The sequence below is a fragment of the Sprattus sprattus genome, assembly GCF_963457725.1.
Source record: "Sprattus sprattus genome assembly, chromosome: 11".
NCBI classification, from domain to species: Eukaryota; Metazoa; Chordata; class Actinopteri; order Clupeiformes; family Clupeidae; genus Sprattus; species Sprattus sprattus.
Genome location: NC_137909.1, coordinates 18,074,782 through 18,146,327, shown reverse-complemented (window position 1 = coordinate 18,146,327; position 71,546 = coordinate 18,074,782). Strand labels below are relative to the sequence as shown.

At 40.6% G+C, this 71,546-nt stretch overlaps 5 protein-coding genes across 7 annotated transcripts; 2 read left to right on the top strand and 3 right to left on the bottom strand.

Moving 5' to 3' along the window:
* Positions 1–3,101: 3,101 nt before the first annotated feature.
* On the bottom strand, positions 3,102–6,944 carry zmynd19 (zinc finger, MYND-type containing 19). The gene is made up of 6 exons (XM_080847226.1): positions 6,750–6,944; positions 5,395–5,454; positions 4,534–4,640; positions 4,268–4,408; positions 3,669–3,849; positions 3,102–3,297 (listed from the first exon to the last, which is right to left on the bottom strand). The coding sequence occupies exons 1-6, from the start codon at positions 6,798–6,800 to the stop codon at positions 3,154–3,156; spliced, it is 684 nt and encodes a 227-aa protein (XP_080703352.1). The 5' UTR covers positions 6,801–6,944; the 3' UTR covers positions 3,102–3,153.
* A 2,809-nt stretch (positions 6,945–9,753) lies between these two features.
* Positions 9,754–16,333, top strand: bspry (B-box and SPRY domain containing; the record flags this gene model as incomplete). The annotated part of the gene is made up of 7 exons (XM_080847799.1): positions 9,754–10,137; positions 11,222–11,320; positions 11,790–12,020; positions 12,632–12,657; positions 12,948–13,072; positions 15,521–15,744; positions 16,022–16,333. 7 exons carry the CDS (start codon positions 9,754–9,756, stop codon positions 16,331–16,333), a joined length of 1,401 nt encoding a protein of 466 aa, XP_080703925.1.
* Positions 16,334–24,826: 8,493 nt separating this feature from the next.
* Positions 24,827–31,514, bottom strand: coq4 (coenzyme Q4 homolog). 3 transcript variants are annotated; one of them, XM_080847223.1, is made up of 7 exons: positions 31,411–31,514; positions 29,535–29,678; positions 28,035–28,131; positions 27,695–27,797; positions 27,128–27,257; positions 26,659–26,752; positions 24,827–25,600 (listed from the first exon to the last, which is right to left on the bottom strand). In XM_080847223.1, the coding sequence occupies exons 1-7, from the start codon at positions 31,472–31,474 to the stop codon at positions 25,390–25,392; spliced, it is 843 nt and encodes a 280-aa protein (XP_080703349.1). In that variant the 5' UTR covers positions 31,475–31,514; the 3' UTR covers positions 24,827–25,389. The 3 variants fall into 3 exon arrangements, with proteins under 3 accessions (XP_080703349.1, XP_080703351.1, XP_080703350.1); XM_080847225.1 differs by having other exon boundaries at positions 26,659–26,749; XM_080847224.1 differs by having other exon boundaries at positions 29,535–29,675; positions 31,411–31,489.
* An 87-nt stretch (positions 31,515–31,601) lies between these two features.
* Positions 31,602–50,648, top strand: traf2b (Tnf receptor-associated factor 2b). Its single transcript, XM_080848000.1, has 11 exons — positions 31,602–31,652; positions 34,660–34,861; positions 38,030–38,108; positions 38,562–38,660; positions 41,685–41,846; positions 41,979–42,053; positions 42,526–42,600; positions 44,995–45,459; positions 47,152–47,329; positions 47,621–47,769; positions 48,515–50,648. Exons 2-11 carry the CDS (start codon positions 34,671–34,673, stop codon positions 48,734–48,736), a joined length of 1,695 nt encoding a protein of 564 aa, XP_080704126.1. The 5' UTR covers positions 31,602–31,652; positions 34,660–34,670; the 3' UTR covers positions 48,737–50,648.
* A 60-nt stretch (positions 50,649–50,708) lies between these two features.
* Positions 50,709–61,766, bottom strand: fbxw5 (F-box and WD repeat domain containing 5). The gene is made up of 10 exons (XM_080847941.1): positions 61,673–61,766; positions 60,193–60,388; positions 59,674–59,831; positions 57,470–57,653; positions 56,630–56,778; positions 55,798–56,136; positions 55,182–55,365; positions 54,116–54,263; positions 52,895–53,107; positions 50,709–52,645 (listed from the first exon to the last, which is right to left on the bottom strand). Exons 2-10 carry the CDS (start codon positions 60,377–60,379, stop codon positions 52,336–52,338), a joined length of 1,872 nt encoding a protein of 623 aa, XP_080704067.1. The 5' UTR covers positions 60,380–60,388; positions 61,673–61,766; the 3' UTR covers positions 50,709–52,335.
* Positions 61,767–71,546: the final 9,780 nt, after the last annotated feature.

The following is a 71,546-nucleotide window of genomic DNA, read 5'->3' as shown; positions in this document are numbered from 1 at the left end:
ACCAGCTACCATGGAACCCCCCCCCCCCCCCCCCCCCACACACACACACACACACACACACACACACATGCTCCTAACAGGATGTAGGCCTATAGCTTCGCAGTTTTAACACTTTTTCCTGACCTTTCTTCCAGTGCTAAAAAAACTACCTGACAATAACTTACAATAAATATAAGTGGCAACCCTTCTCATGACCTGGAAAAGCTCCCTTATATAATTACACTCCATTAAGGGACAACAATGAAATGCTTTATTTGGCCATTTGTTAATGCACTTTGGCACTCGCGTCAATTATAATGTTTTGTCTCAGAGAAATTACACTCTACTGGCCTAAGGTATTTTAGCACTATAATGTAATAATTTCAGCCATCTGCTCTCTTTGTTTAAAACCTTATGCAACGGGTTTACTCATAAATGTCACCTAATTGAAATGCCCTCCCACAACAGTTGTTTATACTGTACCGCAAGACATGCCATCCTTGTTCCTTCAGTTACCAATCAAAGTGCTTTCACTGCCTGTTTTCTCTTGTCCATGTCGACCAATTAAGAAAAATCATCTTGACAAAATAAAACGCTATTTTTTCAGGAAACATCTCTCACTTATACCCACCAGTGGTCTGATGAACAGAGTAACTGTGTGAGCACATGAATACGGTCCTCTTTCTTCTCTGCCTGTAGAATCTGTTCCACCAGACACTGCTTGCTCTCTTGGGCCAAGACGATCAAAACTTCCACTGCACTCCGCACATGAGTAAGCTCAGAACACAGAAGATAGTCCAACACATTGTCTTTGCTACATGGCCCTAGGCAGCAGGCCATTAACGTGCTTTGAAACTAAGGACCTGAGGATTACGTACTGCACACAAACAAAACTATGATTTTAATTATGTCATTAAATAGATAGCACAAGCGTATACAATCGTAAAGTTAACTACCCTTAAGAGCAATGTGTAGCCTTCGAACCGTTACCGAAATATGCTTGTCCAGTTTATATTTCCTTGAAGAGTGCAAAATGTTCCACTGAATTCCATTGAAGAAATTCGGGAAATCTCAACGGATGCGAATAGAAGCATTATACGACCTTGCGCTATCGTCGGGTGGATTCTGAAGCCAACATTCGTCGGTAGATGTTCACATAACGATTATAGTCCTAGGTTTTAATCATCTCAACCATAGCTACACACTATGTTAACTGTGCAACAGATACATGCACCCTGACGAGTGCTGCAACTGTTTGGTTACGACTTGTGCGTTAGTTCAGAAAAGGGGGACAGCGAGAGACCAGCCCAGGGTCACTATGGTGATGCATGCGTAAAGGTTAATCATTCAATTTGAGTAGCTAAATATTAAACTTCCCCTCCTAGGTTATTGACGCTCCAATTAGAGCGTTATTGAACACCATACAGCAAACAAACAAATACATAAACAAGACACTTATTATTTATTTTGGTTTAATTTCTTTTATTAATTTACAGTGATGAGAGATGGTCAGTTATTACCACCTTTTATGCCCATTCACATATTCTTTATTCTATGTAATTATTCTTGTACTGTAATATTCTTAGAAAAAAAAATATTTCCCAGACAGCCCTCACTCTGACATCTCTCCCCCTAAACACAGATAAGTGTGAGAATACTCAGTGCACAGTGCTTCACCCCATCCAGATAGATAAATAAAAAGTAAAAATTATTAACAAAACGAAAAACAAACAAAACAACTCGTCACATCGTGACTCTGCTGCTAACACACTTATGTGTGGGTGTTTGTCAGGGCTGGGCCTTGATCACCTTCCGCGCTGACGGAAGACACGCTTCGGGCATGGATGCACATCCGTTACACAAACAGAGGAGGTGATTTGTGAAATCGAATTTATTATTAGGATAAGTTACCATAAGTTGCTGACGTTAAAAAAATGTAGCACAGACAGACACAAATAAAACAAAACTGGAATCCAAATAACAAGCTCCTTTCTCACACTAAAAAAAGAAAGGGCAAAGAAAAAAATACCCATCTCTGAGTCAACTTAGGTATGTGGATTTTTCAAGTTTTTCCCAGGACATCCCTCAAATGCGAGACTGGGAGACAAGTGGATGTGGACAATCAGCTGAAACGGTCAACCGGACACTGCGGCAGCATACGCAGAATTAATGCATCTGGATTTCGTGAGGGGAGGACTATAGAACATCTTGACAAGTGAGCAAACACAAAAGACATCCCCTCCCCAACCCCACCCCCAAAAAAGTAGACAGACAAAAAAACAAAAACAACCCCACCCCCCCCCCCAACGATAACCACTTCATACATGTCCTTCAGTCAATCAGGGCATCTCATACACACATGCACCCACATACATACATTCATACATACATACATACACACTCACACAATACTGGTAGTGTGAAGGGCCAGACGTGAGCATGGGTGCTCTTGGCAGGTTTATGACCGGGAGGTGATAATGCAAGTCATGTGAGCCTGCAGTCCAATAGGGGTGCAACAGGGGTGGTACAGTGAAGAGGTCCGTGATCCGTAGCATCGGTGTTACAGCAGGTAGAGTCCCTCAAAGCCAGCATTGGCTGACGTGAAGCTGGGGGTGAGCAGGCGGGCAGGCGAGAAGGGAAGGCCAGCGAGAAGGGGAGAGGAAGGAAAACGGATGAGAGGAGTGAGAGTTCACGCTGACCGTCGACACTTAAAATGCAGTCAATCGAAGAAAAGAGTTCAGTGTGACTTCTCTCTTTAGTTTTTTTCTTCTTCTTCTTGTTTTCCTTCATACCCAAAAATACACATCCATAGCAGCAGGTAGAGCTTTGAGGTTGCCCTTTTGAAAGGGAAAAAAAAAAAATTTCACAAAAAAGAAAAAATAATGGATTTCCCGTGTTCCCCTTATGGCTTGCTAGGCAAGCCACAGGTATTTGACAGTTCAGGGAAGTATACTTTTTCTTTTTTCCCTCTTTTTTTTTTTTTAACTCGGCCCACGCTACCAACCAACTTCACCCCCCCCCCACCCGGTCAACTTTGTCCATCAGCAGATATTCCCCCCGCCTTTTTTTCGTACTTCAATTCATAGGTCTCACCACCCACCCACCCCCCAAAATATCTCCTTTTCCCCTCCTCTTCCAATCCCTCAGCTCTGACTGTGGGTTTGGCCGAATAGATCACCGCTCCGGTTCCGACTCCAGGGCCAGGACCCGCTTGCGTTCGCGGCACTGTTTCTTGTGGGCTGGCCAGTCTCTCTGCTGGCACTGGGAGCCACAGTAGCGTGCCACCTGGCAGCGTCCGCAGATGTTGAACTCCCTCAGCTGTGGGGCAAGAGAGGGAAAAAAAGAGAAAGATTCAGAGACTTTCATCAAGTCACAATTTATGCATTAAATAGTTACAACTACAAAGCACTGCAACTGGTTGATCTTTCCAGATTGTGGTTGTGGCTAGTAAGACTTGCACTTCTACAGTGTCAATTTACAAAAATGCAAAAGTAACATTCTTGTCCCATATTATTAAACATTTCAGGACTGTGTCCTGAATGCAAAATTAAACAGTCATGGTCACAGTCAGAAAACCTACTCTCTTCTCAATGATAAGTCATTGCGCTTCGTATTTCACAAACATTGCACACCTGCAATACTAGTTTGAGAACAATACTGTAAACACAGGTCATGGTTAGGAGACTTACTCTCTTTTCGATGAGCGAGCAGGGCGGGTAGTGACACTCGTAGTAAGTGCACGAGCACTCCTCCTCCTCCACCAGCTCGCCGTTGGCGTTATAGTAGCGCGTGCGGCTCAACTCCAAGTACTGCTCTTCCACTGGGTCGGCAGGCACCTGCTGGATGGCCAGCCAGTACAGGGACTGCTCTCTGGAGAAACGACACACACACACACGCAGTTGAATTTAAATCTACAGTGAGGAGAACCATTATGTTTCCAAAGAGGGGGAATCACAAGACATCGGGCAACGCTTTCTAAATCACGATTCTTAAAACCATGATTCAACAATTCTTGGCAATTCTTCAATATATTGTAATTCCAAGCTGCATCACAACATACTGGTCTGTTCATTTGTTCTTTGATGTTAAAGGATGTACTCTTGACTGAAGACTAACATGAAATAATAAGCACCCTAAATAAAACAGTTAATACTAACTACAAAAAAGGCCAATGTACCTATGAGTTCACATAATTACTTATGTTTTTACTTCAAGTACTTATAAAAATACAGCCTAACAAGTAGCGCATCTACGTAATCAACAGTCAGTACTTTTAGTAGCCGACTACCTTTGTTTGCTGGACAGCTCCTCTGGTTTCGGAGTCCATCCCACAGGCACCAGGCGTAAGTTGTCGAGGCGGTTGTCCACAGTGACCTGGTTTATGTGAACAACTTGAAAACTAGGAGCAATTCCACCTCTGTGCTTCTCCCTGTGGGAACGCAATTCATAATTACATTTAACACGAGGATGACAGTAAAAACAAAACACTGCAACACACCAGTAACAAATGATAGCCTTGGTGAACACTGACTCTTGGGCAGTGCCATGACTCACCAGAGAAGCTCGTGCAATGGCCGACCAGCCCAGCGGCCTTTGCCAATGTCGAAGGCATATGCAAAGATTTTAGCCCCGTTACCATCAGCATCTACCTCCATGCGGGCCTGTAGGAAGTAAGAGGTTAAACTTCAGATGTATCCAAGGAGGTGGTGCACTAATCTTAAAAGACCATAGATCAAGTCTGACCAGACAAGAGGAATCTCAGGCACTGACCATACTATTTCAAACACAAAATGTTCGATAACCATCTTCCCTCCATGTCATACAAAACTGATAAGATGAACACTACCTTGCTATGCAATAACTCTGCAGACACAAACATATCGAAGAGGGAGCAATTTGACCTATATGTTAAGGGTACATTAGATTTATGTCTGAGCAAAGAATATGTCTAATGCAGACCCTTTGACAGGTAGGCAGGCCATCCTGTTAAAAATGATGCACACCTGTATACGATTCCCATTTCAGTAAAGTCTGTCAACTATCCATTAGTACCATCTATTGTCTGAACTGTACAAAAAGTTATGTGTATCAGTGGATAACATATATTCGTTTTAATTCTTAATGTGGTGTTTACTTTGTAAAACCATATAAGATACAGGTGTGTGACACTTTCAGATATGAGGACATACAGTCTGTGCGCAACAACTGTACATGGTCTCTACACAAATCTAGACAAGGCTTATCAGACTACTAACAGATCTGTGCCTTTCAAAATTCTTCATGCCAGACAACCTTCACCTTGAACCTATATGTGCTGATAGGGTTGCAATGTCTCTGTTTTTACCCCCAAATGAGATGTGGTCACCTCAACCTATCCTTGTGTCAAAATGTGTACATAAACAAACTATTTCTTACCTCAAAGGCATAATTTTCCACCAAGGGTATGTCCTGCTCATCAATCAGCGTGTACTTTGTCTGAAAAGATAGGAGGTAGATAGATAGATAAATACTTTATTAATCCTGTGGGGAAATTCTGGTATCTTGCAGATAGAAATGCATGTATAATAGTACCAGATGCTATTATACACACAAAAAAACATTGATTACCCCTGCCATCACTGATTATTAACAAGATTACCCCTGCCATCTCACTAAAAGCTGTAATACTGTAAAACGATGTGCTTATAGTGATGTCTACATTACTTAAAAGAACAACATTGTCCGCAAGCATGGAATAATTGCAAGGATTTAATGATAAAACACAGCAAGTGGCACCCTACACAACGACGAACACAGCACAATATAGACACCAGATAATAGGTAACTCCACAACGTAATCCCGACCGTGTCTCATGTGATGTGGTTGCATGTAGTTAAGATACATCAGGAAATAACTTCACGTTGAGAAGTTTGTCGGCATATTCCTGCTCATCGGCTGCCCTCTAGTGTCACAGCCCAAAGGCCTCAAACACAACAACGAGATTACGGAAAAATATCGTTTAGCTAACGTCAACTGACTACTGGTGACATAAACAATTACCTGCAGGTGATGTCAACGGTTACACTGCTAAGAAAAGACAACAACGACAAATGGCCGAGAAACGATCACATATGATAAATCCATTAACGTTAATCAAATTATGTCTCAGTGATGGAGCGTCAACTGAACCACAAAATGTGATTGATGGCTAGTTAGCAATATAGCCGTTGTTTACTAGTCATTGCCAACATGCCGGGTCGAGTCACGTTGGAAGGGATCCCTGTTGACGGCTTCTAGGATATTTTCAGCTAGCCAGTATGTTTAATGCTAGCTACAAAGTTAGCAACCTACTAGAAGTAAGATGCTCAGCCAAAACCGAATGCTCATAAACGATAACATTCTAACATCTACATCAACTCGACTGAAAGGACATGTCAAGTCGCGTTAGGTAGACAAATTGCTAATATAAGAGCAAGCCAAATGTTACGGTGTTCTCATATTTGGCTAACTAGCTAATGGGCAGGCACTACTGGTAGGCGGCTTCGTGCGACAAACCGAAATTGGGCAAACTAGCTAGCTAGCTGGCAGGCTAATTATGCGCTTCCTAAAGGTGATTTGTTTCTTGACAACGACTTCGACGTTGCGAGCAGAAAAATCGTCCAGACAGCAATTATAAAAAGCAAAGGTAGCTGCAAGATTTCGCGGACAGCCCTCAACAAGCCATTTTGTAAAAGGTTTTGTGATCCCCTCCCCTTCTTGTCGCACATGGCAGCCCCAGGATTCAGCTCACCTTCCCGGCCACACGGCCAAGTCGAACAATCCCAAGCTTGAAATCCGACATTAGGAGGGCGAGTAGGTGTGGAGCGATATGAGAAGGCGGGTGAGGCGATATCCCAATTATTTAAAAGAACTAGTGAGGGCGACCCCGTAGCCCCACGTCGCTCTATGTTTGGTTTATTAGGGTCAGCCGAAGCTCGACTCTTCCCCACCCGCTTCCAAACCTCCGTGAGACACCGCTGAGTGGCGTTGGAAAACGAGTCGGTGTTAGGGGGCGGGAGCAAGGGATGTTAGCACGTGATCCAATTGGAAACTAGAACAAAAAGACACATGTCCAATTGGGAATGCTGTTGTTTGACTTCACATATTTGACGTACAAAGTCTGATCTATCTGCCCAATCACGAACAGGGTCTTTGTGTAAACTACCACCCCATTTACTCTACGTCATCACGCACTCCATCACTGCTTCCTGTATGTTGAAAAAACAGGCAATTTTAGCGCGAAAAGTAATATTTGGATGACTCATGACTGTCAGATGGTCACACAGGCGTTGCTACGTACATTTCTTGACAGATGCAGCCGTCGATGATTTAACACAAAGACACCACATTGTTTCATTGCAATAAAATTATTACCATAAGGGTTTCTCCATAACAATTTAAATAAAGAATTTTAACTTTTGGCTTAGTAAGGCTATTTTTCAAGGCTTTGAACTTCCGAAAGACCTACAGAAACTTGGAAACTGTGCAGAGCAATTTTGTTATGAATAGACTTCTTCTACTTAACAAAAATTACAAAGTTATAGTTGCCCTAATTGATGGGAGTGGGATCGAGGTTGACTAAAGGTGTTTTGTCCCTGATGTGGACCTGACCACTGGGGGCAGCACTGGAGGTCCGATCATAGACATACATAGACATATTTATCTATGTCTATGGGTCCGATGGCTTTGCTTTGCCACTCGCTTTCAAAAAGTTTTTGTTTGTAGGCTACTCATTAATACCTCTTCACTCATTTTCACCAACCAGTAGCCTACCATACTACCCATATTGCTAACCTGTCATTCTCTCAAGAACATGGGTGTTTTCAAGAACACTGGAAGTTCCTATCTTTAAAAATGGTGATCCTCACTCAGAAGCCAATTACAGACCTATAAGTAGGCTATACTTCCCATAATGTCCAAAGTTTTGGAAAAATTAGCAGTAGAGCAACTTATTAATCATATTAACTCTAATCAGCTTTTACACCCTATGCAGCATGGTTTTAGATCAAATCTCCACCGAGACTGCAACGGTCTATTTTATTGAAAGGGTCAAGTCCCTTATGGATAGAGGAGGAGTTGTGGGTGCAGTTTTTCTAGATCTCCGGAAAGCGTTTGACACGGTCAACCACAACATACTTCAGTCTAAGTTTGATCAGTTTAACTTCTGTTCTTCTGCATCCAACTGGTTCAAATCAAACTTATCAACTCAAACTCAGTGTGTTAAAATAAACAATGTATTATCCAACTTCAAAAATCTGTCTACAGGTGTTCCCCAAGGTTCAATCCTGGGTCCACTTCTTTTCAGTCTTTACATTAACGATCTTCCATCTGTCTGCCAAGATTGTGAGGTTCTGATGTACGCAGACGACACTGTGATCTTTGGGTGGGGTAAGAATAACGTAGAGTTCACTGCTAGGCTTACAAAGGCCATGGTTGATGTGTCTGACTGGTTAAACAAATGTTGTCTTCAGTTTACCAATTCCAAAACCGTTGCTATGTTATTTTCTAAAACCAGCAAGTCTCACACTGAACCTGATGTGTTTATTTCTGATCAAAGAATCAAGATTGTGAAGGAATACAAATATCTTGGTATCCTGGTAATCAGCTTACTTTTTAAAAACATGTAAGAAAAATATGCAAAAAATTTAAATTCACCTTGACCAACTTTAGGCATCCTAGAAATCACATGTCCACTGAGGCTGCTAAAATGAATATGTTCTCATTGATTTTGTTCTCACATTAACTGCTGCTTACCCACCTGGTCTACTGCAAACTCCAAACTCTTAAACCAGTCATGTCTCTTTACAAACAGGCTCTCAAAATACTTGATAAAAAACCTAATTCACACCATCACTGTTTTGTCCCCCAAAAATACAGACTTTTAAGTTGGGACAATCTGATCACATTTAAGAACAGCTGTTTTATGTTCAAAATCCGGTTTAACCTGGCCCCATTGGTGGTGTGCAGCTTCTGGTCAGCTCTTGGGTCACTATCTTCTTAAGAGTTGGCCTGGCGTGGTTTAAAAAAAAATAACATGAAATGTTAGCAATTCCTTGAATTTCAAAATTATATAATTGACAAAGTCTATAAAAAAATATGAGCCTCTAAACTGAAGTTTATGGAAGGCCTACTAGAAGTTCAAGGTAAAAAAAATAACTTGGTCAACTTAACTTAAGTTGATAAGATGCAGTTTTTTTTTTGTTTTTAGAGGATAATTCCATTATTCCCCTTAATTTTAACCCGAATAATCTTAGTTGGCTATAGTGCATTTTATAGGCTAGTTGTAGATTAATTAACATACACGCGGATGTATGGAGTTATTCTACAATTATGTTTCAATGTTGGCTATATGATGACCTAAGAGGTCCATCCAACCGATTACGAAGCTTAGCCTATTTGTGGTTAAGTAACCAGTTTCAAAACTTTGTCTTCGACTCTGAACCTGTGGGATAGGCTGGATAATAGTGTCTTGAAAAAGAGGAGAGGCTGGAACCGGGGATGAAACCTAGGCTAATTGTTCTTGCTGGGATATTAAATGGCGATACAACCAGACCTGCTCTTCAACTAGCTAGGGCTCAGCTTCCGTGTTGTGCACCTGCGGAACAGGTAGGCTACACACCTGTTCTGCGTCATTGTCCAGAACTGAATACATCTTCGATTGTTAAAGTGCATAATTAGGCCTATTGATTTTTGTAGCTAAATACCGTCGACGATTCAATCAGAAAAAGAACAGGTTTATACCATACCGCGGTGGCATGACTGAGGACAGAGGAATTTGCGATTTAGCTGTGGTGTCCTTACAGGACAGCGAGCCAGAGGCCGAAATGGAAGACGGAGAGAGTCATGCCTACCATCAGGGGAAAAAAGACTCAAAACAGCCCGAAGGTACTACTAAACATCCGTTCAACGGAGGTATGGACAATGTTAACGTGAGTGGAAACTCTGTTACTTTAACATCAACAAACAATCCAAAGTCCGAAATAGAGCCCTCTACACTGAAGACTTGCGTTGACCACGACTCTGAGTTGGACTCGTTTTGCAGTTCCGAGGGGAAACTTATATGTTCTCTCTGCGCCATTTCGGGACCGTGTCAGGGTCATACAGTGACACCACTCGCCACTCAAGCAACAGCAGTGAGGGTGAGTGATGTGTTAAGAAGTGCTCGATAAAATCTAATAAAACTCAAAAACAGCCTTGCTATCTCAGTTAAATATTTTCTCGAAACCAAGGTGAACGAGGAAGTTGTTTGGGGCATATGTTTTGGCTCATATTAGGTTTCGTTGTATGCATTTTCTCTGGATTATATATGCAATTACACCATATAAATTGCAACATTGTTTGTTATCATACACCTTGCTATTTAAGCTTCTCATGATTAACTCAGCCACAGCATTACAAACCTGTGACTGCGTGGGTGTTTGCAACATCTGTATTTTGGGAAACATTGACACAGTTACAACTAGGGTGGTATTATCAGTATGTAGTTGAATGAAATGTTTTTTTTTTCTTCATACTTATTACCAGAAAATTTACTTATGTATGATTAAAATACGTTTATAGTAATACATATGTCATAACATACTTAATTATTTAAGGGGAGGTTAGTTTAGGAGCATGTCATGGATTTGGGACTGTTGTAGATGGTATAAAATGTGTAGCAAAGAAAAAAAGAAATGCAAGTTGATGCTGATATCAAGTGTTCTTTAAAGACACGTGGTAGCCTACTCATGATTGGGATACACTCAGCAATGAAAGGAACTCTTCCCAACCTTTAATGCCTCTGACTTAATATGCCCAATCACCCATCATTAGGGGATAATAAGAAAACAATCTGCAAATCTGTATCCTAAAGGTTATTGTACTCCAGTAGCTGTTTGTTTTAAATATGACCCAAACTCACACATTCAGATCAAAGCGTGCTTGTACAAATCTTATTGAACCACAGATTTTTTAAAGGTGCAAGGGACATCATTGCTACTAACAAATTAAACTGTGTTTTTAAGAAGTAGGATAGATTTAGAGACACTGGTGATGAAGAGACCTGCTGATTGTCTTTGAAAATTCTATTTTTCTGGCACAAAGTCAGTGTTATTTCTTGTGAAGACAGTACTACTGTGCATCATATTGTTTCTGTTTCTCAAAGACTGTGCTGTATGTTGCACATTAATGAGTTAATAAATTATTAAGTTAATAAGAAAGGAATGCTTGTGCTAATGTGTACAGAATCAGCTTGTGGACAGTTGTGAGAAGATGCAGCTGCAAGCGTCACGGATTGAGCGCTTTATCAGCCAAACATTGTCAGCCAAAGAGAAAGCAGTGCAGGTAGGAACTGTGTGGTGATCTCACTACTAAGTCTAGGTGTGTTAGAATTTGTGTGGATTTTAATTCCAGTGCAATACATGCAAATAAAAAGCTCTGTGATGGATCCCACAGAACAACAGAATTTGTTTGGAAAAGGTTGGTCATTCCCAAGCACTATTTCGTTCACTTAAAATAAAACTTAATACTGGTCTTTGGCTTGTTGACCTTTCTGTAAGTGGGTGGGTGTGAATGTGTGTGTGTGTGTGTGTGTGTGTGTGTGTGTGTGTGTGTGTGTGTGTGTGTGTGTGTGTGTGTGTGTGTGTGTGTGTGTGTGTGTGTGTGTGTGTTGTTAATCCTCTATGCAATATGTTTAGTTGTACATTTCTATTGTATGGAGGTGCATGTGTGTGTGTGTGTTTGTGTATGTATGCATGTGCATGTATATCTGTGCTTTTGTCTACATCTATTCAGTTATTCTGGCTGTACACAGGCTGACGCTAGTGCAGCGCGGGAACGGGTGCTGGCCCAGGTGAATGCCGTGAGGGAGGCCCTGGAGGAGGAAGAACAGCGCCTCCTGGAGGCTGTGCAGAAGGAGCAGGAACGCGTGGAGCAGTGTCTCCTCACGCAGCGCGCCCACTGGAGCCAGGCCCTCACGACACTTGCACACACACGCACCAACCTGGTGCACACTCTCACACACTCACAGGACGCACAGCTGGTGGTGAGACCTCAAGACACTTTATTAGGAGAATAAGGAAGCACATCATCTGTCAACTGACAAAAGTAAAAGGGAAGGTCTAGAGAAGTACCGACAGAATGCGAAAGAGATGAATTGGTTGTTTGCCTGTATATCAGTACTCAGATATGTCTCAAATATGTCTACATGACAATATGTAATGGCTGTTTTGTTTGACAGTGTAAAGAATTTGCTTCTATAGTTTAAATATTTGGATAATGCCAGTGAGCTTCCATTATTTGTTTTATTCTCCTAATTCTGTCTCTAAATCATTACAGAAAATTGGGACAATACATTTGGGAAGACCATTTTACAATGGCCTTGGGGTACATTAATTGGGGTACATTAATCTATATAAATATGACTGGCTTGATTATTTCTTTAAAAGGTAATATTTGTATTAGGTTGTGAGATGGAGATATGAAGGAACATCACATTGAAAGGCTTTTCCTTTTACTACAACTGCGCCAACTGATCTTTATGTGTCATAGTAGTTTGTCTCTAGTATGTTCAGGTGCTAAGAGATAATTAATACAGTAAGTTATGAGAATAATTATGATAATGGCGGCATTGATCATGTTAATTTTGTTTTCCAGACATCCAGTCAAGAAATATCTGACAGGTAAATAATACATTAAAATGATGCTCTTGATGCTTTTAGGCCATTAAAGTTTTTATTTGTCAGATGATGGATCAGAATGGATAAGTTCAAACTTATGTTATATGCCTTAGGGATACTACTGACTCTCTTGTAGTCAACAGGGTAAAGTCACATGTGCTTGTGAAAAGCTACTCATTGATAAAGTTCTTTGCCATTGTGTGTGCTTGTGCATATGTGGGAATGTGCGTGTGTGTGTGTGTGTCTGTGTGTGTGTGTGTGTGTGTGTCTGTGTGTGCACGTGTGTGTTTAAGGTTGGAGGAGGCAGAGGGAGTGGGGGAGCCACGTGACACTGAGCAGCTAAACCTGAGCTCTGCCTGCAGTGACAGCAGGCTCATGCAGGGCCTGTGGGCCAGTGCTGTTCTTCTGGGCCCCTCAGGTCAGTCACAGGCCTAGTATAGCATACATTACATAGCATTCTTTTACAAACCAATCTATCTACTGTATCTATACTGACATTGCGGTGTTCTAAAAAAAAAAAAAACACTTTTTCTGATTCTGACTTCATTGTCCCTTTTTTGTTATAACTACCCTTACTAGTGATGCTATTACTACTGTTACCACTACCCTTACTAGTACTACAATAACTACTGTTACCCTTACTAGTCCTACTATTACTACTCTTACCCTTACTAGTACTACTATTTTCCCTTAACTGTTTAGAATAGTAGTTAGTAATAGAATTTAAAATACATTGAAGACCCACTACTTCTGTGATTACTCACGTTGACAGTATTATACCTCTGAAAATACTTTTCTACCACTTAGCCCTGCTTTTCTATATCCAGTAATTTCACACCTGCGCTGCAGCTTTCTTTCAGCTGTTTTTCAATCTATTGTTGCTTATGTTGAACTCCACCGGAATTTGATATATGTTTGGGTAAAAATGTCTGCCACATAAATAAATGTAAATGTAAAAGCTTTTAACTCTTGCATTGCTCATCTAGCATTGGTCCTGTAACTACTTAAAACATCACCCGCACTAGAACATCACCAGTAGTGGCTGTATACCTTAGAAATACAGCTACCACTACCCTTACTAGTACTGCTATTACTAATGTTACCACTACCCTTACTAGTACTGCTATAACTACTCTTACCCTTACTAGTCCTACTATTACTATTCTTACCCTTACTAGTACTACTATTTTCCCCTTAACTGCTTAGAATAGTAGTTAGTAATAGAATTTAAAGGCACCCAGTGCAACTTTATGTAAACATTCAATGAAACATAAACATTCAATTTCTAGTCTTTTTTACACGTAGTTAGTTTCAATAACTCCATACCATTACATATCGACATTCAAGGAGCAAAGATGAGACGTCGTTGTGTGGTGAGAACTGATAGAACATCGTAAACAACAACAATCGCCGGTGGGGAGAAGCCATTTTTCCATTGACTGGAAGCCTGCTTTATTTATTGTAGGTTAAAAAAAATAAAGAAAATGGCGGCGATTGTTGTTGTTATCGATTTTCTATCAGTTCTCACCACACAACGACGTCTCATCTTTGCTGCTTGAATGTCGGTATGTAATGGTATGGAGTTATTGAAACTTACTACGTGTAAAAAAGACTAGAAATTGAATGTTTATTTTTAAGCCTCGAAAGTTGCACTGGGTGCCTTTAAAATACATTAAAGACCCACTACTTCTGTGATTACTCACGTTGACAGGATTATACCTCTGAAAATACTTTTCTACCACTTAGCCCTGCTTTTCTTTATCCATCATGTCATTTCACACCTGCAATGCAGCTTTCTTTCAGCTGTTTTTCAATCTGTTGTTGCTTATGTTGAATTCCACTGGAATTTGATATATGTTTGGGTAAAAATGTCTGCCAAAAAAATAAATGTAAATGTTAAAGCTTTTAACTCATCGCTCATCTAGCATTGCTCCTGTATCTACTTAAAATATCACCCGCACTCGAACATCACCAATCGTGGCTGTATACCTTAGAAATACATCAACATTTGTCAGCTTGGCACCGTTGGTAGGAAGTCTGCACTTCAGAAATCAAAACAGGTGGTAAATGACACCCAACGGTGCCATTATAGTGATCTTTCATTATAAAATGATGTTAAAGTAACATTTAAAATGAGGAGCCTTCCACTCTTCTTTTTACGATTCACTCATAATGTGTTTTATTGCCCATCCTCTGTTTCCAACAGGATATGGCCTGCTATGTGTTTCCCAAAAGATTATAACGTAAGAATATAAGGAAACAGCAAGTACATTAACCTTGGATAGCAGAGGGTTAAGGATGGAATTTAACAGCATGCATTTTTCGAGCCAAGAGTCACCGATTTACACTTAAAACAGTACATGTTGAGTATTAATCATTTTATCACTCCATGCAACCTAAAAGTCATTTCAACACCCTCATCATTTTACCCCAGACCATTTCCCTGTGCTGGTCCTAGAATGTGTCTTTTACCCTTTGGCCAATCCCACAACTGTCTTTGGCATGATTATTGTTTTTTCTAGTCCCTTGAGAAAATGTATAGTTATCTAGTCAGGGTATCAATTCAAAGATCAGAGTCATGGTTGAAACACAGTATCTTTTTGGAAAACCACACTGTACCACATTGTCCCAGCTACAATAAAAGCCTTTAACAAAATTAACCAGCTACAATAAATGCAGATTTTGGTTATAATCTTAGTTGTAAAGTAATATCCATTAAATGTGTTTGTAATATTGCAAAGAATGATATTTTGTGTGGCGCTAAACATTGTGGTGACATTTAACACAGTGTAAATCTTTAATTAAATCTTTAATTAATTAATTATTAATTCATCTCACTGGGAAGCTCTTTATAATCTCCCTCCAGCTCATGGTCCGGCCAACCTGCGTTTCCAGGAGCGTTCGATCAGCTCCATGCTCTCCCTGTCTGCTGACGAGTGCACGCTCACCTTCCTGCCCAAGCGCGCCCGCCAGTCCCCTCCTTATGACCCGGCACGCTTCGACTGCTGGCCCAATGCGCTAGGCACCCTGGCCATCTCCTCTGGAACCCACAGCTGGGTGCTGGATGTGGGTCAAAGTGATGCCTACAAGGTCTGTCTTTTTGCACTTTAGGATCGTTTTAACTGTCCTCCTTTCTCGCTCTCTTTCTTTCTTTCTCTCTCTCTATTTAATTGTCTCAGGGACTTTCCTATAATATCCATCTTGAATTTCTTTAACTGCTTCATTTTGTTTCATTTTGTGCCACCTTAACACAATGCGTTAGGGCTAACGGGTGCTGTATAAAGAATTTATTTAATTCTAGATTATCTTCTTCCACTTCCTCTTTCTTCTTCTTCTCTCTTCTCATTCTCCTCCGTCTACCCCTTAGGTTGGTGTGTGTTATGCCAGTATGGATCGCAAGGGGTCTGGAAATGTGGCACGGCTGGGCTACAACGACCGCTCCTGGGTGCTGTCGCACTACGAGGGCGACTTCACCTTCTGCCACGCCGGGCGCCACGTGGCTCTCCACCTGATTCAGAGACCCAAGCATGTAGGGATGCTGGTGGACTGGCCCAGTCAGACCCTGGTGTTCTATGACCCAGACTCTTACTGCGTCCTGCATGCCATCAGTCACCCCTTCAGCGCCCCCCTGCTGCCCGCTTGTGCGGTGGCTGACCACAGCGTCACACTGCTGCATTAAGCAGAACGGGGCACGTGGACATAGGTGGAGATGTAGCACAATTTATTTAATAAAAAGAGAATGTAAAGTCTACTAATTATTTTGCTGCTGCAGTGCAAAAATCATGAGCTTGTACACCAGTGCAAAGAATAATTACTTTGGTACACAACAGTCTGCTCCCAATACACCTTTTGAGAACATCTTATATCCACTTAATCCATTAATTAATGGATTAATGGATGGTCATGACCTAAGGCTCTTTCAGTGAAAATATGAAAGTCCGGATTCTTAAACTACTGTATGGGTTGCAGATGCACTCTATGTTAGTGACACCACTAGTAGTGTATGAAAACACTGAAGCCTATTTTTCTAAGAAGCCACTGGTGTGTTCATGTAAGTGTGTTTGTATTATTTACTTTCAGCCGTTACTCTCAACGACAGCTTACTGTATAATCATGTTGGGACTGCATGCTATATCATGCATACCACACATTTCAATATGATTACTGACTGATTAGTGTAGTTGATATGTTGTTCATGCTATCTTGATTTTTTTTTTTTTGCATCATTCATCAATCACCTTAAAGTATTTATATTGATTGTAAAGCTTATTAAACTGTGTGTGGTTATGATTATTCAGATCAACATATGTATTATGTGCTGGTAAAATCTTGGAATGGTTATTATTATTTTTTACTGTGAACATGTCATGTTTATTTATTAATGCAATGTTATTTAATAATGGCATCAGCTATAAAAACTGAAGTGGAAAATGTGTAAGGAGTGTGCTGTCTGTATTATGCTTGCAGGATTATAAAGTCAACACATGAAGTAGGTTGTATTTAGAAATGTTTTTGTTTAGGTGATGAAATGAATTTTTTAGTGATGGCAATAGCCTTTTGGCTGTAATGTAGCCTAATTCAATGAGACAACTAAAGAAAGAAAGGACAATGAAGACCAGCAGGTGACAGTAGTGCATAAACACGTGAGGAACTAGCCTATACCACAAATCATTACTGGATACCAGACAGGTTACAAGGGTAACACTGAACTTTGCGAATGTAGGTCTGTGACAGCACAACCACCAAATCATAAGTGCAGTAAAGCTGTGTGTGCTGTGTGTAAAGTGCAAATGTCTGTCTGTATGGTCTTACTTGTTGTGTGTTAATAAACTGGCCTCACCTGCGAACTATGGAGGACTGAAAGTGCCACAATTCAATAAATAAATACACCATCAATAATTATTTAAATGTGTCATTAATTAATTAAAATGGGAATTAAATACATACATGTTTTATTAAATGTGTCATTAATTAAATAAATAGCAATTAATTTTGTGTAAAAAAACACATTTAATTATTTCACTATTTAATTAATTATGTCATGGTCCTGTGTTGCAGCGCATCAATCATTTATTTTATCTGTCAAACTCACCCATCAAAGTCAGTGGGCGGGGCTTACGCTGATCTAGTCTGATCCATTGCTTTAGTCTGAAGTGCCTGGAGATTCACCTGATACTTAGCGACTGTAGCTACAAGACTTAACAAACCTGATTTTGAATACAGCGGTAGCTGATAACTCACTTGATAAATACATCGGTTGGTAGATTAAGAAAATGTTACTAACGTGTTTTTACGTGAGTGAATGTAACGCTTAGCCAACTATTACCTCTGATTATTACAGCACGTTTGCTTTCAATACTTTCTTCAATATCACTTTATTCAAATACATTTTCTTTGATAATTAATCTGTCTGTTATACAGTAGGCTACTGTGCAAAAGTTGTAGGCAGGTGGGGAAAAAATGCTGTAACCTAAGAATACTTTCAAAATGGAAGACTTTTAACAGTTCATTTCCATCAATTAGCAATAGTATACAGTGAATGGACAGAAGATAAATCTAAATCAAATCAATATTTGGAGTGACCACCCTTTGCCTTTGAAACAGCATAAATGATTCTAGGTACACTTGCAGTTTTTAAAAGGAACTCCGCTGGCAGGTTGTCCCAAGCATCTTGGCGAACTAACCACAGACTGGCTTCCTCAAATCTTTCTGTTTCATCATGTAATTCCAAGCAGTCTATGTTTTACCGCATTTTTTCACACCTGCCTAAAACTTTTGCACAGTACTGTATGTCACCACCTCGGTTTAAATGCAACTTGGCTGAAATTACATTTAACAAATACACATAGAAACATTGCAGAACAATGACAGTGTACAGGGTTGCTTTATCTTTTATTTCAATGTAAGACATTGGGGTGATTGCAGGAAGATAGGTGCCAGTCTTCAGGTGGAGGGTCTCTGTATGCTGAGGTCAGTCAATATGAAACAACAATAATCCTTGGCACTACCGTCATCCTCTTACTGAACTACTCTACTACCACCCCATACCCTTTCTGAACATTCATATAGCTATCAAATGAAATACAACAGGTCATTCTTCATGAATGAGCATGAAAACATCAATGAATATAAATTAATATTTTAGTATTCAATAGAAGTGAGATCAGTATCATCATTTGGAGGTAGAGCATGCATGGTCAGCGTGTCATAGTTTTGGGAGACGACCATTTTAAAACAGTGGACCAGACATAATATTCTAATGAAAATCAGGATCACAGGGACATTTACCTCGGCAGCCTAGTCTCTGCCACTCACACTCCTCAGTGTGGGCGATGTCGAGGACACCGTAAAGCAGTGTACCATTTATATCGCAGGCGTAACCTCACTATTGCTGAAACATTAAGCAGGGTAGTTCCTGACCAGTTGTCAAGCTCAAAAAAATAAATTAAAAAAAAGAGTACCCCAGTTCCAAGGATCCCTTCTTTAACATGTCAGTTTAGGTAGGAACATGTTTGTAGTGGATATGTAAACAAATGTGTAGTAAATATGTTAACAATTGCATGCCTGTTCTAAGGGATACTTCAAGGGAGCCATAGTGAGGGGGAAGAGCGGCGTAAAGTGGGGGGCATGGCATGTCCTGATCTGCTTTGTGTTGGCTGCTCCAGTGCTTAGTTTGCCAGGTGTGGGTCCATGGATCAAATTTACTAGTGTACTACTTAACTTGCACTTACAGTAGTTACATTTCTGCACTTTTTTTCTATTCCTTATGTTAAATGTATTTAAGTAAGAGATGCCATGAAGTTCATGGTGCAGAGCTGTGTTACAACTGCAGGGCCTTACAGAACATGCATTTTTCAAATAAGGCATGACATCTGAACCCCTGCTCTGGTAGTGCTAGGCAGTTCATCCCACCAACGTGGAACTACAAATGGACGTTGGATGATGGATGTATGGATGTTGCTATGGTTCCCAGTTTTGCCTCTGTAGGTAAACCTGAAGGAAAAAAGAAACACACATTAATTAATTTAGCAGACATTTACAAAATGCCAATCTGCACCATACCAAAAACGCAAGGTCACTGAAACTGATGAAGTATATGGTTGACACTAGGGTTGTCACGATACCAAAATTATGACTTCGACACTATACCTGCCAAAATATCACCAAACCCTATACTTACAATACGATACCACAAATACGATACGATAGGCTACTGGTATATTTATCTATGATAGTAATAAAAAAAACATCTGTAAGGTTCCCTTTTTTACCAGCTTGTTCCAGCTTTTTGAACACTTAACAAATGGCATTCGAATCAGTATTAGCCTACAGCAAGATTGAAAACTAGGCCTACATGGTGACATCATTGCATTGATTATACAGGGCTATGTAGATCTATTGTCTGTATCTGACTATATGACTACATAGTTATTTCCATAAGTATGAATTACATAATTTGACAGATGTAAAATTCATTCACATTCATGTTTTGTCTTAATTCATGGAATAATTATTTTTCCTTCACTAACACTAAAAGAATTAGCTCAAGATCCACCCTCAGGCTCCAACGGCATGTAGCCTATTTCATCAAGTGTGTATTATTTGGTACACTTTTGTGTGCATTCTGACCTCATATAGGCCCACATGAGTGAAATTGTAGGTTATTTAGCATGTATAGTGATTTTAATGTTGACAATGAACTTGGTGATGTTTGACTGTGTTAGGGAAGTTGTTTGCAACCTAGCCAACATGGCTATTACAATAACATGGATGTCTTGCTAGCGGCTACTTGCTAGCAGCTGTTTATGACAAACTAGCAAGTCAACAACATTCCTAACACAGTCAAACATTAAGCAACTGAAACACAAGACAAGGCACTAAGGCAGACGTCCTCTTTTACACGGACATTTCCTCTTTTCGAGACCTAAATGCGTCCGGGTAAAAGAGGAGAAAACAAATACATTCCCATCCCCGTCAATCAACCGTAGCAAATGGCATTACGTTTTAGGCGCAACCGTCGCTAATAACAGTAGGCTAGCCCCTACACTTTGTCTATGCAACAACAGTTCTACGTTATCTGCAAAACATAAAAAAGCAGAAGATAGCACTTACCTTTACAGGAGATCGTACGTGTTAAGTTGAGGTTGAACTTGCAGTAGAAATCGAAACCTCGCACGCTCTGGATTTTTAGCGTCTAAGAAAACGTTTTGTTTGACACCCAGTGTTTAGGAATGAGGCCTGCGTCAATCCACATTTCTGGAATCGATAAGCCTTGACTTGATGTGCAGGGTAACCAATCAGGTATTAGGAATCCGCCCACTGACTTTGATGGGTGAGTTTGACAGATAAAATAAATTATTGATGCGGTGCAACACAGGACCATGACATAATTAATTAAATAGTGAAATAATTAAATACGTTTTTTTAACATAAAATGAATTGTATTAAATAAATTAATGACACATTTAATACAACATTTATGTATTTAATTCCAATTTAAATTAAGTAATGACACATTTAAATAATTATTGATGATGTATTTATTTATTGAATTTTGGCACTTTCGGTCCTCCATAGCGAACAAGCCTCGCAGTGAGAATTTCTTTTTGATACAATGTATGAAAATGATCAGAAACGTATGTCACTGTTTGTTCGAGGTGCTATTAGTTATTATTGTTGGGAAAAAAATTAAAAAGCTTCTAGATCTACAGAAATGTCATATGTTATTATTTACACATAGGATTACAATATATGTCTCTGTGTTTATAGCTTTGAATTGCTCCTTTGTCTTCTTTGCATGTTGGTACTTTATTTTAGGTGTTTGATATATTTGTTGTAAATGTAGAACACAAGAAATATGTGCAGGAATATTGGAGCAGTGTTAATTTATCCTTCAATAACAATAAATAACAAATTGTCAAACTAGTAAAGTGCAGGTTTTTAATTTTTTTTTGTCGACACAAACTACCTATTACTTCTAATAAAGTGATAGAATAGATTTCAAAATTCATGTCATGTGTCTATTAGTTTTAGTCATGAAACATGAAGTTTAAATTCAGTAGGTTCTATTCAGCCATCGAGTCAATACGTTAGTTGGTAAGATTGAAATTAAAATATATATATTATATTGTTATATAAAAATGTTGAGTTTATAAGAGTGTCACATGCCCTGACATGAAATGTCCATGATTAATACATATAAAATAACCTGTGAGTTGCATTTTAGGTGAAATTTTAGCGTTCAGTGTAAACGTACACCATGATAATAGTTTAAAGGTGATAATAAGTGTCATTTTGGCAAGAAAACATGTTTGTTGAATGTTTTTGTTGAACAGCTTTGTTCATAGCCCATAATGGATAATTAACATTTTGAAGAGTCCCAAAAGAGCCGAAAGTCATTGCAAGTCACTGTCCACTAGATGGCAGCAAACTTAAAGTTGTCATAGGCCATAGAGCAAGCACAGGCCAGGACTTCTTCATACATTGGGAAAACATTGGAGAATTGATGTCTTAACCCTTCCCTTCTCTAATTCCCCTTTTTGTCCTGGTACAAAGGCAGTTTGTTGTATTTTGCGCATTTTCACAAGAATTTCGCAAGATGTGAGCTAACATAAAGGGGTGGTTAATCCAAGTCATATTTCTTGTGAAAAAGTCTTCTGAGAAAAAAAGAAAAATCTGCAGTGAGAACACCCACATATGGATGATGCATGCTTCTGACGAAATTTGTTGCAGCTGTGATGAAACCGTTCACGAACAGCAGGAAATAGAACAAGTCATAAAACAAGACAAATTAAACAAGACTTGTTTAGCCTGCTTAGACTGTCTTGCACACAATACCACCACAGTAGTGGAAATGAAAGCACCAGGACCCTGGACAGCAGGCATGCTCATGTTCAATTAAATGGACTCGGGTTGGGATAGGGGGGATTTTGGACACAATGTTGACCTTGACCCTCCCAAAGTAACAGTTCTAAGTTCTGTGTATACTCACCTTTTCCCTGACCCCAATTCAAATAATAATTAAACAAAATATTGATTCTCTGCTGTCGCATCCTGGTCTTTCAGGGATGTCAATAATTGGTAGCTTCTGAGTAACAGTGAAGACGTTTATCCAGGCAATTGCCGCCATCACACATGTTGATGCTGGTGTTCAATAAATGCCAAGAAAGCCAAACGTACGTCTGATCTGCATGTTCACTACAGTGTGAGGATCAGGACACAGAACCACACAGTCCTCACTAGCATTATATATTCAAGAAATGATGTCTTTATTACCAATATAGACAATGCAAAATGTCAGCTACACAGCTAAACAGTGAACTAAATAAAGATATTTTTTCTGTTTTTCCTTACATGAATTGTAGACCTCATAACAGCTTCACTTAACTGATTACCTACAGTATGTCAATCTGTTTGAATCGTTGTTTCTTTCTTGTGTTTCAATGGGGATGTAAAGCTTCAAATGTCTTTAGTCAGACAAAAATGTTGGTCTTAAACCTCAAAGGAAACACATTTTTTTGTTGTTTGTTCCAAAAGCACCATTAACAAGGAGCAAAATAGTTCACAAAGCACTTGGCATGACCACAGCAAAGGAAAATTCACTAGTGACTAGTGGCAAGACATCTTGAACAGGATCTGACTCCGAGAGGTTCATAGATCTCACCTGGCTAGGATGCGTCACATAATACACAGTTTATGGGTTGGGGAAAAACAGAGCTATTTAGAAAGGAATTAAAACAAGTGTCCTTGGGAGCATTCAGACAAGGAACATCATGACATGCACAAAGTAGCCCTTACAAAGTGTGACTCACTCTATAAAAAAATGGCTATGGTTATGGCTAGTTTCCACATTGGCAATGTTTCCACAAGGTTGTCAAGCCGGTTGTCAATGACATTTTATGTCATGGTGATTAAAGGCATCTCAGAGGACTTCAAGTTATGGCAAATATGTAGAAGTGGAACTTTTGTTTTTACGAAGGAATCATTTCTGGAAAATACTAATCAAATTTGCAGTGCTGAATGGGGATACCCCTGCTGCTTCTGTGGATTTACCCTTTGGGTAAGCACAATACCTTTTACTGTAAGAGAAGTCACTTCATGCTGAACCACCATCTATCTGATGACAGAGTCTAGTAGTGGTTCAGGCTTCCTAACTTCTTGAGTTGACTCCCCTTAAGGAGCAGAGCGGATGAGGTAAGAGTAACAGAGGAGCTGGAGAGTTCCTCCCTCCACTGAACAGGTGGATGTCACCTCTGGTCAGCCTGGCCCACTGTAGGAGCTGACCACTTGTCCCAGCATGACCTGCAGTGTTCCTCTGTGTTCTGATCAGCCCCTGGGACTTTGGGCAAGACTGATGTGCTGAATGCGGTGAAGCCCATGGATGTCTATTAGCTATTGCTTTCGGTAACATTTAGTTTGGATAGTTCGCCTACAGAGACTGAAATTCAAGTTCAGTCCTTCAAAATTGTTCACTGAACATCACCTTAACCAAACCCGACCCCTAACCATACATTGTAGGTAAAAGTTTGTTTAACAATCTGAGCATCTCTAGATAGTCTGCAGGGGAGCTTCAAAATTAAGTTTAACCTAGGTTTTTTTCCAATGTCATGATGACACATGATGTTATACGTTTGTGACGTCATCACAATCTCACCAATGATCATGATAATAATTTTTAATTAAATCAGATCAGATACACCTGGACCAGTTGCTCATGCTTAGTAAAGAAGTTATCCAGAATAACAAGTTTATTCAGTTTCCGTTATTGCTGTCAACACAACCCTGTAGTCCTCCTCTCCAATCAAACAGAGACATACTCATAAAATAAGTCAACATGAAACTATGGCAGCAACCTTTACAATAAGGAAGTGGTCCGAGAATAAATAATGGAAGTCTTCCTTAACATTCCACCAGTTATTTTGAATGCTCTTTGCTTCCTTAAGGGTTCTCAGCAAGGAAATCAATATAATGTTACAGAAAATACCCACTGTAATACCTACACAAAGGAGCCACACATAAAATTTCAAGTAAGATAAAAAGTTCTGCATTGCTGTTGGGCATGACTTAAAGAATCCTCTGCTTCAATTCTACAATGTGCCTTCGAGCTAATGTCTGACCAAGGAACACAGTACTTCATTGAAATGGTATAAATTTCCAAATGATACGAATTGGCGCACGTACTTAAATTACTTTTTATTAAATAAGGTTATTCATTCCAGTAATCCACAGGGGCATGCCTATAAGCACATATGCACATGGTCTGCACCCAAACAGGCGTGTGACTATCACAAGACATCTGGGTCATATGTAGTATGTGAGAAAAAAATGAGACAGCGTTTCCGGAGCAATTTCAATCAGGTTAGTAATCCTTGTGTTTTTCTGTTCACAATGCTGTTGGTCATAGCTGGACTAAGATTGTGTCCACATGTGATTCATCCCACTTGAACTCCTGTTTAAACAGGATAACTGACACATGCATCTGGTATCCACACAGGTGCAGAATATCCTTTATTTGAAGCATCTTTCAAATTAATTTCATCATAACTGGTAGACCTTCATCCTCTAGGTGTACAACCATTCTCTGTGGCCGGTTATATCCACCCATTAAAATAAACCTATATTCATCAGTCACACACGTTACACACATCCATGCCACATTCCTCAGTCATCACATAACACTCACACAACAGACATCATTCATAGTCATCAGTAATACAACATATATATCGGTTTTGCTCATAAAACTAGCTCAGTATCTGCGTTTGCTGCAGCCTTCTCCTTGGTTGCCTGGACAACCAGGGGTGGTGGTTCGATGTCCAGCTCCTCTCGGAGCTCTTCCAGGCTCTGGTCCCATCGGCGCTCGTAGAAGATGCTGAGCACACATCGCGCCCTCCTTCCACTGCGGAGCGCCCACGGGCCCAGAGACGTAGCCAACGTCTGCAGACGACTGGGAGGAGGGCAGGTGGGACAATGGGAAAGAGAGGAGGAAGCGAGAGGGGGGGGAAGAGAGAGAGAGAGAGATAAAGAGAGGGTATGAGATTAAGGAGAGCGAACAGAAAAGAGGTGAAGAGGAGAGTGGGGAGGTGATGAGGCACAGGGAAGTGAGAAGAATGGGAGAGAGAAAGAGGAAGAGAGTGAGATGGGACAAAGAGAGGAGGAGAGGGAGGGAAAGAAATGGGGAGGGGACAAGAACATAAGAGAGATTGGGGGAGAGAAAGACAATGTTGGGAATACCAGAATAGTGAGAAAGGAAGGAAGGCAAGAATTGGCAGATATGAGGAAGCAAAAAGGGGGAAAAGAAAGGCTGTCAGAGGCTATAAACACACTGCCACGTGCAGGAGCTGCGAGCTACATCTGGTGTTATTTTAAAAATAGTATAACACATGGGCTGTAGTCATGTCTGTGCAAAGTTCTAATTGAGGCTCTTGCTCTCATAAGCATCACACACAGATACACACACACACACACACACACACACACACACACACACACACACACACACACACACAGACACAGACACAGACACTGTAAGACTGTCTCTTTTGTGTTATAGCCAAAAAGCCTATAACAATAGGTAACTGGAATAGGTAATGGTAGAGATAGTGAGAGGTGGTAACTGGAATAGGTAATGGGACACTGTGAAAATAAAGGACCACACATGACACAATAGACAATTATACAATTCAGGGAAGTTTTGAAGTTCTCAAATGTTACAAGTCTGTACCAATATTACAATGCACTTCCTTTCCTGGCTTTTCTGTTAGCTTTGGGGAAATTCTCAATTCTCATTTCAAACTCTCATTTTAATTAGCTGATGTAGGGAAGTATCATAATAAAATAATTATGCACAAAAGGGGATATAGAAAATATATACCAAAGCTATGAGCAATAACATATACATTTTGAATATCTTAAAGTTGGACTTGTAGAATATATGTTGATTAATATATCCAGTAAACTGAATATTAACTGGAGTCCATTAAGAAAAACTAAAAGAGTAGGCACCTGGAGGAGAGACGCAGTGGTCCTAGAGTTGCTCCCAGGACGCACATGGGTAGGCCTGTTTGTGCTGCCTCGAACCACTTCACCGCAACCTCTCCTGGGAGACAGATGGCAGACGGTCAACAACCGCACCCACCCTTTACCAGCTAGACTTACCCTCGTACACCAAATGGTACTTTAACCCAATACTGCAAAACCAATCACCCTTGAACATAATCATCCTTAAATACTCTCAAAAACAATATTTCCTAACCACAGTAAAATAAATATTGTTATGGTCCGAAGAGACCAAGTGGCATTCTGAATCATCTGCAATGCTCTTAAAACACATTAAGGCAGACCAATTAAAATGGAATTACAATAGTGTAGTTTAGACATATCAAGGGTCTGCACAAGAAGTTGGGTAACATTCCTGCTCAGAAGAATCAAGTTGGTCATCAGTTATAACATCCAGGTTTTTATACAATCTCACCCAGCATGTTGGTGGGCATCCCTAGTAACGTGTGCAGGAGGTCATGTACTTCTCGGTATCGCTGAATGACATATGCTAGCTCCTCATTATCCACAAACTTCACATCCGCTCGGGAGTCTGGCGTTACTCTCTGAAAGAAACAGAGAGCTTATACAGGTATTCCATTTGCTCATTTTGAGACACTGGTGTTAAACATTCAGTTCTGTTCTATTCCAGCTCAGTAATAGCGGTAGAAGTAAAGCAAGTGTAAACTCTATGCACGGACCCCAGGGAGACTAGCGACCACTTTGTGGAAGCTAATGGGGATCCAAATAAATGATAAACAATTCCCCATTCATTTTCTCTCAGTGTGATTTGTCTCTTCCTTTATAATGCCTCTGATAAAACATCTGCTAGTTTACTTTAAGTATGCTTATAAATATATCATGATGTGTCTCTGTTGTATTGTCCACAATTTAATATTAGTAAAGGTTAGAACTTGAGGCCTTAACTGGCAGTTAACACATAGTATTATTTGCACAGTACACATTACATTTCCTTGAGACCTACATATACGGACCCACTTACATTTTCCTCCAGGAAACGGAGGTATTCCCTTCCAAAGGAACCATCTGGAAGCGTAGCCATGTGGGCCAAGTCCAGAGTGGAGAGGCGGATACGTGGCCGCTCTCTGAGAAAGCATTCAGAAGAAGGAAAACAGCAACCAAACTTCTCGATGTCAATACCACATGTCACAGGTCAATACCACGATGGGGTAGGACACATACACACACAAAAAATACACCTTAGGATTCACCGGACCATTACTGCCAGAACAAATTCTGTATATAAGTTTTCAAATACTTTGTTTAATGAAGGATGATTGTAATTGTTTATTTACAGCTATCAGATAGAAGCTGAGACTTACCTTAATATAGTGGACCCTTCAGGGTCATTCTTCATCTGATCACGTAACCTCACAAGGGCCAGGTGTCCTGTTGTTTCGCCAAGAACCGCAACCATGTCTGAAACGTTGAGTCATGGATACTATTGAACCAGGACTCTCCTGAAAGACCACCCCACCATTCAAGGTCCCCCCATCCCTCAGTAAAACACCTGGTTATCCCTGTGCACGAACACCAATGAGTCACCTATGCCTCAGAGTCAATACAACTATTTGATGGATTAATAGGTATAAAGAAAATGTCCTATTCACTAAATAAAGTTAAGTGAAGTATCTGTTGTTTGTTATTCATAAGTGGTGAACATCACACTGCCAAGGCTTGTTCATTTTGTCAATTCACGTCAAAGGCAAATCTCACAGACTTTGAAATGCTTCACATGGCAAATTCGGTAATTTATTCCGAGTCATGTACAGTAATTCATTAGATCTTTAATCGCTCGACAGCCCTAATAGGCTAAGCATGTAACTATCACGCTAGAACATGATTGGCATGCAAGAATAGTGCATATAGGTTTTGATTTCACATTATAGACATAAAGAAAAATACCTTAGAAGTTCACATACTATAACAACAAAAATCAATGCAATGCATACTGTGCAGTACATTGTTGTTCACACATGTAATACACATTTGCAATAAAATCCAGATTAATCAATGTGAAAGTAGGCGGATTCACACAGTCAAGACTGACGAAAAAGTACCAAGAATTTGTCTGATTTGAATATTACTCAGAGACTTTCCCCCCCAGGTTTAATTATTTCCCTACAGACCTAAATGATAATAACTACTAGGAAAGAAAATTAATCATTTCTCTAAAATTGAAGTCCCATCATTGCTTCTTCAGGATAGTGGAGTTTTCCTGAAATGATACAGTAGCATGTAAACTTACACAAGGTGTCTAACACAAGTTGTCTCATAACATAGGCATTTTTTCAAACGTATGGTTCACTTTCATTTCTCACAAACTGGGAGCAATTCATATTATCTGTTTCAACATGACACATAGTCCACCTATAGGCCAAACACTGCTGGCTGTTCTGTAGCAAATGCTCGTCTCCAAAAAATATTTTAGTCAACAAAAGCATCACTGAAATAAAAAATATACACACAGCTAATATTGAAACTTGAATGCATCAGTCAGTGGCAAATAAATGAATCCATCCAATGAGACCATCGGTATCAATTGTAAGCCACATTAACATGAAAGATCAATATGACAGCTCAGTGAAGGCTTACTTGTTTAGATGTTGTAAGTCACTTAATAAGCAAGAACATTTTAAACAAGAAAATGTTCCCAGTAATGTAAAAGAACATTGATTGATTTTCTTTATCCATGGTAAATAAAGTTATTTGAAAGAAGATGATGTGATGTCTACACCGACAATCTAAATAATGATATACTGTGTAATCATTTTGCATTAATTTATAGCATGGCACAATGGCACAAATTCTTACCGTCTTACCATGTCTGTAAGGGTTCTGAAGAGCAGCCAACCCAGATCCGACTGCCAATAGAGCCTTCTGTATAGGGTTGGTGGGAATATGGCCTGGGTATAGTCGGTCATATTGGCTTTCCAGGGGTGAACTGTGCTGCTGCCTAAAGGCTGCTAAAGGACACACACACAAAGTACAATAACTTGTATAAATGTTGCTGTAAAACAAGAATCAAGAATCAGAGTCAATTAGTTAATTGCAATTGTAAGGAATTCGAGGAACTAACATTACTAGCGGAGCTCCAGTGGCTACAGCTAGCAAAAACGAATTCTTGAGTCAGCAGTGTTAGCTAGTATAATCACTTTGAAAGTTGTGTTTGACAAAAGTGTTAACCAGTTTCTGGTGTTTTTTAAGGTGAGATTTAAATCGATAGTCTGCTCTAAAACACAACAAGCTCATGGCTGCCTACAGAGGGAGAAAACCAACGCACTCTTCAACCTGTAAACAAGAGTGATGAAAACCAGTTTTGTAATCATATAATTCACTAACTTTGAATTAGTGGATCATTCTATAAAGTGTACCTGGCTATTTCATATTAATATTGTACTCTACAACGTGCTATTCAGAAAGTCTACAACATCACCACCAAAGAAAGAACATAAACTGCACATGATTTAAGTTTATGTATATTATTTTTCATGAATCAATTGCCTAGTGTATTGTGCTCAAACTGCCTTTACTTAAGTATTTTATTTTGTTATTTCATTTTTATATATTTTTCTAACATGTCCTGAGTGTGTATGTGGCAGTTTTTGCACTACCAATTCAAATACTGACCATGTGGTCAATATTGCTGTCAATTGGGCATGTGTGGAAGTTGTGTGAAATAAAATGAAGTGTTACAAATAAAATGTCTTCATCTTGTTGTTTTTCTTCTTATTATAATTTTTACCATTGCAGTAATAATTTAAAATATTATTTAAAACTCTGAGCATGGTAAACCAATTAATCTTAAATTACCCTGGTAATGATAACATTTTCAAGTCATAACACTACAGATCTGAACTGTAATTCTAAAGCAATTACTCATCAGGCTACAGAACACACCCTCTAAATGCTTCAACTACACATTCATTGCCTTACAAAACCTGGGGGCTCAGGCTTTAGCTTATGATCTTAGTGAGCAACTCAAAACTAATAATAATAATATATATATTTTTTAAACAATAACTGAATACACAGGATAACTGAGGTCGTTAGGTGATTTTCAATATACCCTAGTTTTAGAACTTTGAATAAATGTTTTACTCAATTTAAATTTTTTGCAATTTTAAGAATTACAGAGCATTCAAATCATGTATCTTAAATAACCAGCTGGTTGGATATTTTATGATACAACGGCTTGCCATAGTGGTAAAAAATGCCATTGACAGGACTGAAAGACACATGCATATACCAACGTTTGTGATGATTTTACTGCGTTCATGTCTGTTAAGCACAATATTGTGTGTACTGTAAAGCAACTGTTTAACACTTATTCACGTTAGCACCATGATGAGTCCCTTACGTTAACATTTTACATGGCACCATCTGTGCTGTGTCGATAGCTTCGCTAGCTAGCCAACGACCGAAGTTCTCCTGTGATAACAATACCCTAAAGCTTTATAACACCAACGACTGAAATCTATCGAGCAGTACATTAATGGAGTATACAATTGGATCGTTTCACTTTGTTTTGAAGATGAAGTGTTGTCTTTAATTAAAGCCTTTGGGGTACAGAGTAGCTATGATTGTTTGCGTTGGCTAAGCATGGTTGCCTTTGCTACAAAGATAACCTTTGAACAGACATACAGTGCTGACTACAAGGTGACAAACGTGAACACTTGCCTGCGCCTACTGTCATACCTCTACAGATTACCGTACATTGCAGTACATTCGGCAATAAACCAAATGTAGATATGCGATACATGATTAAAGAAGGCGGTTAGGCAGTTTCTCCACAACATACACAAGCTCAACTCAATTTATTCGACCCTTTGCTATAGGGCGGTTCGGTTCCTTTTTTGACTCCACCCTATTTGCAAACCTTACAAATACAGTGCTGTGAGTTGTAACGTTGCGACACAACACCCCCCAATTTTAAATTGGTAAGTTGGTATTTTTAAGTTTGTTCTTATTTACACCTAGTGTCTGTATGTCGTTGTACTATAGGGTTATGCAAACATTAGTTCGAGGAAAGTGATCCGTCGAGGCTGTAGGCTAGGCTACTTACTTTTCAGCAGCAGGCCTTTTTTGCAGAGTTAGCTAGACCCTCTGCGTAGTCAGTAAATACAAGAGACGAAGAAACTGAAATAATGTTTTTTATTATTATTCTAAAATGAGTTACTATTGTTACAGGCCACATTTGTGTAAACGACCTAACCAGTTCGGCAGCTCCAATTGTTAGATAAAGTTTTCGGTCTGTTCTTACAATGTATGCTATATTTAATGTCAAGACGTCCTAAACGTGTCTCAGTATTTCCATCCATTTTATGCATGTAGTTTTTAAAAGTTTGTTTATAAACACATATATAGTTGTACAAGTATTTATTTTCCTTCAACTATCCCCCTTTGTTCGTTGCAGTTGTGAAAGAACAAACTCTCTAAATAGTTACTTGCCAACTCACTGCCTTATCTCAACCTATGCTGAGTTGTCTTGACCAAACAGTGAATGGGCTATAATACAATAGTAAACATAACAATTATGCGATCTAGTAGCTTCGGTTGGACCTTAACAACTATAACTTAACAACTGGAGTGGCACACTGACTTATATGGAGAACGTCTCATTGTACTTTAAGATACAGGACGCCAGACTTCTCGCGAGAACTACGTAAGGCTTAATGTCACCAGCTCACACAACAACAACACTACCCATGCGCAAACTATAAAACAAAGCTAGGAGGATAGTATTATCTGTATGGTTATCATGGCAGAGGACAGGAAGAAACCATCTCTCATAAGCCAAACCATTGTCTGAGGATAGGAAGAGAAAAAGAGAGAGTAACCAAGCAAGTTAGATCCCTGGCCTTTTTTCTGTTGGACTTGGACTAGTCAGTAATGTATTAGCTGTCTTGCTATATCTTATGTTGCGCTTGAGTGATGTTTGGTTGGTTCAGGGAAGTTGTCAACTAGTTTTCATACTAAGTATCCCTACCAATGTTATTTATGAAAGAACCCGACGTAGACTGTAACCTTATGTAACCCTGTTTCACAGAGATTTGTAGTTTTTCCAGATGCCCTGTCATGTCATCCAAATAAATGAATCTAACGTCAAAAAGTTTGATCAGTCTTTTTGTCAGTCTCATGCCAATAAGGCTTGGAAGTTTGTAAACTTTTAAACCTACCTCAGCTAGCTTTTAACAAATCACACTATACTAGAATATGCATTTCCTGAAGGAAATACCATTGAATGAAATGCAAAAGTTAAGAAAGGAAAGAAGAGTCAAGAGTGTCTATGGATAATGACAGTGAAGAGGGAAAATACTGAAAGAAGTTGAGAAAATGGAATGAAGCAGAGAAATGGAGAGTCAGAAAGAGGAGTTAGAGAGGGATAGAAAAAAAACAAGTGGATGAAGGTTCTACAGAAAGAGGGAATGAGTGAAAATAGGAAATATAATGGACTGGAGGAAGGAGATGTTAGAATGATTGATGGATAAAGTGGAAATAGAAATGGCATGGAGGATGGCATGGGGGATGTAAAGGAAATGGAAGAGAGGACTGTACTGTAGAGAAGTCAAAGAAGGTTGACAAAAAAGTTGAAAAAAGCGTAAGTATTGATGGACAGAGTAAGTGAAAGAAGAGTGAACAGGAGTGGCTATGGGTAATGAGATAAAGAGAAAGTGAAGAGGGAAACAATTGAAGTAAGGACAAGTATGGGGTGAAGTAGAGAGATGGAGTGTGAGGGAGGATAGGGGACTGTAAAGTCAAAGAAAGCTGGCAAAAAAGTTGAAAAAAGAGTAGCAATTGATCAGATCAGAATCAGAATCATGTTTATTGGCCAAGTACATTTTCATATACAAGGAATTTGTTCTGGGTTTGTTGCTCTCAATGTATGGACAGAGTAATTGAAAGAAGAAAGAAAAGGAGGGTGAACATAAGTGGCTATGGATAATGAGATAAAGAGAGAGTGAAGGGGGGAAATATTAGAAGGAGAGAATTGAGTGAAACAGAGAGATGGTAGGTGTGTCTTAAATATCTTAGTTACACAGTTAAATTGAGAGGGACAGAGTGAAGAGGTGCTAGCCTGGATACCAGACCGAACCCCGCCCACAAAATGTTTTGGTCTGGAAGTTCGGTCTGGCACTGCTTCGTTGGGGAGAAATTATTCCCGACCGAAAATATGACAGCCAATCAAATTGTCGGGGCGGGTTTTATACGATGATCGACAGATGATCAACAGTAACGTAATCAACTACGTCACCAACGCTTGAGTTGAAATAACGGTAGATTCAAAATCGTACGAAGATGTCGGCGTCTCGGGAGCCTGTTAGTGGGAGATATTTTATGTGAATTAAGCTATCTAGACGACTTTTTTATGTCTACATTGACTACATTGATATGCTACACGAATGTTGCAGAGTATTGTAGGTCTTAACTGAAACTCTAGACCATTATTTTTAGGTTATTGCTAACGCTTAAACCTAAAATCCATTGAAACACATAGTAGCTAGCTAGACTCGCTGCTAATAAGTATAACAGATGGTCATATGGTCATACTACGTTGCTCTGATTGGTTCTAGGTATCCAATTGAGTGAAGAGGCATTTTTTTCCTGGTTCGTTGAAACACGCCCCTATAATCACAGCTCAATGGCGCAGTATCAGACTCATATTCTGACTAGAATTATGAGTATGACATCGTCAGGCTAAAGAGGTGCGGTGTTTTATTAAAAAAAAATAGAGTTTCATAGAAATAAAAAACAAGCTAGCCTTAAAACTTAAATCAGTTGAGGGGCTTAAAATGCTTTCCACTTAAACCTTAAAAGTCGTTCTAAGAGCTACATGTAACAGACACATAGACATCAGACATCATGTTTAAAGCTATGTGATGTATCAAATCAAATGCCTCATTACACCAGATCTCATAATTTGATCTCTGTCTTTTTCTTACACAGTGGGTGCATGGATGATGATGATGGCACGCATGTCTTTGCCATCTTCACTGGACTCCTCGTTACCGGGGATCAGTCGGTCTGTTCTCAGCAGTCACATGGAGACGAAGTACCAGTGCCAGCAGTGTGATGACATCCTCAGGAAGCCAGTTCAAGCTAAATGTGGCCATCGATACTGTGTGTTTTGCTTCAACCAGCTCACCAGGTACTCGTGGATGCTGCCCAGCTCCTCAGTCTGCAACCTCTCCCCACCTTTTAATCACTTGACCTGTTCCGCAATCACTGGGCATGCTGGTCGCAGCTCCGTTTATCCTACATAACAGAACCTGGCTTCCTTGACCTCCTCTGTAGGATGCTCACCAGGATATATTTGTGTGGTGAGTGTGCTCCTCTGCAGTTGCACACTACCACTTCAATTATGATCAATGGAGGGATGACACAGCATTTGTGTTAATTGCAACAGTTAAGCGATCAGTGTTCTCACTTGATAGCTAAAATTTCTTTTCCCTTTTCAATGACACAAATTCAATTTCCAACGATTAGCAGCTAGCTTTGTTATCAGGCACCGTAGTGACATGACTGAGTCCTGACCTTAAGTCAACTGTCCCTAACGATATGACTCACTTATCCTCTAAGGTTTTTATTTATAGTAGTTAAATATGACTACATTTCAGGAGACTCCTTAGGATAAACTGCAGAAAACGTACCCAATTTCTTTAAAAAATAAAAATTAATGTATGTTTTTGTTTGTAGGGCATGCAATAGGCACAGTACCTTTCACAAGAAATGTTCACTGTCTCCTGCATCGTTACATTGAGCGAATAACAATACCACATTTTCCAGACTACTAACCGTACCGTATATAAATTGCATTACGTTATGTTATCTAATTTTATAAAACAAGCCAGTGTATTGACCCCACCCGTGTGTAAAACTAAATGCCACGTAGTTGAGGTGCGAGTGCTACTAGCCATTTAAAAGTTGTAAGGAAAGCACTGAACTGCTTTTTATTGGTGAACTGATTTTGAGAAGTTAATGCTTGCCTTATTGCAATGCTAGCTAGCTAGCCAAAGGAGACTTTTGTTTGTAACTAGTTTAAATGGCAGCATTCCATTTGCATGAAACGATGGCTAGATATCTAGCTGATCTTTCAGTCTCCTCAGAATGATAATAGGAAAATATAGAAACCCTCAGGTTGCCTGTGCAGCTTCATATTAACACATATTAACATGGGTTCATATTAACACATGCTAGCAGTTGCCAACTGTGAAGATGGTTCCCTAAGCTCAATATAACAAGGAAAGCTTCATAGAATCCCGTTAAATAGGCTACAGTCGGGTGGGTATACACACACACGTTTCTTTATCATTATGGAAGACTGAGTGTGAATGAAAATGTGTTCTATCCCATGCAAGTTTTACCTGATACATTCATGGAATTGAATGTGAAAGAGAGCGAGGGACCCATTTTACCTGACAGAGTTACGCATTACTTACTTCCAGGCGAATAAAATGCATTATATGAACAGTACTAGTCAAAAGTTTGGACACACCTTTAATTTTTTAGAGAAGTGTTTTCTTTACTTTTATTATTTTCTACAATGTAGATTAATACTGAAGACATTTAAACTCCGAAAGAACACATAGCCAACATAGCTATCAAAATAACATTACAAAGAAGCCAACGCGAGAGCACTTATTACTAGCATCAATGTCCAAGCATGTTATAACAAGCTTGCTTGTCGCTGCCAAATGTGAGTCCCTGCCTGATGTGAGTCCGCATTTGTCACTTTGCGACACTTTTGTAGTACAACGAGCCAGGTAATGCTGGTGGTGTACAGCATGAAGTGGAATGACAAGCGCATTTGTTTACGTTTGAAATCCACCAAGGTTTATGGTGTTAAGCTTCATGTTTATTGAATTATTAGTTAAGCAGTGCATTCATTACTAGTAACAGTAATACAACGTAGCCCCATATGTTGACGTTGACCCTTATGCTGTTAACCGTTTACAACACAATTAAATATAACATTAAATGTACCGGTATTATGCGTTAAAACCAGCCCCATATGTTGATGTTGAGCCGCTCTGTTCACCGTTTACAACACAATTAAATCTACCAGTAAATATTCCCACATTATGCGTGAAGACTAGCCCCATATGTCGATGTTATGCTGTAAACCGTTGACAAAATTATAAAACACTACGTTAAATAAACCTACATTATGCGTTAGGAGAAGCCAGATACGTTGATATTGAACCATGTATGAGCATGCGCGTCTTGGATAGTTTGCTCCTGAGCCTTCTGCCGTAAACCGTTTGTGTTTGTGTTTGCGCATGCGGACTCACATCAGGCAGGGACTCACATTTGGCAGCGACATTGCTAACACCACTAACCAGATGTCTTGCTAGCGGCTAAACCTGTTGAAATTTGCTTTCATTGTTTATGATAAACTAGCAACCAAACATCAAGCAAGTGCAACACAAGACAATGCAAGACAGCAAATACGTTACTGAATAGTCCAGCAGAAAGTAGCCCCCTACCTGGCGGCTTCAGAGGCTCCATAGCGTTACTTTAACCGCAGGGCTGCAGAAATTTTACAGCGGTAAATAGTCTGGAAATTACGGTAGCATGCTGCATTTCCTTTTTGCTTTAAACCTTAACATTGTCTTTAATGCCACCTTGTGGCCACATTGTATTTGTTGCGTTTCGATCAAAAATTATCTTGCTCATTAAACCCTTGTGTTTACTCTTATATTTCACTGTCAGGGATTTTTCTGCATAACACTGAGCCCCATGCAGGGTTTCTGGTAGCAGCCCTCTGGCAGTTTCCTATAGACTCATGACTCATAGCATAGCACAGTTTCTAGTAGAGATAGGGGAAATTTTGCTGTCGCACATTGTAAAGAATTTCGATCTTTTCGAATGGATGGCTTTTATGTGGGATAGCCCTTTAAAAGCTTCTCAGAATAGTTTTTTCTTGTTTTAAATGTAGATGTATTTCTTCTCAGTTTTAACCAGCTTCCTCTTTTAGTTTTAGTTCTTGAAAAAAAATGTCCAGTGATGCATTGTATCCTTACATGGTAAACACTCTGTAATACACTTGCATGTGTTTATCATTCTTTGAAATTCATGGTTCAACTTTGCAAACTGATGTCTTCAAATAAAATGGGCAAATCAATTTAATATTTTCAATCAAAAATTAGCTTTTCCATTCGACCCCCTCTGAAATTTCTCTTGCAGCCTGTTGTTTTCAGCTAAGTTATAGCTGGGTGAGAGAAAGATAGTTTTGCATTTTGGGTCTCCATTTGCTTATCCTAACTGGAAGGCTTTAGAGTACCAACCCCATACATAACTATATGTTTTTGTCCAGCTCCGGCCCCAAGCCCTGTGAAGCATGTCGTGTGGAGGGTATATTTGAAGACTCTCAGTCCATGCTGAACGGAAAAGAAGTAAGTTTGTTTGGAGAAATGACGCAAGAGTTTCTTGCTTTAGATGGTAGATATCTCTGATAATTTCTCTACCTGGCCCTTTCTACACACATTCTGTGTATGTGTGTGGGTGGCCTTTTTGCACACATTCTGTGTATGTGGTCCCTTCTGCACACATTCTGTGTATGTGGCCCTTCTGCACACATTCTGTGTATGTGTGTGTGGCCCTTTCTAAACACATTCCGTGTATGTGTGTGTGTGGCCCTTTCTAAACACATTCTGTGTATGTGTGTGTGTGGCCCTTTCTAAACACATTCTGTGTGTATGTGTGTGGCCTTTTTGCACACATTCTGTTTATGTGTGTATATGTGGCCTGTGTGTGATGTGCAGTTTCTTAGACTCTGGACTCAATTCAAGTTTTATTTACTGTAATCACACTCTAGAGATAATAACACCATATTCCCTTGTCTGCAGGCATTTCCAGACAATGCGGCGCGCCGGGAGATTGATGGCCTTCCAGCAAAGTGCCCAAATGAAGGCTGCCCTTGGACTGGGACCATGAAAGAGTTTGAGGTGAAGATCACTCCAATACACATAGCTTGGTCGTGATATTATGTGTATCCAGAGGTTGCAGTGGTATGCTTTGTGTCACATGGCTAACGCTACTGGTACATCACAGCAGAATAAGCGAAGTGAAGTTCTGCGTTCCATTCATTTCTGTTGGAGGAAGGCGATTGTGCCGTAGACGAGCGAATGGGGCGAAGTGAGCAAAAAGTCGGGAAAAGTTGAATCCTATGCAAATGAAGAGTGAATTTTGCCCGACGACAGCTATTCAAATAGTTTGTTGTCTTTTACAGTCTGAAAATTGCAGGAATGTTCAGTTGTTCAGTCATTTCGTTTGCTAAAAAAGAACAGCTTGTAGGGCCTTGTAAGGGGTGGTTAGCCTACTAGCTTGCTAACACCATTTCCACACACCACAACACATTAATTGTATCCAATACAGCCAGTATTTAATCATTTACAAGGGCATGCAACTTGTTTAAGCACAAAACAATTAACTGGATCAAAGGGTTTGTGTTGAACAGAAGTAAGGTTAATACTTACCTGAGCACTAGCTGATCTTTATGTAAATAAAAATAGTGATATACAGAATCACTATCATATCTATGACAACCAATGAACAGACACCTCGGTGCTTTCCTTCTTTCATTTCCCTCATTATGTGGTTGAAGGTATCTAAAGCTCTGTGCGTGTTCTCCTTCTACCCCACTCACTACAATTCAAATATTTCCCGCCACATTTATTCATGAACAGTCTCATGAGGCATTTTTTTTTTTTTTTTTTCAAACTGTCTGGGGATGGCAGGCAGTTGCTGTCATGGTTATTGGGTTTTTGTGGCTTGTTTCCAAATGCAGCATTCTTGCCCCCTCTGCTGCCAAGTCATGCATTGTTTCTGAGTGTTGTTTACTTCCTTTGATGAGTATGGTGGTAACCGCAACCTTCTGTTGCCTCTAGACATTAATCATTCTTAGTAAAGAATTATTCACCAGCCCACATTAGTGAGTTTAGAGATAGCGTGTAAGGAGAGTCAGAGGGAGGGAACAGGATGTGAAACGAATGTGAAAGATCAAGGTCAAATTTCACATTCCCCAGCAGTAAGTACAGAGTGGTTTCAATTCTGTGGAAATCCCCCGAAAAACCACAGGACCATACTCACACATTCACACACACACACACACACACACACACACACACACACCAATGTTGTAAATAAGCCCAAAGACCACATGGTTTGAGGAGTGGGAGGAGACTGCTCAGAGTTGTTATGATTTGAACAGGACAGAAAACTGAAAATGCTTCAAATGACAGGGGCTTGATATGAGCAGAGACATTGCCTGCTGCATTGAATGCATGCATTCAAAAAGGAATTGGTCGATGGCACTCTTCTTTACAACAAAAAGGAACAGAATGCAAAATGCTGAACTTAGGGAAAAAGAAAGAAACTGCTTATTGTTTGGTTTTACTTCAGTACGAAAGCGAGAAGGTTTGTCAAGTCAGACATTTTGTGAGGTCACATAGCTCTAACCTGTTTCATTTGTGCTGAAAACGTATATTTTACTTGGCAATCAGTGTCACTAGGATTAAGGTCAAATGACTTACTTTTTCCAACATGCCATGATGTTGTGTGTAGCTCTTTTCTTAGCAATAAAGCTTTCTCTAAGAGGAGTTAAAATGGGTGACAACTGTATGAAAGATCTGATATGTTACATCTGCAAACATGGTTCACAGTGCAGATGACTGAGTGACAATTTTAACTGCCAGGGAGAATCAGTCATTATAAAACCTTGGCGCCAGACTCTTGGAACTAGTCCAACATATGTTTTAACGGCTGTTTTAAGTATGCAAACAGATAAGCCACTGGAAAGTCCCCCAAGCAAAAGGATTTGTCCTTTGTTATAGCATCAGAGCACTAAAGCATAGAGTTCTAGCTGTACTTTGGTTGGTAGTACATCAGGATGACTTGCTTTAGAAACCTGTATTAGAGAAGAAACAAAGTTCATGAAGTGCCCTCAATTGCTGGTGCTAAACCTGTTGTGCAAGCTTGGACTTGTGAAAGACAACTTTGCATGTGTTGTGCAAGCAGATTGAGGCTGGAGGGTGTTCACAATAACCGCACATTGCATTGAAATGTTTCAGACCATTTTCACACTATAAACATTCAACAATTGGCTAACAGCTTAAGTTTAGTCACCAGCTTTAATCAGACAGTTTTAACTCCCTCATCATGTGGGTGGAAATTGCAGTTACACCCAGTTTCTTTATCATTTCTTGAAAGACCACATTTCATAATGTTGATTCAGGCAAACTGTCAGAAAAATGATTGCTAGGTTAATGACTCATTTCAAACAATTCTATGATTGAGTTGTCACGCAACACATTGTGTGTATTATTGGGTACTGACTGAACTTGTCTGCTTTCGGTTCTCCACCTAGTTATTTAGAGAATGTAGAGAACTCGTCTCATAACTATTTTCAGAACTGATACACCAGAGATACAAAATTAATGATGTGAACAAGTTTAGAAGAACAGAAATCATAAAAAAATAAAAATAGAAACACTCCTCTGCCTTCCTACCATATCCTTTTGTGATCCGTTGGAAACTCCCTGCTTCAGTGAGAGGCTTTACTAAACTGAAATTAGAGGGCCCCATTTAAGGGGGGTAATTATGCTTTTCTGTGAGCCACAAAAAAACTCATTCTAAGTTCATCAGATTGCACCTTCAAGAGAATCAAGATTCTTTCAAATCGTTCTGCCCAAACCAGGAGATCCCCCAAAAAGGAGGGCCCTCTTAAAGGTACATGTGTTGCCTGTACTACTGCAAGTTGAACAGGCAATAAAAAAGTCTTCAAATTGGTCTACTGCAAACAATGGACCACATTGTAGTCAGTTTTTATTTATTTATTTATTTTTACAACAATGAAGGGGGGAAAACCCAGACACAAAAACACAGGGGTTAATGTTTTTGTGCACACAAGACCTTTTCGAATTGGCATGCTTGTACAATAACACATTTCATTGTTGTATATTTATCTGCAGGGACAGCACGAAGGTCAGTGTGACTACGAGACAATTACATGTGAAGCATGTCAACTTCAGATCTTGCGCAATGACAAAGACCGGCACAACGAGAGAGAGTGTGAAGCCAGGACCCTAAACTGCAAATACTGCAAATTTTCCTTCAACTTCAAAGATATCAAGGTGCCTATTACCTTTATGGTCCCCATCAGCTAAGATCAGTATCTTTTTCTAGAACAGGATGTATTTGGAGAACGTGGTGTAATTTTAATATCTTGTTAAACCTGACTTGATTATCATCTCGCACACCCGCAGGCTCATGATGAGATCTGCATGAAATTCCCCATGCAGTGCAAAGACTGCGGAAAGAAAAAGATCTTACGAGAAAAGGTCTGTAAAAGTCATAAAAGGTCAGACCTTTTATGTGGCCTTGCAGACTGTGTGTACAGGGTGTATGCATACAGTCATGCTTCATTTTACGTAACCATATAATACTCTACAAGCAAGGGTGTGTGTGTTTGCATATATTTGTTTTATGTAAATAAGGGAGGGGAAGGATACCAGAGAACCATACACATTTACTTGCTATTTGTAGATATAAACAAATTATATAAAATACATTTTTAAATAGTACTAGTTTGTCCTTGCTGCTGTGTGAGTGGGGGTAAAATTGTAATCCAATTTTTGTATTTTGTATTATTTTTTTACACACTTTACAGATAGTTCCACTTTTGGAATTGGCTGGAATTTTATGTGGGTTTATTTAATCAAGCCAAACCAAATTTCCACTTTCTCTGTGTGTGTCTGTCATAGAAAACCTATGGGGGATGGGTCCCTTACTTTCTCTTTCCCTCCTCCACAGTTTCCAGAACATGTTAAAACCTGTGCCAAGTCCAAGATGGCATGTCAGTTCCGTAAAGTTGGCTGCCATGCTGTGGTATGTATAAATGACTCTAACACTTAAGGGATCATGTCTGTTGGCAAAATGACTCACCTAAGACTGGCCTGTGGATCTCTATCAGATCTTTTCATTTCTATTTCTGTATTTCTATGGGGTTAAAGCATGTGGCGCTGTGCAGGTTCCAAGATAAGTCAACTTTGCATGTTTACCATAGATTAACAGAGCAAAGGGCAGTGATCAGTATTCTGGTAAGTCTCGGGAAGACCCAGCATTTCTATGCGTGAGTGTGTGTGACCCAAGGCAGTTGAGTTTCAGTAGTATTTAGGACTTATGTACTTCCCCCCTTCCACCACATCTGTTTACGAAGCCATTGCCTTTTAGTCACTCTTCTGTAGAACAGTCTGTTCTGTTCTGTTTTCTAAAAGAGAAGTAGCATTGCAGAACCAGTTTGTCGTGGTCTTCAGACACACCGTTTTTTCCTCGTTTGTGAAACTGAGGCAGTTGAATTATTTTGGCTTTGTGTCTTGCTTTAGAAGTTGGTCTTCTTGGTGAATCATTGCTGGGATGTGTGACTTAATTTCATGAGTGAAGTTAGTCATGACCTTTAGTTAATTCTATTTTTTATTTTTTATTATTACTCATTATAATTTAATACACTTACTTTTTTTTAGCCTAGTTATGGTGGTTATGGAACAAATAAATGTACACCTATTAGATCATATACAGTTTATATAAGACTGCAGATCATAATCTAGATGTCATGATTTGTGAGGAAACATTATGAATCCACCCTTAGACCTCACACCCTTGTTCTGCCTCAAATGTTGTGAAATACTGGGACAGGTTGAGTGTGGAAATGTTGCCTTCGTATTATTGCTTGTGTTGGTCGTGATTTCGTTCAAAACATTGTTCTGTAGTTAAGTGTCCTGTGAATTATGAACTAACTATAAACATGCAGCTTTTGTTTATTGCCATAAGTACGATGTGAGTCAATGTGTTGTCGCTTGTGAGTCGATTAAATCTGATGACTGGAGTACTTTGTTCGGTCAAGTGACCCTAACCCTACCGCATCTGGTCAGAACATGCTGAGACCTGATAAAAAAGTCCCAGTCATCACATGGGATGTTCATATAGCACTCTAAGCTAATCTAGAATTCCAAGGTTCAGGCCATGTGTAGTAAAAATAAAAAAAATCAACGCAGACAGCACACTTGAATCAGCCTTAACTTTTAGCACAGTAAGTAAGCCAACAGAGGCAATTGTATTGTTATGGCGCTATATAAATAAAATTGAAATTTAATTGAACAGTACAACAGCCTACCTTCCTCTTACTGCTGTTCGGTCTTCTCTCTCCAAGGCTCGACTCTGTAATGAACCCTCCTTCAGTCTCAGACTGAGTGTTTGCTGGTCTGCCCTCTGGTGGATCACTCCTGCACATGCCTGGTGCATCATGTATGCGTTCATATGTTGCATTTTTTTTAAACACTGTTAAAGCAATAATAGAATCAATTTATTCATGAATTATTTATTTATGCACGTTGTGTATGGGTGTTGTCTCGTTACCTATTTTGTTTGGATGTAAAACTAGCCTGACCCAGGGTCGCTATTCGTGGAGACATAATCGGGTTATAAAATGGCAGACTACTTGGGGTCGTGAATTAACCTGAATTAAAACTGAGATGCATGCAATGTTGTCGAGGTATATTTTGAGGTGTACCTGTTGTCTCTAGTAGCCTAGTGGCATGTGTTCTAACTCTTGAAGGGGGATGGGTCTAGGATGCCAGACTCAATATTGAGTCTTCTGGAGGTGTTGTGGGCCTAATTCAACAAAACACTGATGAAGTAGGGTACCTGCCTGAAAACCCCAGTCAAAAGCTCACTAATGTAGCTTTGTTGTTGTTATTGTTGTTGTTGTTGTAGTTGTATCCTGCTGCTCGGGTTCTATGGTCATGTCGGTCATGTTGTTGTGTTTATCACTTGTGGGTTACAGACGTGCATGCTGTACTATGATGGAGGGCCCTTACGGATCCCGGGTACAACATGCTGCACACGTTGCGGCGGTCTCCAGCCAGTTGTGTGTTGTTGTATCCTGCAACAGTTGTTCTGTTGGATAGGTTAGGTTAGGTTGCTGGCTATGAGTACTTACTTGCATGTGACAGTGAGAGGGTTGGCCAATGTGGGAAGTCCCCAACGAATAGCACAAGGAATTTAATAATCTTCTCCTGTGTATAACTATAATTTAAAAACATAATGGAAGTTGGAATGCCATGGTGCATTCATAGTAGTAAGTTTAAATGTATAATTTATGACAATTAATTAAATAACTCAATAATATTAAAAACACAAGACAAAAACTTGCTTGGCACAGCTCCATTTTTTTTTTGACTAACCTCTGATGCTTGGTCCCCCTTCCCACTGATTCCCCCACAGGTTGACAACGGGAAGCAGCATGACCACGAACAGTCCTCCATAATGGACCACCTGCGGATGGTCCTGACCGCCCTGTCGTCGGTGTCGCTGGTTCAAAGCGACGGGTTCGGCGAGTACCAGGATGACTGTGGTGGACTGGGGCTGTACCGCGCACCTGAAGAAAAGGCCGTCGCGGAGGCAGCTGCCTCTGGAAAAGCCTACAGCAACAGCAGCAGGGGTGGAGGAGGACGAAGGGATAGCAATGGGCTGGGGCTTTACCAGGCTCCAGACGATGGGATGGCAGGGGCCAGCGGAGCCTCTGGGAGGGGAAGGAAGAGCACAGTGGGGCTGGAACAGAAGGTGACAGCGCTGGAGAACATTGTGTGTGTGCTGAGTCGAGAGCTGGAGAGAAGCTCGCTTACACAGGAAGCCCAGGCGCGCCAGCATAACTTGGACCAGGAAAAGATTGAGGGCCTCCACAGCAAGGTAGAGTCACTGAGCATTCTAAGGCCTATCAATACCCCTGTGTATTTGCACATCATAGTTTATATAATTATAATTAATATAATACAATGATGGATGTATTATAATAATAAATATAATAATTATATGTGATATGTAGATATGGTTGAAATGGAGAATTAGTGTCTTCTGTGCATGCATACTGCCTATATACATTTACATACAAGAAGATACCCTGAATAATAAAAAAGGCCAACAAAATACAATTTAAACTGTTCTTTCTTGAAGGGAACATACACTATATGGACAAAAGTATTTGGCCACACCTGTTTATCACCTGGTTTTTCAATCAGACCTGTTGCCACAGGTGTATAAAATGCACCTAGCCATGCAGTCTCCATTTGCAAACATTTGTGATACAAAATGACAAAATGGGTCATTCTGAAGAGCTCAGTGTCTTCAAGCATGGTACTGTGATAGGATACCACCTTTGAATAAGAGGGTTCGTGAAATTCGGTAGAATGTCCATTTAAGATTTTGTTACAGTTACATGCCATTTCTGTGTTAATCTCGAAGTGCCACTCATATACTCTCACTTCGCTGGTAGGATGACGGCGTTGGCATACTAGAATTCCCTCAACACCGCGGCTGAAGAGCAAAGAGGTGGGAAAAGTAAGGAGAAGGAGGAGGAAGAAGAGGTTTTTTTGTCGTTCGGTTAAAGCATAAGAATTTTTTGCGATCAAATGCCGGGGAAACACTGCATCACGACCATACAAACGTAGTCCAGGCCGCAAATCGAGACACCAGTTCTCCACAGTGCAAGCGAGTCAACAAAATACCCATGCTGGTTTCTTGAAAGACAACTGCGACATGGAAAACAAACTAATAAAAAATTATGAGCAAAAGTTGTTGCAGGTTTAGTACTAGCACAGAGGGCTAGGAACACTGTGCAACTGTGCATTATGAACACACATCTGAGTGCGACATACTTGAGGCCTTCATCATCATCGCTGTCGCTAACAGTGTATCCCCTCATTTGTCAGTGTTTCCCCTACAATGATATTAGGGTGGCGGCCCGCCCCCCCAACGGCCCCGCCCGCCCCCCCTGGAAGGTCAAGTAAAAAAAAAAAAAAAAATTTTTTTTTAAATATAGCGCCAGATCACAAAATAAGTCATTTAAGGTTACCTTTACCATAAAACATGTAAAATTATACTTATTGACTGCTGTCATTCAAAGAAACACATGAACATCATAATTCATTTAAGTGTTTGTGTCCGCCGCCGCGGCGCGCCGCGCCCCTGCCGCCGTCCCCCTCCCCCCCCCCCCCCCCCTAAGCTATAAACCTAGGGGAAACACTGTTTGTCCTCATCTATGCACAGGGACAGTCATTTACATCCAAAGGAGGAGAGCCCCTTAAGGCCCACTGCCCCCTTTACACTCCATACAACCACAAGACTCCAGCGGTGCCTTAACAATAGACAATTGACAGATTGATCAATGATTGATTAAGGATCAATGCATGAATTAATTTATTTTAAATGTCGTGTGTGTGTGTGTGTGTGTGTGTGTGTGTGTGTGTGTGTGTGTGTGTGTGTGTGTGTGTGTGTGTGTGTGTGTGTGTGTGTGTGCTCTCGGATACACTTTTGCTGTGTTCTGTGGTGGTTCGGGATGGTCGTGTGTGTGTGTGTGTGTGTGTGTGTGTTTGCATGCTGCAGATTCGTCAGCTGGAGCGGACTCTGACTATGAGGGACCTAAAGTTATCCGAGACGGAGCAGACTCTCACCGAGCTGGAACTCTGCACATTCGATGGCGTGTTTGTCTGGAAGGTTGCGGACTTCAGCCACCGCAGACAGGATGCTCTCGCCGGACGATCTCCAGCCCTGTTTTCTCCTGGTGAGGCAACCGTTTCACACATTTTGAGCAATGTAATGAATTACTTCCATAAATATTGCCATAAATATTGCCACTCCAAATATGCCAAACTGTGTTTCTTTTTCAAACTGGGTTTTTTTTAAGCTTCTCTTGTCCTCCAGACAGGCAACTGTTAACAAAAAAACTTTGTTTCTTATCTCACCATTGTGCCACCAATGTTTCTTATCTCACCATTGTGCCACCATCTTGTGATGTTTGTCATCTGATTGTGTCTTCTTTTCTCCCTCCTCCTTCTCTTCTCTTGTCACGCAGCGTTCTACTCCAGTAAGTACGGATATAAGATGTGCCTGAGACTCTACCTTAACGGAGACGGCACAGGCAGAGGGACACACCTGTCTTTATTCTTCGTGGTGATGCGAGGGAAGTACGACGCCCTCCTCAAGTGGCCGTTTAGTCAGAAGGTTCGTCTAACTCAACCAATGTCTCACTGTTGTCGTGTGTATTCATGCAGCAGAGTTTAAACAGTGGCATTACTACCAAGGAAGAAACAAGCATTTCCATCAAAAAGTTCCAGCACTGATTGATCAGGCTCTATGCATACAGATGTATTGCATTTAATGCTGAAAGTGTAGAGTCTAACAGACTGCAACATACATACTTCCTTCACCATGCTGCTCCTTTGTGAAAATAATACCCATATGGCAGTGATTTGTAAGGTTCATACCTGTACTGAACGAAAATATAAACATGATGAGTGCCATGTTTTGGTGGTTGTGGGCCATGTTTCATGAACTGAATAAAATATTCTCTATGCTAGCAAAAAGCTTATTTCTCCCACATTCTGAGCATAAACTTACACTTGGATCCACAGTCATACAGAATCCGGGGTTTCCTGCCTAATTACTGCCGATTTATTTCCTGTACTGTAGCTCAGTGAAATCCATGAGATTTTATAATTTCTATATTATTACTAGTGTATATATATAGTGAGGATGAGTTCAGACACTGATGAGTACCAGGACACAGTAAACAATGGGAAACTGGTTCATTATAAAGCATATGTGCGTATATGGTTCATTGTAGGATTTTTCAACAAGCAAAGTTTTCACTTTACTGGAATGTTTTTGAAAATGGGACAGTCCTCTGGAAATGCCCAACACCCTGATTTTCAACTCCTCTCCTCTCCTCTCTTCCCTCCTCTGTCAGGTGACCCTGATGCTGTTAGACCAAAACAACCGGGAGCACATCATCGATGCCTTCCGGCCCGACACCAGCTCCACGTCCTTCCAGCGTCCCATCAGTGAGATGAACATCGCCAGCGGCTGCCCCCTCTTCTGCCCGCTGGCCAAGCTTGCCTCGGCCAAGAACTCCTACGTCAGGGAAGACACCATTTTCATTAAAGCCATAGTAGACCTAACAGGTCTTTAGTGAATTCTGGGTAATATTTATTACCTCTGCGACTCTTAACAACGTAATATGTAACAAACGTTATGATTTGTATACAAACAGTATGTTTGTTATACTTATGCTATATAATATTATAAATATATAAATATATACAGTATAATCCAAAGACAGTTGGTAAACTCTGGAAAACGAAAAGCAGAGGATGGTTTTATCCCAGTGGATTAGAAAAGTTGTGGAAACTGATCTAACTAGGCTACCTTGGGTGTCACACCACTAAAAACCTATGCACATATCATCCATATTATTTCTGTGGTTGAGGAACACCAACATTGTGTGTGACAGCCTGCTCAAACTGTGACAAAAAATCTGCACAGTAGATCTGTGCATCCAGTTTTTGTGATGTAGTGTTATGATGGTCGTCACAGGAGATTATTAAGAAAGGTGGCAATTTATGCTGAATACCTATCTTATTATATTTTAGTGATTAATTATTATAAAAATATTATATAATTATATATACAAAGCCATTTTAAGGGGCTGACTGCAAGGTAAGGAATTATTAACATATTTAGATGAGATAAGAATTAGCTTCTTTGCAAGCTTTTTTCATTTGTATGGTTAAAATTGTGTTACTGGGAGTTTTTAAACATACTTGTTTAGAAGTGTGTTGTGCGGCTGGTTTTAAGTTTGCAGGGGCTTGGGGGTTTCAAAGCTCCACGGTAATAAGAACTGGAACCGAGAGACACCCCAAGCCCCAGTAAAGTTTTGCCTTTGACTTATTCTATACACTTCTTTCTTTATCATAGTAGCTACCATCACCATGAACCAGACCATGATGATCATTAGTAATTATCAAGTAATTAATGATTTTCTCAATTATCAACAGATTATGTAATGAAAAAGGAGCGGGAAATGTTTTTTTTTATTTTACATTGTTCTTAGACTAGATTTTTAGTGAAAGAATGCACTAAGATGCTGATGCCATGTGACTAGTAGGCGATGACATATGTTCATAATCAAATGTAGCATCAATAAAACGCAGAAATAGGTGGAAAACAGAAAAAAGGTAGTCCCATGCGTAAGTCTTTAAATATCTGCAAATCATACTAGGGTGCAAAGAGTCGTGTGTGTTTATGTGCGAGTGTGTGTGTTTTTGTTTGTGTGCGCGCGTGTGGCAAATATAAATTGTTTGAGCCCTTGCAGCTCCAAATGTCTGATATAAGGTGCAGATTCGTATAATGCAAAGTCATGAAAGAAATCTACAGTGCATATGCATATTGTGAGTGATATCATACCTACATAGGTGTACTTTTGTAATACTCTAGAGTTTATAATTATAATATTTCTACTGCAACTGATGTATCTATACATTTTACCAACGCCATCTAACAACACAAAGTTGATCACCATAAACCTGAGCTGGTGGCTTCATGCTTGTGTGGGTTGTGCCACCTCTCCGTGTGCTGTGACCTTGTCGAGGTGGAGAGGCTTGAAGCTCCTCAAACTCTGAAGGCTATACCAGGTAGATGACCATCCCGGCCGGTACCCAGCATGTTTGACCACACTGGGCAGGCCTAAGGTGAGGGGCTAGACCAACTACAGCATGTCTGCCAGGACGTTGGGTGATTTATGTATGCACCCTTCGTACCACGAGTGAAAGGGTTTTTGGAGAAACTGAACAATGAAAACATTTGTGTGATAACGGTAATTCCTGATGCAAGATAGTGGAGGGAGAACTGATGGTAAATCCTGCCAGACTGAAATGTAACTTGTTTGTTACTTGTTTGTAACTGTTACTTGTTAACATTTATGCACAAACCCACCAAGAGTGAACCCGGACCAGCTCAGATTTTGAATTTTAAGATCAACATTTAAACATTGCATTTACGCCTGCATGTATATCGAGTTTGAAAATAAACGCTTGAAAACATAATGGACAAGTTAATTGTCTTTGTATTGTGTTGTTTTCAGAACCACCACACAGGGGATGAGATAAAAGTGAAATAGTTTAATTCAAAATGATTTTAAACATCACACAGGCTTTTTTCTGTATGCAGTACAGTGACGTGTGTAATGGGGGGACTTTGTGTGAGACAGGGTATCACAAACATGCTAGAGGGGAAACAAAGAAAAAAGAAAGGAATAATTAAACTGGGGCAACGGGGAGAAACCATTTGACCAAATCAATTCAGGGAGATTTCAGATGCACCGAAAGCCACATATTCCTAACTAAAAACGTAAACCAAATGGAAAATACACAATTGCCAATCACACCAAGCAATTACACTTAAGATTAGGGTGTTTTTTTTTATAATTTTAACATATAGCAGACTACAAGGCAAATAGTAAAGACCAGCAGAGAAAGAATCAATGCATGTTTGTGGATTTTAAAAATAAGGGGCCAAACATTTAAGTAAGTCAGTTATTATCAATGATCCTCAACAGGGGGCCTCACCAGCCTTCCAGACTCCATTGTACCAGGAACACAATTGCATGCTTTCTTAGGGTGAGTTTCACAACACAAGCAAAGGGGTGGGTGTAACAGCAGTGAGTGCGAGCAGAGAGATCTGTAGTGGTCAGGATGGACTGATGATGAACTGGGTGAAAAGCCACACCACACAGCAGTCATGTGCTACAGGTTGGTTCAAACTGCATAATATTAGTAGATTGTTTTCTGAAAAATGAAACCAAAACGATCCAATGAATTTGTCATGACAAACACACCAGACCAAGGATGCGATTGATTGTTCTCATGCACTCAGTGGCTTAGTCATACGCCTGGCTTCTTATTCTTTTAAAACAATGATCCTTCAGCCTGTAGCGTAGAAAAATCAATGCTCCACACTGTATCCATCCTGGTTTCCTCCTCTTGTCCTGTGCATGGTTTCTTTGTGCTGGCACACATTTGAGCATTTAAAAAACAAAACAAAAACAGGACAAAAGTAAAACAAACCTGAAAGAGTAACAGTATAACGTACATTCATGCACACGTGCACGCGTTAGTGGAGGTCAACACTGTTGGATTGTGAGGAGTTTAAAACCTGCAGACACTAAAGTGATCCGGCACACACATTTCTCAGCCACCCACGTCTCTCTCCCTCTCTCTCCTTCCTCATCATTGTCGTCATCATCTCTTTATCTCTCCCCATAACTGACAGAACACCTGATTCATCCTTTCTGTAATCACTGCAGTAAAAAAACACCATTTTCGCTTCTACTCCATGAAATTCTCGCAATTCTTGCAGGTCTTCTTCCTGTCTTTTACAGGTCATCCCTGGAGAGAGGTTAATTTCACTCCAAGAGCCGGGCTGTTTATCTGGTCAACCCCGCCTTGCCAGATGTTCCCCGACTCCCCCTTGGCAGTAAGAGCTAAACTGTTCAAAGTGCACCTCATAGTGGCTCAGAGCCTCAGACCTGTATTAGTCCTCCAAGTTCCCATGAGCCTTAGCGAGAAACTGGGGGAGGCGCTGGTCTCGACAAATGGAGGGGGTGGGGGGAGTTAAAGGCAGCGATGGAGTCAAGACATCATCACCAAGCCCCCTCCTGGAGTGTGAGTCGAGACTGTTCTCCCACATCCTTCTGCAGCCCCCTCTCTCTTTCTTTCTTTCTTTTGCTCTCCGTCAGGGCTTGCCGTTGACGTTGACATTGGCATTGGCGTTGGCGTTGGCGTTCAGGTTGGTGTTCCGGCGGGTGAGCAGGTTGGCGATTAGGTTTCGGCCAGACCGATGGGGGCGCTGCGGGGACTGTGCCATGCGCACCATGCGGGGAGAGCGCCACACCTTGATGGTGGAGTCGTCGCTGGCGGAGAGCAGCAGCTCCTGGTCAGCCGGGCTGAAGGCCACGGAGTTCACTACGTCTGTGTGCTGCAGCTTGGCCAAGCAGATGTTGTAATGGCGGTCCCAGATGTAGCCATGCTTGTCTTCCGCACCGCTGGAGACGGAGGCGGAGCAATGAAGAAGGGGAAAATTGGATTTAGTAATTTAGTGAACACAATATGACACTGCAATTAATTTCAACCATTTCCCTTCTTTGCTTATTAAATTAAATTAAATACTATTCACTCTTTAATCTAAAGTGTAAACTGAACAATTACATTAAGGATAATAGCCACACTGGATCCCTTATGAGACGCCTATAAGACCCCAAAGGACACACAAGGAGCGTCAGGGGCTTGGTTACCTGGCGACAAAGTCCCGGCTGACGTCCAGGAAGATGAAGAAGCACTCGTCATTGGGTGTGAAGGCACGATGGGCTCTGAGGCTCCGCCTCTCCTCACGCAGGCTCTTCAGGTCAATGACATGCAGGTCAATCTCCTCTGCGATGGGGGGCGGCGACATGGGGTCAGAGATCACACAGCCTGCCGGCCACGCCCTGCTGTTCACATACAGGTACCTGAGAGAGGAGCAGGGCCACCCAAGGACTGTTTAGTTAAATATGTTATTGCAACAGTTACTATGGCATCAATCTATGACAAGATAGACGACAGCTGCAAAAGGATGTGAATAGGGGTAGTGTGTTATGTGTGTGTTCTGTGCATGTTTCCAAATGTCTACTACTTACCTCTAAATTGATGTAGTGGCAGACACTGAGTCAACGTAGCCTTTTATTTTCCTTTTGTCGTCTCTTTGGCTTTGGGCTTTGATATCTAAGCAATAAGTCTATGACAACTGCCTCAAAAACTCGAAATCCCCTTCCTACCCCGCCTACTTCCTTGCAGAGTCACCAAACAAAAGTCGCCCCCAAGCAGAAGATGCCCAGCTGTTCCAGATTGAGATCAAAGACTAACATTTGGCAGGAAACAGTCTTTTGTCATCCCTCATTGCACTGGCTGACCACAGTCTGGTAAGTCCTACAAATAAACAGACTACTCTTTTGGCAGGGTGTACAGGAATGGGTTTGTGGGGTATTTCCCTTAGTTGTGGTAATCACATACCCAGACACATGACACTTTTGTTTATGTTGTGGGCTGTGAGGTAATGACAGCCACTCTGACAACCCAGACGTGAAGTCGTAATTAGAGTTAAAAATATAAAGATGACATCATAAACCCACAAAGTTTCTATTGAAGTCATGCCTAAGCGACTCAAAATAGAGAGGTCATAACGTATCTCCTTGTATATTGTTGCATCTTCTGTGTCATTATATCTGCTGTGATCTATCTGAATGTGATGCGAAACAGAATTTTTTTTGTGTTTTTTTAGTGTTAGCAATGATTCATGTCATCAGCCCTAATCTTTCTATGGATGTGATACCATTGCTATTGTGCATTTGTTAAGATCCTGCCTGTGGTTTCTCTCAATGTTTCCAGGTACATGTAACACCTGTACATGCTGTTATATAGTTACTGGAAAAAAAACAATAATAATAATAATACATTAAGAAACTGGCTAACTGACTCACCTGTGGTCGGGGGAGAGGCCCATGCCAATGATGTGGCCGTGGATGTCGATGACGTGATCGAGCGAGTCAAAGAACTCATCTGAGCTGCGCTCCTCGCCCAGCACAGGCCCACACGTGGTCATCTGGTCAGGCATGATGCGCTTGATGCCTTTACACCACCAGGCAGAAACAGAGAGGGGAGATTAATACACACACACGCACCAACAAATATTGCATGAATGGGTTTAAGCAGCAATTAGGAGTTTGGTCTGAAACTAGAGAGCTAACTTAAGGTATGCAAAAACAACTTAAGGTATGTAAAAATCAATGCCACAATACTGGGCTGTGAAAGCTTTTATTGTATTCCCGTGGGGTGCCCAAAACACAGAACTTCCTGGATTGGAAGTGGGAAAGACTTCTGTCCTTCATATGACCATATACTATCAACATGAATTTGAAGAAGATAACTAGTTGCCTGTAAAAATGTGTGCAATGAATTTGAAATATTTGCAATATCTGATACTCTGGATCCTCTGGTTAATACTCAGTCTCCAGTCCAAGGCTCTGTAATCACCCACTGAACAAATTACTGTACCCATATCTTTGTAAGGACAGATATTTTCAAGGATTCTTCAACATGTCTGCCCAATCATTTTGGTATGGTGCAGCAATCATGCCTACTGAAGGTCAGTCCTCAGCCATTTGTTTTCAGCCTGTGCTAACTAACACCTACTTAACAGAGTGCAGCTTTAATATCACGAGGAACCGATATCAATGCAGAATAATTACAGTATTGTTTTAGCTATTGTAGTACCATGCACCTATATCTGCTGGAGGTGAAGGTAAGGACATAAACACATAAAAACACATGAAACCACCTAAAAATGGCATAGATTAGCAAACACACACCTGTTGGAGGTATTAATAGGGACATATACACAAATGCAGTAAACACACACACACACACACACACACACACACACACACACACACACACACACACACACACACACACACACACACACACACACACACACACACACACACACACACACACACACACACACACACACACACACACACACACCTATCTGGTGGGGGGAGTAGGTAAGGCTGCCAGTGGTGAAGAGCAGGTAGGTCATGTCCTCGGCCTCTCCGGCTGCGCTGGAGGAGAGCACGGACGGGTTGGACGCTTTGGTGTGAGTCTTGCCCATCATCATGGCCGCCTTAGTCTCCAGCTCCCGCTCCTCAGTCATGCCACTGCGCCGACCCTGGCAGCACACCACACAGAGGTAGAGAGACGATACAAGCCCAAACAAGAGAGAGAGAGAGAGAGAGAGAGAGAGAGAGAGAGAGAGAGAGAGAGAGAGAGAGAGAGAGCGAAGATAAATTACCAAACAAGTGAGAGATTAACAATATGCCAACGGAAGAAAAACACAACAGACTATCTATGAAGTCAACACAACAGGCCAATTTATTAAATAGATTAAATGAATGCACCACACACACACACCTGACATCACCACCAAAGATTATGAGTCTTGTAAGATTTTCCCAGCAATCCCAAAACCCTACGCATTGTCCTGCTTCAACACCATCAAAGATGATGACGGTGAGATTTGTCTCTCTTACAAACAGCATTGAACTCAGTCTCCATTGTAACCCCATCCCCCAAATGGGACCTCTCTTCCTCACACCCTCACCTGGATGACGTGCTCCAGGGCTGTATATTTGCCCTGGGACAGGTTAGCCGCCAGCGGCCTCCCCTCCCCATGCTGCTGCTCTTCATCATCTTCTTCCTCACATCCCTCCTCTTCCTCCTCGCTGTCTGTGCCGCCCAGGTCGAAGAGCAGCGGCTGGTGCTTGTGACCGGCCTGCTGGGCCAGAGCGCGGGCCTGTGACTGGGCTTCGTAGTCCAGCAGCAGGTCAGGAGTGTCGTGGCGCCGACAGTGGGCTACCATCACCGTGCGGATGGTGCTCGCGTTGATATTCTGGATCTTGAAGAGGCGTTTGACCACGTTCACGTTCTCTGACTCCACATCCTATCCAAGGAAAGGCAGAGCTTTGGATTGGATTCACTGTGTAACTTACATATAAACAAACACTTACATTTAGGGACCAGTTCAAACTAAGTGTATTTGTATGAGGGAGTATGAAGGAATGTTCCAATCAGTGCCAACACTGAGAGAAAAACAAAGTCATCTAGCAAATTCTGGTCCTTCATTTGATTTTCAAGTAAGCAGATATTCAAAGAAAGATAGCATTTATCTGGTACCTTACATTTTAACCAGTCACACCAAAATAATGCATGTAAATATTTTACTTTGGTGGTAATTGTGTGTATTGATTTCCATGCAGGTGGCATAGGATGTGAGGTACCAGATAAATGCAGGGACTTCATCGTGTTGTACTGCCCTCTAGTGGTTAACAAACAAAAATCCCCTGGCATATGCAATCCAATCCCAACACATACAATTATGTCAATCCTAATCATAATCTAGTGGATGAATGCCATATTGCTATGTGGGTACAGACCTGGAAGGCTTTGTTGAGCCAGAGCACAGAGCAGGAGGTCATGTTGCCGATCCAGTGTAGATTGCCAGAGATTAGATGGGTCTCATTCAGCCAGCAGCCAAATACATCATAGGGCTTGTTCCGGACTCGTGATAGAAGCGTGTAATTTTCTGCAAACACACAGAAGCATGAAATGTACTTTCATAAAATGTTTAATGCATAGTGTGCACATTCTATGAACAGCAGGATTGCTGGAACTGTATTTACAATTTCAACCTATCATATCATAGCAGAATGCATAAAGCATACTGTAGCCATACAAACATGTGAGCCAATAAAACTAGAGCCATACCTGACATTAGAGTGGCTACTCTAATTATAACTATTTATCCCATATCTTATGTTATTACAAGGAGTTTGAATGTATAAAGAGGTGCATTAGTTACTTTTTAAATATTCCTTGAGAATTGAAAAGCTTCACTGAAATAAGTCCCTATCATCCTTCGCAATAAGTGTGTTTTTATTTGTGTCCGTGTGTTTCTTAGATGTTTGATTCTACAAGGTAATGTCTGCCTCAAATCAAGAAATGTACTTAATTTAATTTCCAATGGTCATGTGATGTTAAGTCCTGAACACATAATCAAATAGAGTCCCACCCTTAGCCATAGAGACAAGCAGTTTGTGAAAGTGAATGAGAGAGCGAGAGAAGGGGGAGAGAGAGAGAGAGAGAGAGGAGGTGTAGGTCTGCCAGTGAGAGGTGGTTTACACTCTTGACTCCAAAACAGGCAAATAGCCTGAATGAAGACAAATACCAGAGACAGAGATACTTAAAAGGGGGACAGAAAGAGAGCAAACTCCCACCTAAGCTGATGACGGCGATCTCCCCAGAGGAGGAGTGATGGGGACCCAGGTAGACCCCCGACACCAGCAGCAGGGTGTCGTCTGCGTTGAACTGAGAGAACTGGGTGTAGCCCCAGTTGAACTGACGCATGCTGGAGCTGTGCACCATCGTGATGGTGCCATCCAGCCGCTCCGTGTCCCAGAGCTGCAGGGGCAAATGGAGAGGAAGAGAATGTTCCAGAATCAGATCATTCCATCAATGGGTGCCAAGCCACAGGGGTGATGAGATCAGGGATCAAATAATTATTAGCAGAAATTATATATTTATGCCAGTGTAAGTGTCTATCTCTAAATCTTCAACACATTTTGCTACTCTTGCAACTGAGATCATTTATGCCAGTGTAAGTGACTATCTCTAAATCTTCAACACATTTTGCTACTCTTGCAACTGAGATACAGTACCTTGCGTAAGTATTCACCCCCTTGGATGTTTTACCCTTTTATGGCTTTTATAAATCAGTCATGGTCAATATAAGTTGGCTTTTTGGACAAAAAAATTCACAAAATAGCTCTCTTTAATGTCAAAGTGAAAATATATTTCTACACAGTCATGTAAATTAAATACAAATATGTAATGAAAATAAGTGATTGCATAAGTATTCACCCCCTTTATCACCCCCTTTATATAGACTGACCTAATTCAACAGAGGTCCAGCCAATTGGTGCTAGAAGTCTCACAATTAGTGATATGGGGATCAGTGTGCAGTAAATGTGTCTCAAGTGATTGTAGTATAACGACACCTGTGTCTGGAAGGTCTATTCACTGGTCAGTATTCAGTAATCAGTATTCCTGGCTACTGTTACAACATGAAGACCACAGATCACCCTAAGAAACTCAGAGAAAAGGTTATTGAAAAGTACAGGTCAGGGGAAGGATACAAAAAAATGTCCAAGGCACTTAACATCCCCTGAAATTCTGTTCAATCCATCATCAAGAAATGGAAGGAATATGGCACATGTGTAAATCTGCCTAGATCAGGCCGTCCTTACAAACTGAGTGACCATGCAAGAAGGAAACTAGTAAGAGAGGCCACCAAGACACCTATGACTACTCTGAAGAAGTTTCAAGCTTCAGCAGCTGGTATGGGAGAGACTCTGCATACCACCACTGTTGCCTTGGTTCTTCACCAATCAAAGCTTCATTGAAGAGAGCCACTGTTGAAAAAATGCTCCACTTTGGTCTCATCAAACCACAGAACCTTCTTCCACTTGACCATGGAGACTTCCACATGCCTTTTGGCGAACTGTAGTCGATCCTTTTTTTCAACAGTGGCTCTCTTCCATAAAGCTTAGATTGGTGAAGAACCAAGGCAACAGTGGTGGTATGCAGAGTTTCTCCAATCTCAACTGCTGAAGCTTGAAACTTCTTCAGAGTAGTCATAGGTCTATTGGTGGCCTATCTTACTAGTCTCCTTCTTGAACGGCCCCTCAGTTTGTGAGGACGGCCTGATCTAGGCAGATTTACACATGTGCCACGATCCATCCATTTCTTGATGATGGATTTAACAGAATTCCAGGGGATGTTTAGTGCCTTGGACATTTTTTTGTATCCTTCCCCTGACTTATACTTTTCAACAACCTTTTCTCTGAGTTGCTTAGAGTGATCTTGGGTCTTAATGGTTTAACAATAGCCCGTAATACTGATTACTGAATACTGACCAGTGAATGGACCTTCCAGACACAGGTGTCGTTATACTACAATCACTTGAGACACATTCACTGCACACTGACCCCCATTACACAAATTGTGAGACTTCTAGCACCAATTGGCTGGACCTCTGTTGAATTAGGTCAGTCTATACAAAGGGGGTGATAAAGGGGGTGAATACTTATGCAAGCACTTATTTTCATTACATATTTGTATTTAATTTACATAACTGTGTAGAAATATATTTTCACTTTGACATTAAAGAGAGCTATTTTGTGAATTTTTTTGTCCAAAAAGCCAACTTATATTGACAATGACTGATTTATAAAAGCCATAAAAGGGTAAAACATCCAAGGGGGTGAATACTTACGCAAGGTACTGTAACTAACATATGCAAATTAAAAATGAAAACACGTACTGACTAAGGTATGAAATAAGCCCTTTTGCTATTAGCTGGCTTAAATAACAGATTAATTGTAATAGACCTGTTTGTATGAATCAGACAAATGGAGCCTACCTTGACAGTGCAGTCTTTGGAACAGGAGGAGAAGCGGTGGCCTTTGTGGGAAAAGGCCAGGTGCAGCACCTGGTCATGGTGTTCCTTTAGTGTCTGGACCTCCACACATGGGATGCAGTCATAAAGACGCTTAAACTCTCTGTACCAGGACACGGCCGCTGGATGGGGGAAGACAGAGATGGAGATGACACACAATACAGGCTACAGAAGCTCTCTCTATTTAACACTACTCTTCCTACTACTCTTCCTACTACTACTAGTAATAATAGTGCTTGTATGTCATAATCATCATCATCTATGCAGCATTACAGTCAGTGCAGCCCAAAGTGCACCATAAAAAAATCTCCAGACCAGGTGACCAAAGACACAGCAAAGAGTAGTTTCTGTAAAATGTCCAGTTGAGGTAAAAAAAAAAAAAAATAATAATGCATAGGTCAAACACATCCTTCTCAAGACATAAACAGCCAACACTTGCCCTTTGAAGGTACATTGCTGCAGCCAAGGTCAAATGATTTATACCTGGATGCCTTGGCACAGATCGAGGGATGCGATAGTAGCTGTAGAAGAGCTCTCTCCAGAGAAACTCGTCTCGGGAGACGGCCAGCCACTGGTGGCAAGTGAGGCCAGCACTCAGCACTGCATTGTGGGGCATTTGCAAAAAGATCTCAAGCACCAGGCTGTCTGGCAGAGCAGGGACGTCCGCCATCCTGACATCCTGGGACATTAAAAAAAAGTCATGGCGAGAGGCATAGCATGTCGCCCAACAACTTTTGCTTTAACAACAACAAAGGTACACACACGCCACATTTCACACAAAGATGTATTAGATGCATTGACCTATTTGTCTTACTGATCTTGTTTAATTGTGGTTTCCCTTTGTACCTGTATAGACTTACTGTGCTTACAGGACTGATTTCAAGAGGTCTGCAACATGACTTAGTTATGCATTTCTGTTTATTGTTTTAAATTATTATTTGTTGTGTCAAACCTTCATTTGTTTTGTCAATGACTCCCTTATCTTTTAGTCTAAACGTAAAAAATACTGCCAGCCCACTCCCTAGAATTAGCCATGACAGCTGTGAACCGTAAACTTGTGACCACCACACCACGCTGCTAATTTGAGCGATGGGTTGATGTTCCCAACTTGGGTATACTGTCAAACAAATATGGTAGGGAACACCGAGACGCAAGGAAAGGATGTCATAATCACATTTCCTTTCACTTCAAGTTGAATTGAAGGCATTCACTATAGTGATCTTATATAGTTTGTGGCATGGCAAAAAATGCTAAATCAAACCAAACATCACTACATCTCTGCCTGGTCAGGTGAAAATGTTCTGGTGGTACTCTAAATATCAGCTTACGTCAACTAGCTAGCTAGCTAGCTAACCAGCTTTGCCAAAATTCGAGACCCTTGACATTGGGTCAAATGCTCCCAACAAACAAAAATGATGCCGATTTTCAGGTCAATTATCTAAACTTCCTAATGACGCGTAAACACACTTTAACAGCCACTGCTTTGCGAGTCGGTTTGCTTTTTGTGCACAGCATCAATTTGCCAGAATAAAATGTTGTTTTCGGGTAGCTTCGTCGTTAGCTAGGCAGCTAGTAAGAAAAACACAGCTATAGTAATATTACACGTCCCAGTTAAGACATCTCGACGTTTTCCATTGACAACGTTGGAGACACCTATACGCGAGTTCATAAAAGACTGCGCCTTAAAAGATGCCATTTTGCAGTTGCGATCGGTTGAGTATTTTCCTGTTGTCATGAATTAAACGTATGGGACCGGTTAACTTGGGAAACTTTCAACAGAACAGCTAAGGTTAGCTATGCTAATGTTAACGGCTCGATATTTTGCTAACGATGTGACTGCGAAACACTGTAACCAAAGCTGATAAGGCAAATAGCTAAACATATCCACGCAAGTAATGTGATGCGCACGATCGGGATGGTATACTATGTTTATCTATGTCATAGAAAATAACTTCAAACTTACCTGCCAAATAGCAGTATTTACAAGAACACGGTAAAGGCTAGCATCGGCTAGCTCTCCAGCAAAATGACAACAACAATCTGTTACACCGGTCAGGGACGATCCTCCTCCCTAATTATTCAGACAGTACGAGTTGATTTACAGCTTGTCGATAGCAGGGATGCACAGGCTGAACCTACTCAATCCCTTTATTATATTTATAGACAGTATAAAAGATGGACTTGTATCCAGATGTATCTTAACAATTTGATGAAACACAATGGATGGTTCACAGTGGGCCACTTATTTAGTTTATTTCACATGCTCTTGTGAAAAAAAAATGGTAAGCTGTCCCTGTGGCAAATACATTTCTGTAAGTCACATTCTATTTTACATATCTCATGGTCCATGTTTGGTAGAGAACATGTTTGGTGTAGTACGATAGGAATCAGGGTTTTTAACTTGTGTACTCAACCAGTTATCATGTTGCCTATTGGTTTTATTTAATTATTCCCCTTTTTTATGGCACCCTTGGTTTGATTAAAGGACGTACCTGAATGCCATATGTCAGCCTCACACGGGTCCTCATCGACGCCATTCCTCCAGGTACACATGCTAAACAGGGATTCTCTCCATATTTGTTTGCAGCATAACATGCCAATGGAGAGGGACAGAAGCAACCCAAGGCGCCTAAGGTGGAAATCCATGCAATCAGACAACATTCAGTATCAGAGCACAGAGTGTGTAGTCAGACCTTTTAATTTAAACCATTCAGATTACCAAGTGTTAACGTGTATTTCTTTACATGTATGAGCCTTTATGAGATCTTAGAACGTCACAGAAGTTGTCAGTAGAAGTAGGTTTGAGATCATGTAATGTAAAAATGTAAATGAGAACCGAGAGGCTTACAAGATAGGCCTACTACTTACTAACCCTGACCCTTACAAACAACATTACAGATATATTCTAAAGTTATTATAAAGGGGTGTATTTGGTGTGAATGTTCTCACATATAAATACATATTGGTCAGCCCATAACTGCTGTGCTTCTTGCAAAGTGTTGCTGGTAGCAAAAGATGTGAAAACAGTGGTGGCAGTAAGCTACTTACAGACTAGCAGGTCGCTGCAGCAAGACCACAGACCAGAACTCCAATCTCCAGTCTGTACATTTATGCCGTATGGCCCTGATCCTGGTGATGGGTGACCACAGGGTTCGGCATGGCAGTAAAACCAAGTGTTTTATTGTGAAACAAGCCTGACAAGGGGAAGAGGTTTTAATTTTTTTATCTTAAAGAACTGACCCAGTATTGCCAGTGACGCGTAGCGTGCCTGTAGTACTTGGGAGGGAACGTGTAGGACAGTGGTTATTAACCTTATTGGAGGTACTGAACCCTGCGAGCTGCATCAGTGCATTCGCCGAACCCTTTGTAATTTGAAAAATAAAATATGATTTCTTCAAAACGTAGGTATGTATAAAAACAGCCCGACATTGCTAGTGTAAACCGGGCTATACTGTGTGTGTCTTGACCTCTGCCGAACCCCTGAGAGTGACTCAACGAACCCCTGGGGTTTGATCGAACCCAGGTTAAGAACCACTGGTGTAGGAGATGCCAAGCTGCTGGCAGACGTGCTCAAACGCTTCGTAGCGCGTCCTGCTCAGGAACTTCAACTTCTTCTTCCGCCTACTACTTGTACTCGGTCAAGACCATCACAAAGTTTTTCACTTTCCAAAACATAACATTAGTCATCTTTATCCCTTTGAACCTTAGCTATAAGCTCTTCCAGCTTAACTTGCAGTTTTTCACTCTGATAAAAGGCAATAGACTTAGTTATATTATAGTTGATATCAAGAAAAAAGGAAACATGAAAAGAAAAGTGTATTACATTTATAATGCCTGTTATAGCAACTGGCCTCCGGAGCATAAACATATCTGGAGCAAGAATAACATTGAGCCATTCTACATACAAACAGAATACTGGCCCTTAGCTGTCAGACTCTTAAAACTATTTCACACACCATAAAGGGCTTAAAAGATGGTGAGTAGAGAGGGTTATTTACTGTCACATACATGACAGTTCCAAGGAAAGAAGTCTCTTCACAACATCGTCAGTCCTGAGAAAAGAGGTCAACAAAGAGTTTAAATACCACATCATCACTTTACAGATTTGCAGCTGCTAAGAAAGGAAACATGGGGCAACCAATGAACCCCTCCCTCATACACAGGAAGTGATTTTGACATTTCAAGAGGAACCGAAGTGTAGTCTACATACTTGCACATAATGGGACCATGCTAGTTTAACCTACTACCAGCAGGCTAGCAACTCAGAAGTGTAATTAAATGGTAATAAGTAGGCATATATGATCCCTTGGATAGTAATAAGGCTATCTCCGTTCCCCGTAATCCCTCGACCAATGTCAGCAGTCAACTAAGCATGGATAGTGTCTGTATTAAATTGATTAATTGCTTTGTAGGAAACAGCAGCCTAAAGCTACAGATGTAGAGCAGGGTGCTGATGAATCAGCATCAGGTGTTCAGATAAGACGTTGAATTGGCCATTTTGGTAAAGATTGCATTAAAATGCAGTTTTTTAAGAGATGTTTAGACAATGTTACCCATGAATGTTATCATTCGTCCTGGCTATTTTGAGAATAAATGTTATACCTGTATAGGTAGTAAAAAGGTGCAATAAATTGGAATGCCCAAATATTCATTATCTCATTGCACAGAAATCCAGTACAGATGATGTAGGCCTATCAGCTACATAAATCCTGAACCAATTACCTACACATTAAACATTTATTTCAGAACAAACAAATGCATTGCATGTTCTTCTCATTATGTAATTTTGTTCATTAAGGCATTCGTTTGAAATACATTCAGGAAACTTAGAAAGTCAGTGTTTGGGGTATCCAAAAAGGACAACCAAAAGAAGTTTTTTAACTAAGGTTTATTATCCTTATTTAGTTTAAATCAGAATCAGGTTCTATTGGCCAAGTTAGTTTGCACAAACAAGGAATTTGTCATGGTTCAGTGGCTCTAAGTGTGCTTACACATATTACACAAAATATCCATCCAACACAAAACAATACAACATTGCAAAACAAAACAACAGTGCAAAACACTACAACAGTACAATGGTCTAACAGTCCAAGAAGTCTAGAGAGGGAAGAAACTGTTTTTGTGTCTGGAGTTTTTGGCGAACAGAGATCTGTAGCGCCTATCAGAGTGGAGGAGTTAAAATAGACTGTGTCCAGGATGTGAGGGGTCTGCAGTGATTGCACAAGTTATGGTATTTGTTAAGATATTTTGATTATAACATCAGTGAAACATTTTGAGTGTAACATCAACTGCGTTTATTTTTTTATATATTGGGCTGGGTGAGGTGTCCTGAAGTGCACAGGTAATAAAAATAAACAAACCACCCACTGAATCTCATGTGAGGTCTATTTTTATTTGTCATTACATGACTGGAATGTGCTCAGAGCAAAGATGGACTGTCCAGATGACCGTTATGGCTCCTAGGTTGTTGGTCAGTAAGGTCTTTGGCTGTGGAGGTAAGAACAATGGGTTTTTAGAGTGGAATGTGGCAGAGCATAATTTGTGACTGCTATAGCTGTGAGACAGTACCTGCAGCATAGTGTGCATTTTTGTGTAGGATCTCAAAAGAGGAATATTTGGGATCCAGTATCCATGATCACGTACACTGCAAAGACAGAGAAGGGGAGGGAAATGAGGCAAAGCTCTGATTACTATAATCACCTATGAGAATACATAATCACACACAGTGTCTTTTGCAAGATGTTCCACACCCTCCATAACCCAGCCCATTTACCTTCATCTTAGAGGGGCTCCATTCATTCCCCCTGACTGCCTTTCCAATACAATAGAGCTTCTGACTGTGGAAACAAGAACAATGCCAGGAGTAAGAAAGAGGTGATGAGATGGGAGTAGGACGAAAAGCAAAAGCTGGTGATTATAATGGTTGGACAAACCATTCACCTATTGGGCATAGTGAGAGCCTCAAATAAAGTTCCCCAACAGGAATGACGGATGCTTGTACACCCTGTTTTAAACACATACACACACACACACACACACACACACACACACACACACACACACACACACACACACACACACACACACACACACACACACACACACACACACACACACACACACACACACACACACACACACACACACACACACACACACACACACGGTGTAGGACAAAACTGTAAAAGGAATGGGCAAAACATGTATAATTACAGGTCATTAAAGAAATGGTCTGTGCTCAAGCATAATTTACCTGTAATGTGTCTATTTACCAGTCATATCCTCTCTGTGTCCATTCCATCTCTTCTTACTTACTTACTTACTTAGGCCTGTTGCTCCAAGTTGGAGCATAGGCCACTGATTATATCTCTCCACCTCCTCCTGTTTTGTGCCAGCCTCTCCAGGTCTTGCCATCTATAGCCTGCTCTCTCCATCTCGGCTGTAACACTCCTCCTCCAGGTGTTTCTTGGCCTCCCTCTACCACGTTTACCCTGCGGATTCCACTGCAGGGCTTGGCGTGTGATGGTGTTCCATCTCTTCTCCTTTCCTCTTATTTTTTGACCTATTCTCCTTTTTGTTCTTTTCCCCTCTTCTTGTTCCTCCTCTGCACTTTCCTTTGCCTTCTCTTCTTTCCTCTCTCTTTCACCTTCTTTCCTCTGTTCTTCAGCCACAGCTTCTCTCTGCTTCCCTTCTTCTGTATTTCCACCTTTTGTCTGTCTGTAGGCCTAGTTGTCTATAGTTCAGCTGGCTATCTTTGCCAAAATTCTATGGACATTTGGTGAAATAAAATGTAATCTTCTTTCGCAACCCTTTCCTAGTTGTCTGCCACCTTCTCCTTCCCTGTACCCAGCCCATTTTTGGTACCTCTCAAATGTAGCTTTTGCCTTTTCATAATTGTACCTCAAACATCCTTTTTTTTTTTTACAGAAGTCCTTGATAGTTCTTTCGTGTGGTTTTCAATCAATTTGCATGTCCAATTATACCCCAACCTCCATTCCTCCGTCCCTCCGTTCCAACCCCACCCTTTTATTACTTCAGGAGGTTGATTTATCGGAAAAAGTCAAACGCACAGAAGGTGACGCAAATCATAACGAACAGCAGAGAACTACAGATATCAGGACGGATAACAGCAGCCTCCTGCCTCTTGAGAGCAAGCTGCCCTTCCCCACTCCCTTGCAAAAGCTCCTCCTTTTTTACGAATGTCTCTTGTATGGCTTCTTTCTTCTTAATTTCTTTTTCATCCTTGAGTGTTTTGAAAACCTGCTGGAAGTACATTTCATATTCCTCTTGCTTGCTCAACATCTTCTGTTCCTGTTGTCTTCTCTCACCCAGTACTAGTTGATCCTGATCTTTCTTCTCCGTGAATTCTTCATCCTGGCGCATTTTGCTCATCTGCTGGAAGTCCATTTCAAATTTCCTTAATTCCTCATGCCCTCTAGACATCTCCTGTTCCTGTTGTTTTCCTTTCAGTTCCTCCTCATCAAAGAACCACACATCACAGAGATCTTCACGGAAAGTAATTTTCTTCCCAGCATCCTCTGACTTCAGGGCCATTTCACTCCACTCCTTGTTGCCCTCCACTACCTTACTGCTTATCTTCCTTCTTCTCTGACTCATCGGATTCTTCGGACAGTACATTTCCAATTTACTCATGTCCTCATGCATTTTCAAAATCCCCTGTTCCTGATGTTTTCTCTCCAGTACTTTTATATCTGCCTGGCCTGGGTTTGCCTCCTTATCAAAGAACCACACATCACAGAGGTCGTCTTCCTCACGGAAAGTAACTTTCTTCCCAGCATCCTCTGACTTCAGGGCCATTTGACTCCACTCCTTGTTGATCTCCACCACCTTCCTGCTTCTCTGAAGCTGCCGACAGTGCAATTCCCATTCGCTCATGTCCTCACCAATCATCCGATGTTCCACCACTTTATAAGTGAAACGCACCCCGTACGTATCCCATTTCATCATGTCCTCCTGCATTTTCAACATCTCCTGTTTTCTCTCAGCCATCATCGCTGCCCCTGGAGAGGCAATCCCATGTATTTGTCCTCTCTCTAGCTTCCCTGTCTGGCTCTGCTTCTCTTCTGGTTTTTGCCCAGTCTTTACTTGTTCCTGCTCTGGTTCAGGATCCAGATCTTGGTTGGCTGCTCCACATAGAAAGAAGTTCATTAACTTGGCACGCCAACCGCCTGCCACTCTCTTTCCCTCCTTCTTCTTCCCCTTCTCTCTCCCTCTCTTCTCCACTCTCTGCTCGTCAGCCACTATCTTCATAGTCAGACACATGATGCGTTATGTCCTGAAGAGGAAGGCCGAAATAAGACATATATCGATCGAAACAGGTTAATTCACATAAATTCACATTTGTTACAATTTTATCAGGTGTTTCAGGATCCAAACTCCAATCAAAGAGGCCAATCATAGGGCAGTGTTTTAAGCCCCTGAAGAGAATGGCTTGTAGGCTAGGCCTACCTGAAAATAGTAAGAGTAGGCTGGGCCTATTGCAATCTAAAATAGCCTAGGTGAATGGAAACAGCATGGTTAGGTCTACATGACCAAAGGAAAAGTCCAAACAAATTGTTTTTCAGACTATCGTGGTCTTTATCTTCCATTATATATTTTTAAGAAACTTGAAAAGGATTACAACTGTATCCAATTTAAGGAAATTAATTAATTATTCAATGTATACATTTATATAGTCTATTTATTCTTAATTGCGATTTGAGAATAGTTCCTTACCTCAGCAAAACAGCACGTTACAATTCACAGTAGTCTTGTTAAAGTTTCCTGTCAGTATTTGCGCGGTACAATTCACAGTGGTCTTGTTAAAGTATTCCTATCAGTATTTGCGCGGTTCAATTCACAGTAGGCTTGTAAAAGTGTCCCTGTCGGTATTTCCGAATTTTGATTCTGACGTCTCTATGACATTACATGATCATTTCAATGTTACGTTAAACTCTATTAGATACGTCATAATGGTAGGCTAGTCCTGTATAAAAAATATCATTCTTTTGTTGACAAAAGTCCAAGTTTATAATAATAATAATTTATTTAATTTTAAACGCACTCTTCTTCATTCAGTAGAATCTCAGAGTGCATTTGATATAATAAAGAGAAGCCTACTGTGAATGAAAATCTAGAAAACAGAACCTAATTACACTTACCTCACCTGTGCATTAATATTTATTTAATGTTTATATTTTGTGTAGTTATCATAGCCATAGGCCTATTACGTAGAGGTAAGGAAGCCATTTATTTAAGTCAATGGTACTGGCTCACGGTTGATCTGTCAACGTGATTGGCTGAACTGACGTTGGTGCACGTAAGTATTACTTGGTTGACGGTTAGCATCTCAATCGGTCAAGAGGGCAATAGGGAGAAGCTAAGCTGTCCTGAAACGCTCCCATTCATCATATGCATTAAAACTTTATCTGCAGGTAGAAACGGCTGAAAACAACCTCTTGAATATGGATATGTTGTTGTGACTCTTATTCAGTGGTAAGACAAATTCAAACTTTTCCAAATGTCATAAACAACCTTCTTATCTTCACCAAAATGACCTCACATCTGTCGATTTCTTTGGCGTTCTTTAAAAAAAAAAAAAAAAAAAAAAAGTGTGTTTTAATGCAGCTTTAATATGGTAAACAGACTAAGCTTCACCATTAATATGTGCCTTATGAATAGAAGTATTCTTTTCGTCGCCTTCCTTTCAATGAAAACCTGGTGGAAACTTGACCCAGGTCCTATCATTTTACGAGTTCTGTAACATCAGAGTAAACACAACCAAAAAGCACAATTCTTCGGCTATTTGACAGTTTGATCAACCAATGACATTTCGGCTGTCATCATAAATTCTGCAATTTCATATTGCAAATATTAAGTTATTTTAAACATACAAAGAAAAACACATTCTCTGTCATTCTTGCTATTACTCCTCTGTATCGTGTAGCCGTGTCCTACATTGCTGACCGGCTGGCAGCTTGCTGCAGTTCCAAGAAGGGACTCGGGAGGTTGACATGGCAGACCGCGTTAGTTAAAATTTCAGTGTAAATTTACATTTTCCCCCTCTCATGCAACGACACTGCCGTTTAACACTATACCCACAATATTTCACGTTAACACAATCAAATCAAATATATCAAGTTACTGCTATAAATCAACTACATTTTCATTGATGAAAACTACACTTTGTTTAAGTTAATACACATAACTACACCTTTATTTCTCCATAGGTCAGGAGGTGTATTGTGTCTCCAGTGAGGCTTCATCACCTCCACCTACCTCAGTGAAAACTACCACCTCCTAGGCAGCCATCCCAGTCAACCTAAAGAGTAACATCTCATCACATGTTGATGTCCTTCTTGGCTTTCTTCCACACTGTTAACCATGATGACTTGTCTGTAAACTCCATCTGCAGGAGGTGGACAGGTCTGATGACCCCAAACAGTCCCAAATAAAAACAATAAAATCTCAGTTGCTGCAGGAGTTTTATTTGTATAAGAGTAGGTATATCCCTGCCTAACTAAATAAAGAATGTTTCTAATTGGTGTAGTGCAATGACTATAGAAATATATAGTGGTTATGCTATATGCTATATGTTATCCTGGAAACCCTGTCATGTCTACAGAAGGCAAGAAGGAAAGGAAATTACGTTTATATTCTACATACAAGTGCTCTTTGAAATGATTTACAACACTGTAGGGGTCAAGCTCATGTATTCCGTGTAGTTTACAAAGGTAGCGCAATAAGCATCATAATAAGGGCTTTAAAGCATTATAAAAATCACAGATCCCAAAATGCCTATAATATCTGACTTATCAAGCTACCCCAACGTTCAAATGAATTGAACATTGAATATTCCTAGGATTCACAAGTAATACATTACCTGTGAGTCTTACACAGTCTGTTCTTGCCTCTTTGAGAACTACATATACTGTACAACAGCATTCTATGACAAAAGGAAAAAAACAGAACGCATAACAATATAAACTGAAAGTTTGACACTGAAGACACCAGAATAACCTGAGAGAAGATGGCGTGCTAAAAACTGTCAGTTCTGTTTAGCATGTAATGACTGATGTATGCAAGCTTTGGCCCACACTGTGTCTATTCTGTCAACCAGGTGAGGAGCTGAGGTGTGTAGTAGATAATGATGATGTCAGCACTTGTAAAGAGGAGTGTTTCATCACGGTCACCAGGAAAATGTGAAACAGCATTTTCTTTTAAGCCTATTTCCTATTTCAAAATCAAGGACCCAGGTACCAAAAGTAAATCGAATCAATAGTACCTTGATGTCCTACAGCTCTTTCTGTTTAAGGGACTCAGGGCTTATCATCCACTACAGACATCCTTTGGGGGGGGGGGAAGCCTTGCCTTACCAGCACGTTGGAAGGCAGTCATGGCCTCCATCACTGCAGCTTTTAGGTCAAAGGCCCCAGCCTGAGCGCCGTGCCACAGCATGGCGAACTCCCCAGACACATTATACACCGCCAGTGGATGAGTGGGATGCTGGACAAGGCAAAACACCAGGGAGAAATTGAGGGACCATATTGAATATGATGGCTTTGTTCATCACTGAAACCTAGGAGTCAGGAATCAATTTTGGAGACTGAAAGTCAGAATAAAGGCTTTTTCTTTAGGAATGGAGGGTAGCGCTGACTTTGTTCTTCACCTCCCTTACCATGTCGAGGTAAGGCATGCCAGGATTCACCATTAGCATGTCGGCGCCCTCCTTCACGTCACGATCCTGAGTAAGAAACAGGAAAAAAAGGTACAAACAGTACTTTAATCCAATTTAATTTTCTTGTAAGGAACCATTGTGGAGTTTTGGGCAAAAAATA

What these genes read in the sequence shown, in the direction of transcription:
- zmynd19 (XM_080847226.1), bottom strand. Translation starts at nt 6,800, where the DNA reads ATGTCGGATTTCAAGCTTGGGATTGTTCGACTTGGCCGTGTGGCCGGG. An exon ending in CCATTGCACGAGCTTCTCTG is followed by an intron (nt 4,409 to 4,533) that starts GTGAGTCATGGC and finishes GCGTTCCCACAG; the next exon opens with GGAGAAGCACAGAGGTGGAA. An exon ending in GAGCTGTCCAGCAAACAAAG is followed by an intron (nt 3,850 to 4,267) that starts GTAGTCGGCTAC and finishes TCGTTTCTCCAG; the next exon opens with AGAGCAGTCCCTGTACTGGC.
- coq4 (XM_080847223.1), bottom strand. Translation starts at nt 31,474, where the DNA reads ATGTATCGCATATCTACATTTGGTTTATTGCCGAATGTACTGCAATGT. An exon ending in GAAGGGTCCACTATATTAAG is followed by an intron (nt 27,798 to 28,034) that starts GTAAGTCTCAGC and finishes ATGCTTTCTCAG; the next exon opens with AGAGCGGCCACGTATCCGCC. An exon ending in GATGCCCACCAACATGCTGG is followed by an intron (nt 26,753 to 27,127) that starts GTGAGATTGTAT and finishes TCTGTCTCCCAG; the next exon opens with GAGAGGTTGCGGTGAAGTGG.
- traf2b (XM_080848000.1), top strand. Translation starts at nt 34,671, where the DNA reads ATGATGATGATGGCACGCATGTCTTTGCCATCTTCACTGGACTCCTCG. An exon ending in AAAAGATCTTACGAGAAAAG is followed by an intron (nt 42,054 to 42,525) that starts GTCTGTAAAAGT and finishes CCTCCTCCACAG; the next exon opens with TTTCCAGAACATGTTAAAAC. An exon ending in TCCAGCCCTGTTTTCTCCTG is followed by an intron (nt 47,330 to 47,620) that starts GTGAGGCAACCG and finishes CTTGTCACGCAG; the next exon opens with CGTTCTACTCCAGTAAGTAC.
- fbxw5 (XM_080847941.1), bottom strand. Translation starts at nt 60,379, where the DNA reads ATGGCGGACGTCCCTGCTCTGCCAGACAGCCTGGTGCTTGAGATCTTT. An exon ending in GATCGCCGTCATCAGCTTAG is followed by an intron (nt 56,779 to 57,469) that starts GTGGGAGTTTGC and finishes GTGTGTTTGCAG; the next exon opens with AAAATTACACGCTTCTATCA. An exon ending in GGCTCAACAAAGCCTTCCAG is followed by an intron (nt 56,137 to 56,629) that starts GTCTGTACCCAC and finishes TTCCTTGGATAG; the next exon opens with GATGTGGAGTCAGAGAACGT.